We start from the raw sequence: 60,948 nt of genomic DNA on the forward strand, positions 1-60,948 counted from the left end.
TTTTTTAATTTTTTTCTTTTAAATTTTTGTTTTAAAATTTAGTTTTTTTTTTTCCCCAATGTAAAAATATTTTTGCCCCTTTTTTTTTTTAAAAATTTTCCAAAATATTTTTTTTTTTTTTTTTTTTGCATTTTTGTAACAAATTTAAAAATAAATGAAAAAAATTGAAAATTTTTGGGGTTTTTTTTATAATTTAGTTTAAAAATTTTTAAAATTTTTAATAACAAAAAAAATGTTTTATTTTTTTTTAGTTTTAGTTTTTTATTAAATATAATCCCTTTATCCCCTGTGAACTTTAAAAATGAGCCCGAACTTTGGGCTAAGTTAAAAAAGATTTAAAAAAGCTGTTAAAAAAGGCTGTTTTTTTTTGTTAGTTCATGTCCCCCCCAAAAGCCCCTAATGAGGTTTTTTTTGTAAATGTTACCTTCATGATATCGTCCCCCCTGATCTGAATACCCCAGTGTTCCCTCTGGTCTAAATTCCCCCGGGGCAGGGACATTAAATTTTCCCCTTATTTCAGACCTTAAATTAACAAAAAATGTTTTATCGGATTTTAAAATTCTTTGGGCGGGTTCATGGGTGGGGGGGACTGTCATTGGGAAATTTGGGTTCCCGGCTTTGGGGGCCCGGGGGTTTTATTTCGCTTATCAAGAGCCCCTTCCATTCCCCCCAAGGGTGAACCCCTTGGTCCTCCGGGGAAGTTTTTTCCCGACAACCGGGTTTAGGGACCCGAAATGGACCAAACCATCCCCCCTGGGGCCCCTGTTCCCCAAAACCCTTTGCCCACAAAAGAAATTAACCTTTAAATGATTTTTCCTTTTTACAAAAGGTTTTAAGTAAAGGGCTACATAAAAAGCACTCCCCCAGCTCCCCCCTTTACTCCAAAAGGGTTTTAAAAAAACCCAAAGAAAAACTCCTTAAAAGGGGCCCTCAAGGGCCCTTAGGTGAGTTTTTTTTTAAAAATTTAGGTTTGTAGAAAAAAGTTGATTGGGATTAGTGTCCCCGCATGGTGCTCTGCCGTGAATGGGTTTTTCCGTCAGTGGAAAAGTCCCAAAAAGCTGATAAAAAATCACAATAATTTCCCCAAAAATAAAACCACAGCAAATTTCCTTTTCCCTTCCAGAAGACCAAAAAATGAAACAAACCTTTAGGGAAGAAATTTTTTTAAAACCCTTTATAATCCATAATAACCTTCCCCCTGGAAAAATTTTTTGGTGTGAATTTAAAGGGAGAAATCTGCAAAAGAAACAAACCGCGTTTAAAAAGCTCTAAACTAATATGGGCCCGGGTTGGGATTGGGGAGGCAAACAGGAGATGTGGGTAATTTTTTCTGAAAATGGGTTGCATTTTTTACGGGTTTACATTATTCCGGTTTTTGAAATCCTCCCTTTAAACCCAAAAGCCTTCCCCAAATGCAAACACTGTTTTGGGGCCCCCGAGCTTTTGTATCATTTTTTCAAATCACTTTTGTAAATTTTTAATTAATTATTAACTCTTTAAAAAAAAAATCGTTTTATGGGCAATTTTTAAACTTTAGTGGACAAAAAACGATTTTTGGCTCACAAAAAAACCAAAGACCCTTTTGCTAATTCCTTTTTATTTATCAGGGTTTTATAGTTTCCCCAAAAAATATAAAAAAATAAAATTTAAATACTTGAAAAAACATTTTTAAATGAATCAAAAAAACAAAAAAATTTAAAAATTCAAAAATTTAAAACTCAAAATTTTTTATTTTTGTTTTCATTTTTTTTAATTTTATGGACTAAAATAAATAAAATAAAATTTAATTTAAAAAAGATAGATTTTTGTTTTTTTTTTAATAAATTTTATTTTATTAAAAAAAAAAAATAAAAAAGAAAACAAAAACACCCAAAATTTCTAAAAATTTTAATATATTATAAGAAGACAAAAGCGAATAATTTTAAATTATATAATTTTATAAAAATTTATATATATATATAAAAACTTAAAAAAAAAAAAAAACAAATATAAAAAATTAAATTTTAAAAAATATTTTTTTAAAAAAATTAAAAAAAAAATTTGAAAATAAAAAAATGTTTAACTTTAAAAACTGAAAAAATTATAATCCCCCGGGATTTAATTTGTACCTAAAAAATAGGAAAGATTTTTGAATTATTTACTTTAAAAAATGTTTTTCCCTTTCAATTCCCTTGTACGACATGGCTAAAAAAAAAAATAAAAAATAGCAACTCCAAACCCCCGGGGGTTTTTTTTCCCCCGGTTTTGTGGGGATGCCCCGAAAATCCTTTTTTTGTGGTTTTTGTGGCATTTTTATTGGGGCCGGGGGGGGGGAAAAGTCCCTTTTTTCAACTTTTAATTGAAAATTCCCTTTTCTTCTCAGTCCCCCCGAAGCTCTTGAAAAAGGGGTTCTAATGTTGGGTGAGGGTCAAATCCGGGTTTAATCGCCGCAGAGGAAAACTTTTAACCCCGGGGGGTAAAGGGAAATTTCCCCAATCACAGCTGAATTTGCCAGTCAGGAGGACGGCCCCAATATGCTTTTGTTTATGAGAGCGGGCGGGGCCCCTGGGGAATTTTTGATGTGAAAACGGGGCCCCCCCCCCCCGGAGGGGTTTTTGCATGTAGTCAGATTTATAATGTTTTTGAAAGAAGTCTCTTTTGCTCACCAACACAGCAGCATATTATTTGATTTAAAAATAATAGAGTAAAATGGAAAAATATATAAAGCTGTTTCCATGTAAATATCTGTTCATTTATTTCTCTGTGATGTGCAGCTGTATTTTCAGCATCATTACTCCAGTCTTCAGTGTCACATGATCTTCAGAAATCATTCTAATATGATGATTAGGCTGCTCAAAAAAAACAATTTCAAACATTGATGATTTAAAACAGTTTAATATGTTTGTGGAAACTGATCCATTTTATTTTTCAGGATTCTTTTTAATGAATAGAAAGTTCAAAAGAATAACATCTTTTGTAACACTTTTAATGTCTTTAGTCACTTTTTCAATTTAAAACATCCTTGAAGAATTTTTATTTTAAAGAGTTTTTTTTAAACCCAAAAAAAACAGTAGTGCTTAATGGTGACTTAAATCGTTTGTGTTCAACTACAGAATGAACAGCAACATCATTCTGACGAGAGGCATTAAAATAACTTTAGTTTGCCCTGCACTGAAAATCATATTTTTTTATCTCTCAGAAGGCAAAGATTCTTTCTTCTCTAAGGGCGGCATACAAAGACACACTGGTGCATGTTCAAAACATAACAGTCCACGAATCGGGTCACAATAAAAATAACATGCCGTCTGGTCCTCCATTCGCTTTTTCATTCTGGACAACTGAAATCACACAGCTTTGAAACGACACGAGGGCGAGTAAATGTGGCTGTGAAAACAACAACTGGCCATAATGAAGACCTTCTGCTGATACAGCACCTCGAAAGAACCCGCGGTAAACAGATGTTGAAAACCGCCGTAATAATGACAGAGCTTTTATGACTTGCATGAGTTCATTCCAGATCATATGAAATGTCTGGCTGTTGTCTGTAACAATATTTGCATTGCAACAACACAGTTCAACCTGAAACTACCTCTGCCTCATCTCCAAACAACCAACGTCTCGAGTGGACATGGAGAATAAGTAGAAAGAAAGAAGCATTGATCGTAGTTTGGATCTTGATGATCGTTATCGCAAACACACACACATCAGTTCTGGAGCTGCAAGCACAATTCAACGCATTGATCCTCCTCATTTCTCTTGGGCAGGATTTAGCGGAGAAAAGTGCAACATGGGGATACCGTGTCATCTCATTTAGTGACTTGAGAACTAGGTCACTGGAAGAAAACCCAGGAGAAAAGTCCCCAGAACATAAAAGTCTGAAAGCAATTAGTGAAGGTGCTCGAGAGTTTGCATTTTTATATTAGTTACCATACATTTTATTTTAATTTTAATGCTTCAGCGGAAGCAAAAAAAAACTGGCAAAATCTGTAACAAATAGTCCACATGATCAATGATATTTCTTACAAAAAAGGGTTCTCTTAAAAAATTTTAAAATTTAAAAAATTTCATTTCAAATAGTAATATAACCTATATATGTATTAAAAATATTAGAAGGCACAACAAAATTACTAAAACCTTAAACTAAAATTATAATGTAAATTTTAAAAAAATTTAAATTAAATTTTAAATATAAATTAAAACTAAACCAGATATATTTTAAAATGAATAATCAACACAATTACTACAAAATGGTAACTAAAATCCAAATAAAATAAAAAAAAAAATTATTTTACAATATAATGTAATCAGACACACCTATGTATTTTAAAAGAAAAAACTCATAAAATTACAACAAAGATTAATAAAATGTCAATAATTCCACAATATTTATTTAAAAACTGTAAGGGATACTAGAAATAACACCCAATTGATAGTCAACACATAAGAAATAGGACAGAATCTTTTGTTTAAACTTACTTAGAATATATATATATATATATATAAACTTTTTATTTTATTTCCAAATTTAACAATGGACAAAAAAAATAAATCTAATCAAAAAATGGCCCCCTTATTAATTTGTCTACTAAAGCCTCATTGACAAGAAAACTACAATTTTTGGCGCTAATGCCTCAAGTTTTTGCTCTAAGACAAAAGCGCACAGTACATAAAACCCTAAAAGGCAGTGTAGCGAGCGACAGAACGGTGTTCAATTGTATGTTAATAAAAATGGAGAGGCGCTGGTTATTATTTCGGCTAGTCCCTGGCATGCCTGCTGTTGTTCCATCAGCACATCGGCGGCCAACAGTCAGCCGTGCTGCGGATGGCGCTGTAAAGCTCTCTGTGGCATGCGGACAGGTGTTACGGCTTTGACATGCCGCTCCAAATGGGATGAAGTCCACTCGTTGTAATTGTCATCAAAAAAAAAGAGCTCCAACAGCCAAAGGAAAGAAGCCTGCAAACCGTCAGATCCACCTGCTGCTTTGCCTGATCCAAAATCGTGCTCAAACCCTTTCATCCAGCGGTTCGCGAGCGCGACTTCCTGCTGCTCTTCAATTCTTCGATCATTGTATCTATTACTCATTTTATTTCACTTTGAATGACTTCCACATTATCTATATATGTTTTTCCACTGTAGTTTTACTACAGACTACCTAGAACCATCTAGAACATGCATAACAACGCCTGCATAGAAACACCATAGCAAACCATCCACAACACTTTTATCAAACAAGTTGTGATTATTTGCCATGAGCGAAACCCACTCAAATATTCTACATAAATTGTAAAAATGTAGCATTTATTTGGTTCTAGTTCATTATAATTGTTTATATCACACATTTATATGGAATTTTCATGAATTCATTGCACGTATATGATTGCCGTTGTCTTAAGATGAATAAATATTTCAGATTCACAAATGTGGATTGATCTTACCTTATGAAATTTGGGCCATTTTAATATCAGGAAAACTAATTTCTTCTTTCTTTCTTATTATTTCTTTTAAAATGTGTTTCTTGGAGCACAACAAAACGCGGTCTGAAGGTAGCACAGGATATTTTGCAGCCAATAGCCAAACACTACTGTTGTATGGGGTCCAAAATTAATATATTTTTTTTTTTAATGCCAAAAATCATTAGGCTATTAAGTAAAGATCATGTTATCATGAAAATATTTTTTAAATTTCCTACCGTACATATATCAAAACTTAATTTTTTTTGATTAGTAATAATGCATTGCTAAGATACCTTCATTTTGCCAACTTTTAAGATGATTTTTCTCAATGATTTAGAGTTTTTTTGCTCCCTCAGATTCCAGATTGTTTCAAATACGTTTGTATCTCAGACAAATATTGTCCTCCTAACAAACCATACATCAATGGATAGATTTGTTTTTTACTATATTTTTGAATTAGTTTTAATTTTTGTACTCTTCCATTTGTAGGCCATTTCAAAAAATTATTTTTATAATTTTATTTACTAAAAGTTTTAGTTATATCGTGTGTGTTTTTGTATCTGGTCATTAAGATTTGTTAATATGTCCCTTGATTTGATACCTTTTCACTTCAGTTTTTAGTTTCTTTTAGAACACTGAAAAAATGACGCAGTAACATTATTACAAATATAAATACCGTGCATAAAGGACATCATTTCCTGAAAAAGAATCTACAATGCAATAATACTAACATGCCTGAATTATCTTCGACAACGCCAAAACTAAGCAAACAATAACTGACAGCTTCCAGAATTCTATTGTCCTAACAAAACAAACAGGAAGGCCACAAATGGAGTCTCAGCATCATTTGTCTGGTCTGTCCCGCTGACATACATCGCGCGTTTAAAGAGCCATCCGCTCCTGTGTGAATGTTTGTGGAAGGGTCAGACAGACAAAGTCCTTGTGCAGATACATAAGGGCTCTTATCCACCGGACCGGCGCTGACCTCTGGATTCAACAGTGAAGCTGCAAACCCATCTCAGCATCCGATCAGTGGATGATTTGGGGATGAGAGAGAGAGAGAGATAGAGAGAGAGAGAGAGAGAGCCCTCCTCTACACTGCTTTAATTCAGCACTTTTTGCTCCGTGTGAGAGGGTTGCAATCTGAGAGGCTTTTTTGCCTGTCATCTAATGTAAAGGTGTAATGGGAAAACACCTCGAGCCGCCTCCTCCTCGCCCGGATCGCCCGGCCTAGACACCGAGCGCTGCTGCCAAGTACCACAGAAAGCCCTGTCAATCACGCCGTGCAAATAAAGCTGGCAACTCGTGCGGGATTTCAGACTGGATGATGTTTTTGTCCGATAAGCGCGAACCTCTCACAGACAATGGTGTTACACAACACTCTCCAACAATCAGCTTCGCATTGCAACGAAAGGGAAAATTACAGCCCTGCTATAGGCATGCTTGGAAACATGTCCTCTGTTTATCGCTGTCTTGTTTAAAATAGTCAAAAAATTAAACTGTTTTCCTTTAGGTCTTTGTGTTGTCGTTTTTCCCCTAATTTGCACTAAGAATAACTTTCTTGTCTTACACTCGGGTTGCACTTGGATTTGAAACAAATCCATTAGAGACAGATGCATAGAAAAACCGCGGCCCAATCATGACTTAAGACCATAGTGAATAACTAACTAATAAGCAAAAATCACAAAATGCATAATAAACAAACACGACAAATTAATGACATGAGCTATTTTGCCTAAAAATGCTGCCCCACGATTTTGAACGCGACAGAATCCGGCGACTTCCTATCTCGATTTTAGTACCTATGTAATTGTACTGTTATTGGGCGCTCACTGTGAAGTGATTTAGCAGTTATTGCTAAAGAAAAATCAATCGGAAATTTGTCTTCAAACACTCTGAACTGACTTTCCTGTTAAGCTGTCTGTCACCGTAACGCGCTGAAGCGCGCTATGTAAAAAAACACTTTATTTAACTAAAGTTGATTATGTGAAAAAGTTGAGGAGGAACACGGTCAGAGGTAAGACAATTAGCACATAAAAGTCAAATGCGAGTATGTTTCAACCCGAAGATGACTTGTGAATCTGTGAGTTTCTGGCACGAACATAAGACTTCAATTTGAACGGTAACAAAGTTTCACCTGAATGTGCACACCAACGCCCAGGGAAAACCATAAAACACAAACAAACCCCAGCCACAACATACAGGGAAAAAACTGAAAATTGAAAACCATCTATCGAAACCGCTAATCGGCCAACAAGAGACTTGCTGTGGAAGGACATGAACACTAAAAAACATATCCGGAACCCCACCGTTTTTCTCCTCCATAGAGAAACCTGAACCTAAAGAAGCGGTAACATTTGTAACTTTCCCACAAATTCCTTAAGTACTCAAAATCAGGGCTATATTAATGGAAACATCAAGCTAGAAACTGGCAATCATTCTGAATCAGAAGCAGAATTATTATATACTGATAGAATGATTGTCTTTCTTAACCCTTATATTCTGGTCATTTGAAAATGCTAGTTTATGTTATTGCATTGGACTAAATCTTACTGATTTCGAAAAATAGGATAATTTCTGTATTTCCCCCTCCCTTGTAACACTTTGTCAGTATTAAGTAATTTATATTTTATATCTGGTTAACAATTACAAAAAAAATGCGAATACATTTCATTGTAATAGCTAAATTATTACCAAGCACTGGATTTAACAGATCTGCACCTCAGTTTTTGAATTAATATTGTTATATTTTATTTTTATATGTTTATGTATTGATGTATGCATGCATGTCTGTCTGTGTGTTTATATATATGCATGTATGTATTTATTTATGGAACCATGTTTTTTAAATAATATATGTTTGTTTTTGTTTTTGTTTTGTTTTTTGTATATTTTAAGCATTAAGTATTTTACATTTACAGTTTTTTTATATCTGGTGAAAAATTTACAAAAAAGAACTTATAAATTTCTAATTTTTCTACTGTATATTATTTTATTATATTATTATTAATTTAACTGGCCTTACAGTTTTTTTAAACAATTATTTTGTTATTTTTTATTTTGCATTTCATTGTTAGTTGTTTATGTATTTATGCATTTATTTATGTATTCATATATATATATATATATATTATATATATAATATATATATATATATATATATATTATATATTTTTTTTTTTTTTTTTGAATATCTCAAAATGCAATTTATTTTATGAGTTAACGTTGCCAAATTCTGGTCAAATAATCACTTAAAAAAACTGAGGTGCATGAGCTCAAATTAAATCAGAGTCAAAAATAAATACAAAACCTGTGCTAACTGAAAGAAAACAAGTTGACAAAAAGATCAAATTCAAGATTTAGTGATAATATAGCATAATGAGAGACATACAAGCAATTATTTTTTTTTTACCAGGAGCATGAAGGATTTTCAGCAGCACAATAGTTAAAACAAAAAAACTGTTATATTCTCCCTCAAGTTCTCGGCTTTTATCACGTCTCAGAATCATAATTGTGTTTAAATAACTGAGTGGCAAATATTTGTCCTACACAGCATCAAACTCCACTCAGTTAAACATGTGCTGACTTTTATAACACGCTGTTTTCATCAGGTTCATTTCGCTTTGTTATTGCTTTATTTTATGGATGCAAGAGAGAAGCTCTGGTGGGCGTCAGCTTCTCATAACGCTGATGCAAACACTAATAATGCTGTCTATGAACAACAACAACAACAATAATCAAACAGAAGAACAGAGGAGGAAAAAAACAGACATGCATTTTTTCCAGATATACAGATATTCAATTCAATTAATATTGTATTTGTTTTAGATTTATTTTATAATACTGTTTAAAAGTTAGGGGTCAGTAACATAATTTTTTTTTTAAATAATTAATATTTTTATTCTTTTTTTTTTTTTTTGATTAAAATTTTTTTTTTTTTTTTTTTTTTTTTTTATTAATCTAAGATGCATTAAATTGAAAATGCTGTTCTTTTGAGCTTTCTGTTTTGTATATCCTGAAAAATAAAATGTTTCCAGAAAAAACAAGCAGCACAAGTTTTCAACATAAAACATAATAATAATCAAAAATTGTAAACACTATACAAAAAGTGTTTATTTTATAATATATTATAATATTATTTGACTTACTATATATCCACACAATTATATTTATTCTATATTAAAATATTATAACATTTTTAAAATGTATAATATTTATGTAGGTTGTAATATTTTCACACTATTATTTTTGTTTTATATTATCACAATAGGCCTATTATTTAATTTATATTATTAAATTCACACTATTAATTTTTTTCTATATTAGAACATTATAATATTATTAAATGTATAATATTATGTAAATATATTTTTAACATTATTATATTTATTCTATTTTAAAATACAATTTAAGGTGTGTAATAAATTCACACTATTATTTTGTTTTATATTTACATTATATACATTATAATATTAATTCAGACTATCTATCTATGACAGATGTAAATAATAAAATAAAGATAACAGCAGATATACACTCTTTGTGTGTGTTGAAAGTCATCTGTTGTTCTGCTCTGCCTCCTAAAGGCACAATGCTGTAAATGCAAATGTACAGAACACACACACACACACACACACACACACTCACTCTCTCTCTCTCACACACACACACACACACACACACACTCTCACTCTCTCTCCTCACTCACTCACACACACACACACACACACTTATACTCGCACACACCCACCACTCACTCTCACTCACCACCACACACACAAAACACACACACACACCACACACACACACACACACTTACACTCCCACACACTCACTGCACACACACACCACACACACACACACACTCTACTACTTCACACACTCACGCACTACACCACACACACACACACACCACACACGCACGACACACACCACGCACACACACACACACACACACACACACACACTTACCATACACACACTACACACACACACACACACACACACACACAACACACTTCTCTCACCATCACACACACACACACACACACACACACACCACACACACTCACACACACACACACACACACACACTCACACACACTCACTCACCACACACTCACATACACACTCAGGCACACACACACACGCTCACAACACACACCACACAGTATTATCTCTGCAAACACGTGCTATCAGCATATATCATAAAAATCCCTTGCATTTACTTCAGCCTGTGTGGTCAGGCAGCTGTGTGTTTGGCCCAGGATGAGGAGTTCAGCCGCTTCCTGTTCTGTGTGGACAGATGGAGTGTGTGTTTACTGATGTGCTGATGACATGTTTCTGGAGGCGTGACGCGTGTTTCTGTGCATCGCACCTGTTTCTGGAACAAAAGCCGCTGTTCTCCTGACCGGATTCCTGAAAGTGTCAAACACCTGAAGAACATCAATCTGAGGAGCAGCAGCTCACGCCTTCCACTTCTGCACCTTTAAAGAATAGCACGACTGTGTTCAACATGTATAATAATCACTGCTAATCATCATATTAGAATGATTTCTGAAGATCATTGACAACCTGAAGTTTTGGGAGAAATGTGCTGAAAATACAGCTCCCCAGAAATAAATTCCCCCTTTCAGAGATTCACAAGAAAAAAAGTCCCTTTTTAAAATATAAAATTCGTTTTCAGTTTTTTCTGTATTTTTATTCAAAAAAAAACCAGCCTTGATGGCAGAAGAGACTTTTTCCCCCCCCAAAATTTAAAAAATTTAAAAAATTCTTGTTACCCCAAAAACGGGAAATTTTTTAAAATAATAGTTTTTTATATTGTAAAAATTTATATAATTTAAAACCTATTAAGGGAATTTTTAAATTTTAAAATTTATTTTAAATTTTATTTTTTTATTTTTAAAAAAAATTAAAAAAAAATTTTTAAAAAAAATAAAAAACCCCAAAAAATTTTAAAAAATTTAAGTTTTTTTAATTGTTAAAAATTTTTTATTCCCCCATTTTTAATTGAAAAAAGTTTTTTAAATTTTCCACATATTTGTTTTTATTTTAATATTATTTTACATTTATGTTTTTTTTTGGTGATAAAAGTAAAAAAAAAAAAATAAAAGCCTAGGGGGAGATAAGAGACTTTTTTTTTTTTCCCCAATTTTATTGTTTATACCACATTTTTTTTTAATTTAAAATTTTTGGAAATATTTTCCCTTTTTTGATGATAAATGAAATAAATAAATAAAAACCCTTTGGGTGACCCTAAAATTTAAAATTTTTTTTTTTTTAAATATATTGCTTATTAATATTGTGATTAAATTTATGAAACAAACATTTTTTATAAGCTCTCTAAAATTTTGCCTACAACCCACACTAAACCTAAATCATGCAGTTTTTCTTTGCAAAAAAAGGTTAAAAAATTTCCCAAACAGACCCAAAAGCCCCCTATGACGGGGGTTTGTAGGAGTGATTTTAAGCGTGCATGTAAAAGTCGGCCCTTGAAGAAGTTGACAGAAAGATTTGAGGCTTTTTATAAACCCTTTTTAATTTCTGACAGCTGCGGTTTTTTCTTCAGCAGGTGGACTCTTTTTTCACCCAAACCTAAAAAAGGAATCCCACCCCAAAACAAATGAAAAGTTCAAGGCCCTTTTCATTACTAAAGAATTAAATGGAAGCAGCAACAAAAAAGTAGTAACAAAAAGGGACGGGCCACACAAAAAAAAAGGGAAAAAAAACTAACGTTTCCCTTTGGTACGGGACTATCTTCATGCCCGGGAAAAAAAACCCCACACAGTAACTCTTTGGGGGTTTTTTGTTTAAAATTTTCGGGGAGATCCCAAAAGTCTAAAAAACTGTGCTCTTTTTAATTTAAATTTTAATTTAAAAAATTTTAAAAATTTTTTAGAAAATGTTTTTTGTTTTTTTGGGGTTATTTTGTGTTTTTGTCATTTTTTTTTGGGAAGCTCCCGTTTGTTTGTGTGTTTTCATATGTTTTTTTTTTTTTCAGTTTTAGTTTTTTAAGTTCATCAATTTAAAACCCTAAAAAAAATAGAAATTTTGGCTTTGGTAATGAGCTGAAGAAAATTAAAGGGGTTTTATAAAAAAATTGTATAAAAATTGTTTTAAATTTTTTTTTATTAAGTTTATTTTATTTCAAGTAAAAAAACATTTTTTTATTTTTTTTAAAAGTAAAATAAAATAAATTTTTTTAACATTAATTTTTTTTAATTTTAAATTTTAATTTTTTATTTTTTATTTTTTTTATTAACATTTACTTTTTTTCAAGTAAAAAACCCCTTTTTTTTTTTTTTTTTTTTAGTACATCAAGCAAAAACTAAAAAAAGAAATGTTGCTTTGGCAATCAGCGAAATATTATTTTAAATTTTTTTATATTTTATTTTTTGCATCTATTTTATTTCAAAAAATTTTTTAATGGGTTTTAAATTTTAGTACAAGTATAAATAAATAAGAAATGAACTTTGGTAAAGAGTGAAATATAATAAGTTTTATTAAAAAATTTTTAATAATTTTTAAAAATAAATTTTTTAACATTTTTTTTAAATTTTTTTAACGTTTTTTTCAAGAAAAAAAATTTTTTTATTTTTTTTTTTTTTTAAATCGTTAAACTAAATAAAAAGGGAAATTTTGATTTGGAAAAAAAGTTTTTTTTATATTTTTATTTTATTTTACATTTATTTTGTTTTAAATTAATGTTATTTTTTTTTTTAAAGTAAAAACCCGTCTTTTTAGGGTTTTTTTTAATTTTTGTTTCACAATTTAAAACAAAAATGAAAAAATGTTGCTTTTTTAATGGGTGAAATAAAATAAATTTGTTTGTATTTTATATTTTTAAAAGAAATTTTTCCAAGTAACAAATATCCTTTTTAGGGTTTTTAAAAATTTTTAAATTTTAATAACCCTGTATAAAAACCCCTCAAACTTTTTCCATCACGTTCTCTCAAGAAAAAATTTAACCCAGCCATGTTTTTCATTAAGTATTTAGCTCTTTCTCTATAAACATATGACAAAAAATTTTTTAAATTTTCAATCCAAGTTTTTTTCCAATTGTTTCCCGAAAACAAAAAGAGGAAGCAATACATTCCCTGCTGAGACACAGCTGTATTTTAACCCATGGTTTTTTGTTTCTGTTGTGAACTCTTTGGTGGGCTTTTTTTTAAAGCCAAAAACTGTTAAAGTGATCAATTTCAGCCCACGCTTCTCAGTAAAGATGGTGTTGGGTTTTAGAAAAACATCACGGCTTTTGAGAACCTACAATAGCACAGAAATCAGCAAAAAGGGGGGCTCAATCCAGTTACTAAATCACAGTTTTGGGGAAACATTTTTTTAAAAAAAATTTTGGGGCTATTTTTTTAAAAAAAAAAAGTGCGACCTGTATTTCTCCCCCCTGAAGGTCCCAGAGATTGATTTGAAAAAGAAAAGGAATTCAGAAAATTTTTAAGGAAAACTAGCATACTACAAAATACTGTGCAGTTCACATGAAAACTGTTTTCTGAAATAGTATGTGAAAAAAAAACATTTTGCATTAAGTTTTTAAAAAGTATTTTCCTAAAAAATTATGTTACACAACCCCATTTGGTGTGTTTAAATTTTAGTTTTAGCTTTTTTTTTCCGTTTTTAATCCAAATTTTTTTTTGGTTTTTTTTTGGATTTCAAAAAAAAGTTGATTTTTTTACGGTTCTTCAAAACCCATTAAAAATGAATGAAGGGGGAAAAAAAGAAGAAGAATGAATGGATGGAAAAAGGAAAAAATAAAGAACAAAAAAAACAATGAAGAAGGAAAAAGAAAAATGAATGGGTTTAAAGAAATTTAATGAATAAAATTTAAAAAGAATGGAAAAAGGAAAAAGAAAGAATGAATGAATGGATAAATTTTTAAAAATTTAAAGAAGGGGAAAAAAAGGGGGAATGAATGAATGAAAAATTAATTAAATTAAGGGAAAAGAAAAAAAGAAATTGGAAAGGGAAAAAATGAATAAAAGAAAAAAAATTAAGAATGAAAAGGATGGGGATAAATGAAAAACGAAAAGAATGAAGAAAAGGATAAAAAAGAATGAATGGTAAAAGAATAAGAAAGGAAAAAAGGAATTTAAAGAACGAATTAACTTTTAAAAGAATGAATGGAAAAAAATTGGGAAGGAAAAATGAAAAACGAAAAAAATGGGGAAAGAAAAAGGATAAAAAAAATAAAGAAAAAAAAAAAGAAAGGAAGGGTAAAAAATGAAGAATTAATGGAAAAAAGAAGAATGAAAAGGAAAGGATGGATAAATGAATTAACAAAACAAAAAAACCGAAAAGAAAGAATTAAAAAGAAAGAAAGGAAAGGAAAAGGGGGATGGAAAGGATAAAGGGGGAGTGGGAAAAAGAATAAAAAATGAATGAAAAAGAATGAATGGAAAGGATAAATGAATGAAGGGAAAGAATGGATATGAAATGAATAAAAAAACAAAACAAACAAAAAGAAGAATTAAAAAATAAATTTTTGGTAAAAAATTTTAAAAAATGTTTGAAAATTTAAGAATAAAAAAATTTTTAAAAAGGAATATGGTAAATAAAAATTTTTTGGATTTTAAAAAATTGGAAGGGGTAAAAATTTTAAAAAGGAAAAAAAAAAAAACAAACAATTTTTAAAAAAAAAAATTTTTTAAAAAATAACGGGCAAATTTAAAAAACAAAAAAATTTTTTTTTTTTGGAAAATTTTATTTAAAAAGGTTTTAGTTTGAAAAATTTCACCAATAAAAATTTTTTTTAAAAGTTTTTGGTTTTTTTGATAAAAATTTTTAAATTTAAAAATAAATTTTTAAAACTTTAAAACAATTTTATTTTTTATAAAAAATCAAAATAAGGCAAAATTGGAATTTTTCATTAAAAAATTTTTTACTTTTTTAAAAAAAAAAGTTTTTAATTTTTAATCAAGGGGGGGAAAGAAACGGTTTCAAATTTTTTGGAGAAAAATAAACCAAAATTTAAAACAGACAGTGTTTATTTCCCCAAAAAATAGGGAAAAAAAAACAAGCTGAAAAACAGAAAAATTTAAAAATATTTTTCCATGGAAACCCACAACTGGGTAAGGTAAAAAAATCGGTTTACTTTAAAAAATGTCCAGAAAAAGGAAAAACGAAGAGTTTGGTTTTTCCCCCAACCAAAAAATAACCAGCAGCCTTTAAAATTTAGCCCGCGGGGGCCTCCAAATTTAAAAACCCTTTTAAAGAAGGGGAATTTTTTAAAAGGAACCACCGGGGTTCCCCGGACATTTTAAAACAAAAAAATTTTAAAAGGAAAACTTTTAAAGCGCCCCCCGGTGGACATTAAAAAAAACCTGGGAAATACCCTAAAACTCCCGGGGATTTACGAATGGGTAAAACCTTTTTTTGGGGGCCCCTTATATTTGAGCTTTTAATACTTTGGGAAAAGAGAAAAATATATAAATTTTAAAGAAAAAGTGTTTATGTTTTTTACTAAATCATTTTTTGATTGACTAAACACAGCAATTTAAAAAGTTTTTTAAAAGAAAAATTAAAAAAAAATAAAAAATATTTAAAAAAAAAAAAAGCAAAGTTTTAGATGTAAAGTGTTATAAAATGTGTTTTAAAAATTTTAAAAACATTTTGTCACTATATCAGCTGTTTCTTACAAACTTAAAAATAAACAAATTACTTTTTTGTAAAAGTTTTTGTTTTAAATGTTTATTTAAAAAGTAAATGTTTCATATGTGTTATTTAAAAAAAATTTTATAATGAAAAATTTAAAACTGGTGTTTTTTTTAATAAAAACATGATGTATAATGAGAAAAACTTTAAAAAATAAATATTTTAATAGGGTATATGCACATTTAAAACTTTTTAAAAAATTTGGGATCAAAAATTTAAAAACTAGCCATATATATTTCAGTATTTAATTTGTATTTTAAATATTAAAAAAATAATGTAAATTTAATTTACATTAAAAACGAAAGCACACACCCAATGTAAATTACAACAATGTAAATTTTAAATTTTTAAAACATTTCTAAAGACACACCCCACATCTTTTCATCAAAAAACTATTATTCTATTTTTAATTTTTTCCCAAACAAAGGGATTTAAAAAAATTCCCGAAATTTGCATGCTCTCTGAAAAAATTTAAACCCAACAAACCTGACACACAAAAGAGTCAGGTTTTTTTTATTTAAGCGCCCAAAAAGGTTTTTGAGAAACACAGTGTCATTTTTAAAAATTCAAGAATAAAAAAAAAATATAGTTCCTTCCCCAAAAGGAACCCAAAACATAAAAGGGGAAAAAAAAGGGGCAAAAAAAAAAATTGAAAAAAAACAAAAGTTCCAAATTTGCCCTATGTATATTTTTCAAAAAAAATATTTAAGTCAAAAAAAAAAGGCCCCGGGGGGCAACTTTAGGTTTGGCCCTCCATGTTCTAGACGTTTTCCCGCCCCTCATCCTCAAATTGGGGACTGTAAAACAATACTTTTAAAGGTCCAGCGTCCTGCTGCAGTCAAAGCAGCTCATCCACGATTATTTCATGTTGAACCCGAGAAGCTCGACTCGGTCCGGTTCTTTCACGTCCTCAGGGCAGAGATCCAGATACTGTCTCTTCTGCTGCAGCTTCAGGATCAGCTCCAGCACAATTCATCTGCATCATCACCTCCTGTGAAAGAACAGCGTTGAAAGAAGGAAAGCAGATGACGCTGATTGTGAGGAAGAGCGAGACTGACCTGTGGGTTGGTGGTGATGTAGAAACCCGGCACGCCTGCTTTCTCCAGCGTGTTCTGCTGATCCAGAACCTTCTGATCCATCTCAGCCACGACCTTCTCGTCCATCATCCTCTGCTCTTCTTTCACCGCTGATCCAGAGCCTGAAGAGTACGAGTCAAAATTATACATTTTCTTTTATGCCAAAATCTTTAGGATATTAAGATCATGTTCCATGAAGATATTTAGTAAGTTCCTACCGTAAATATATCAAAACTTAATTTTTGATAATGATTGCATGCTAAGAACTTCATTGAACAACTTTTAAAGATGATTTCTCAATATTAGATTTTTTTTGCACCTCAGATTCCAGATTTCAAATATTGTCCTCCTAAACAAACCACACATAGAGATTATTTATTCAGCAAAATTTCTATTGAATTACATGTGTATTTGCATGACAAAATATTAATGACATAAAAAACTGAAAATATAAAACAAAACTAATTCAAAATATTGATCAATACTATAACACTGTCACTAGTACACCTAAACTACGCATTAATGTGTCCGGCAACTGTAAACACCATACATTTAGGAGAATAAACAATGTTACTTATTAATTATTATGATTGTGGTAAGTATAAGTCAAAATATTACCAAAAATAACTATGTGTCAAATTAGTATTAGCCGTACAATTAAAAATGATTTTAAAGATGACTGGGAAATGTTGACTTTATAAAAGATAAGATTAACAAATTAAATAAAATATAGTGCCAAAAAATAAACAAATCAATGAAGAACTATCACTATAATATTATTTCATAAGCATTTAAAATGCCTCATACCATAATAATTGTATTTATTATTAGTAGAAGTAGTATGAAGTTGTAAAATACTAATATTTTTGTTTTTTCTTTTGCTTTGGAAAAAGCAAAACAACAGAGCTTTATTATGGCTGAAAACCACAGAGAGGCGCCTCTAGCTTGTTGGCTTACAGGTTTATAAAACATTCTCATTATTTAACTTGAGGGAAGATGTTTGGCTCTATGTAGCATTTTTTCAAACACATGCTATACGGTAAGTGACTCAACAAACTTTCACAGCATTTTGCAGATTTGATAATCACCGTGAACCTTGTATCGTATTAGCAGGAAAAATCAAACTAGATAAAACAATAATCCTGTGAAGTCGTGGTTTACAGTGAATTTATAACAGCTGAGAGGGGCATTGTTAGGCGCGATTATAGCTGTTAAGTAAATTCACCTACAAACCACGGCTTCCGCGGCCATACTGCTTAGTAAAGTTTCACAAAATAAAACAGAGCAAAATAAAGTGCTTAATATATTATTAAAAACAGTATTCCTTCCACCAAAACATTGTGGTTCCTCAGAAACTGTTACTGGATTTTGGTGAGCAAAGTGGTTGCCGAAAGTACCTGCTTCGCGTGAAACAAAAGATTGTTTGTTGCTTTGGCGAGCTATTTCTACAACAGCTTCAAGCGAGGAGGCTCAATGATGGGGAATCTGGCGACCGGAACTATCTGTTGTTTTTATAAAGAATAAATAAATAACAGATTGTTTCACACTTTCGCCAGTGTTGATTTTTACTTTACATCTGGCCGTGTGGTGAGTTTTCATTTTTTAAGGCCCCAGATCTGCACACTATTGGTCAAACTACTCTTTGGGGGCTGGGGCCAGCGCCTTACTCTTTAGGGCTGGGACACTTTCTAAAGCACACAGTGCCATCTGCTGGTAAAGCTAAGCTCAAAGTCGACTCGAGAGAGAAGTGCGATGCTCTTGAGGAAAAACGTAAAGAGAATCGCTTCTGGATTCCGCGATGCATCGATTTATTGTCCCAGCCTCCTACTACCTTTTAGCCATCACCTTCAGCAAACTACTTGAGAAATAGCTTCCAAAGCCCAGACATAAAGTCTGAGAAACTGAGAGCTGTCTCGCCGTGACCTCAGCCTCCTCCGCCTCTGGCTGGTCATGAACAGGGCGGGCCAGATTGTGAGACTTGCCATCGCCTGTGAGAGCCTCATTTGGTAAGCTTCGAACAATGATCCTGCTTCTAGAGCTGAAACACATACACAAAACACACACACACACTCACAGTCAACATCTTACAGTGTTCAGCGGGGCCTAACAACCTCCACACACACACACACACACACACACACTCACACACACACACACACACACACACACACACACACACACACACCTCTGTGCTCGCTGTGTAGTTTCTGTCTACACACACACACACACACACTTCTCGGTCAGGTGTTGGAATGTCCAGCAGCCCTTGAACTATCTCTCATACACCGCCCTCCGCCGATGTGAGCGCTTTGAGCCAGATCACTGAGCTGCGGTGTAGGACAGACGCTGCTGAAACGAGCTGAAGTGTAAAATCCATCCCATTACATTCACATTCAGTCTGTCATTCAGCAGATGCTTCTCCACACGAGGACAACAGGAAGAGTCCAAACCAACAAAGAAAGCAATGACATGTGACAAGTCTTTTCTTTGAGTCCTCTCTTTCCCCAGTAACCGGTTTCTGCAGGTTTCTTTTTTTTTTTTTTTTAAGTTACTTAAATAACTTTTAAGACTATTTAAACAATAATAAGAGCAAAATGTAGGGGAATAAATCGATTGAATGAAACTGAATGCATCGATATGGTCTCTAAATATAAATGTCTTGTGTTAGTGACACTTCAAAGATTAAAAACACAACTGAATTCAAATATAATTCAGAAAAAAACACTTCTTCAAAAAGGAAAACACGCTCAATTTGCATCTCAAGTAAAATGTATCTTTATCTTTAAAGATGATAAAACAAAAAACTTTTTTTAACTGAATACCACAACTTCATGAATTTAAGACTCTCTGCTCTGATTTGAGACCTTCCCCAGGCCTTTTAAGCCTCTGAGAGACCTCCCCTGCAGTAACTTTTAAGCCAGCAAGGATTTCTATTTTTTTTGAGCTGCGGTTTCAGTAAGAGTTCTTGTTATTGTCAGGTATTCTCGTGCATCAGTGATCTGTGCGCGCACCTGGGCAGGTCCTTGACGAGCGCCTGCAGCTCTGAAAGCAGGTAATAGTGTCTCTCCTGTAGTTCTGGCGGCATCAGATGGATCGCGTCTCTCACAGCTGAGATGCGGTCCATCCCACATTCAGCCTGCACATCACGGAGAAATCACAGCTCACCACAGAACACATATGACGAGGATGATGGATTAAAAAAGAGCTTTGTTGACTTTGTTTATGTTCTTCTCTCAACGCTTACACGCCAAGTCACGAGGACAATTTTGTTGATTGAAATAAAGCTGGAAATTAAATTAAAATGCAAATATTAGATGAAAAAATAATACTTAAAAAACTTAGAAATTAGATATATTTGTTTCTCGTGCAACCTAATTAAAAATAAACATTAATATTTAAAAAATTATTTCTAATTATAAACAAAAAAAAATGCTTAAAAATTATTTTAAATATAAACTTAAATTATTAAAAATAAACCTGAAATAAATATAAATTCAAACTAAATAATAATAAAATAATAAAAAATTACAATATATATAAAAGACCTAATTTAAAATATTAATAAATACTTTTATAGCATATAAATAATGCTAAAAATAACACACTGGTCATGCTCACCAAGTAACTGTAAACACTCTACATTTAGGATAATAGCTAATGTTATTTATTTATTTATTATTATGATTTTATGGTTATTATAACTAAACAAAACATTAGTCGAAATAATTAAAAATGTAGATTTTTTTTCTAAAGAAAGAAAGATTCACATCTAACTGTACGTAGATAGTTCTGCACAGAGAAAATACGAAATTAATTGTTTATTGGTCGTTAGTGTCTTTTTAGTTTGTAATCCGGTAAATCTCTGGAAACTAACGTTAGCGTCGAAGAACAGCACTAAAAGTAAGTTGCCTGGCAAACTCTGACCCATAGCACATAGTTCCAGCTTCCGGAGAGGAAAAGGTTGTTGCTTAAGGCGTGTGTCGAAGAGTTTAAATACGACTGTTTGTTTGATGTTTATAATGTATATTACAAATATCACAGACTCAGTTGTTTTGAACTGTGCGTGTAAGTTTGCGCATGCTGGCGGCGTCTGAGGTCCTTCAAGGCGCTGGGCTTGCCCTTTCATATGCCTAGACGTTTTCTTGTAGTAGCTCTTTGGTAGTAGTTTAATTTGGTAGACATAATACATTTGTTCATTTATTAAGGTCTATGGTTCAGTTAATATTTGTTAAAATTATCTGTATTTTAGTTCAACTTTATTTCTATGGTTCCGCGGCTCTTATTTCTTTTGTTTTTATTGCATTAATCATTTTCTTTTGTCTTTTGCAAAACAGTTTCTCAAAGGTTTTATTTATTTATTTATTTTTTACAGATTAATTCACTATTTAAAAAAAAAACGATAAAAACAAGATAAGGTTACGCTTTGTTGTAATCTTTGCTTATTACAATAATAAAACAAGAATAATACTACTGTTGAACTCTCTCCGTTATTACTGAACATGCATAAACATTATTTTTACATAAACAAATTAAATACAAATATACATAAAAAATTATATATGTGTGTGTGTGTGTGTGTGTGTGTGTGTGCGTGCGAGCGTGCGTGCGTGCATGTGCAGGTGCGCATGCATTGCGTGTGCATGTGCGTGTGCGTTTGCGTGTGATGTGTGTGTGTGTGTGTGTGTGTGTGTGTGTGTGTGTGTGTAGAATACTTAGACGATGCAAAAGCCTCTAAATGTCGTAAAATTTTATTTCTAAATGAGCATTTTGAATCAGGTTCCTATGTTTTTTTATATTCAGTTTATTTTTATTTAAATGGCAATGAAAAAACCTATCACTGCTACTAAAGTGACATCTGAACCTTACACAGAAGAGCCTGATAAAAACGCTTTTAAACTTAGAGTGTTTTGCATCTGAACTCTTAGCATATAAATTATTTATTTATTTATTTTCTGTGATGACGTTGACCACTGGTTTAATCTTTACAGACATAATGCATTCATTTATTACGCTCCATGGTTTAATTAATATTTGTTAAATCATCTTTATCTTACAACTTTATGTTTTATTGCATTGATCCCTTTGTCGTTTTCTTTCTTCAATGTTATTAACTCGTAAAGTTAATGTAGCTCTCAATGTTAAAATTAAAATCACCTTTTTAACTCCATTGAATAGTTCAGATTAATGTTTTTATGAATTATAAATTTGCAGACACGTCTCTGTGGGTCACTGCACCGCGCGCCGCCTCACCTGCAGATGTCGCTGTTCACTCAGTTTCTCATCAGCATCAGCGATCAGTATCATCTCACTCATCACGGCTCGCGCACTGCCTGCATCCTGACACTCATGCAGTCACATCATATAATGACTGCAGGAAATATAACCCCGCGCTCTGATGCATAACTGATCAGACTGATCGATCCAACACAAGATCAATGGACTGATCTGCGCGTGGATGAAGCCGGTCTGAAACTCTGAACACCATGACATACAGTAGTTATTTTATATTAGTTATTATTGAGCTCTGATCCAGATCTTGAAGATCTTCGGTGACATGAGGCTGAATCTCATGGCCAGAAACACTTCTCTTTTTACTTTCGCATCGTCGAGGACGAAACCCGCCTGCAAAAAGACGTGTGAGCACTTAATTTCTCTTAGATGTTCCCAGCGAACTTCAAACGTGCCTCTAAGAGAACGTTATTTCTGAATGTTCACCTGAACGTCCAGTTTGTGTGTGTGTGCGTGCGTGCGTGCGTATGTTTGCTTTAGAGAGAAAACATTCCATTTGTACAGAACGTTTTCAATTCTATAAACGTCTATAATTTTGCAAACATTATGGGAACATTTCTTTTTAATGTTATTTTTTTGTTAATGTTTTTAGAAAGTTGAAACCATTGAAGGAAGGTTATATTAGTGTTACTGTGACAGAGATTTTGAAATTTTTCATTGAATGTTTTGTTTTCTGTAAGTCCTTTTTGTTGTTGTTTTCAGAGAGAGAGAAAGCATTCCATTTTATAATTTTGCAAACATTATGGCAACGTTACTTTTTAATGTCCTCTGAACGGTACAAAACAAGTAACGTTTAAAAAGATTACTATTTTGAGAATGTTGATAAACACCTTTAAAAATGTTATTTCTGAATGTTCTCGAACATTCAAAAATGTTAAAATGTTTTTTAAAAGTTTTTTTTTTTTTTTTTTTTTTTTTTCTTTGGTTTGGCTTAACATTACATTCTATACTTACTTAGAAAACATTATGCAACAATGTTATTTTTGAGTGTCCAGTGAACATTCTTGAAACAATTAATCAAGTGACATTTTTTAAAATGTTTACACAAACATCACGTTCAGAAAAAAAAAAATGTTGCATTTGATCATTGTATAAGCAATGCTTTTTGTGCTATCATTTCAAGAGCATTTTTAAAATAACTCTAAACCAAATGTTCTATTAAAGTGACTGGGCAACCGTTATTTTTTAACTTTGAGAGAATGTTCTGTAGTGTTTGATCTAGTACTCTGAGTCAGAACGCTGTTGACACGAGGATGATGTTGTGTGTTTGTGTCTCAGTTCTGGGACCAGTGATCCATTACTGCATCCGCCAAAGTTGACAATGAAGTCGTGGCCAGGTGAGTGTCACATCCCCCCCTGTGTGTGTGTGTGTGTGTGTGTGTTTTACTTAAGGAACACAATTCTCCCAAAAAAGATCAAATCTGACAAAAACTTTCCCTTATAAAAGCAGAAATATTTTGTAAATTTTTTTTAATATAATTATGAAATAGATAAAGCTCCGACAAACGCTCTCCTTAAAAAAAATATAAACATTTTTAATAAAAATAATGTTTTTTATCAGTCTGTATAATGTATTTTTTTTTTTTTTTTTTTGCACTGTGAAATAGGTAAAAACCCTGACAAAAACTATCCTTAAAAAAAGTAAAATGTTTTTTGTAATAAAGTAAATAATGCTTTTTGTTATAGTTCTAAAATAGTTACAATCTGACAAAACTCTCCTTTCAAAAAAAGGATTAAAATAAAAGTAATTTTTTCTTTGTAATTGTGAAATATTTAAAATCTGGACAAACGTAAAGTAAAGAAAATGTCTTTATAATTTTGAAAAATTATTATGCAGCTCCTCACTGTTTGAAAGGTTCATAGATCAGCTAAATCATGTTACATTAAATCTACTGATGTCAGCAGTTTTGTGTGTGAGGTGGCATGGTGTTTAATAAAAACCCTTAAAAAGGAAATATATAAAAGCTCATTAATGTGGAACCAAAGTATCTGTGTGTGCATCTTTGAATAATTTATTTTATAATTTGGGCACATAATTGTCTAAAACTAAATTCAAGCAACACATGCCAGGATTGATGGCCTCAACTGTAAAAACAAAGTAACAATGTTTCTATAATTCTAAAAGATGCACAGCTTATTGTGAAGTCAGTCTGAAATGAAAAAAACAGAGCTGTATACATGTACAGTAAATGTGCACTAAAGCTTAAGGTTCTAAAACAAGAGGGTCATTTGTTGCATTTGTTTATGTTTTGAAAGCTGGGTAATCATCATAATAGTCTCTGATTTATTGATTGCATGGTATGACGATTAATGGTGTTGTACTGGTTATTGATTGAACTGATGTTTATGTCAATGATGCTGTGATGATGGGATGCATCACTGCACTTTTACAACATCAGCTGGTTACCACGGAGAACAACCAACTAATCTCAAGCCCCCTCGCGAGAAATGATTTTGTGTGTGTATGAGTCTGCTATGAGCTGATGTTGTATTGTAATAGTTTGATGAACAGTTGTTACGGTGCATATTTAAAAAAACATTGTGTCTTTTTGGAAATGGCAAATGATCAGGCCTTCCTTTGAGAAATTGGGGTGAACTGATTGATTGCTCTCTTCCTCATCACTTAAGGTCGCTTAAATTGTTCTCTGTATCCAGGCAGATTCTGATTCAGGCTCACATCGATGTATTAAATGTATGCAAATTGGGTCCGTGTTAAATCATGTACTTCCAGTGTCCCGGGTCCAGAATCATGAAAACGCCTAAATGAACTTAAACCTGCTTCTGGGCGCAGGAATACACTTTCACCTGCCGGGAGTGGCTTCCATACGCCATCGCTTTTACGCCATGGATGTTGACAACATCGGGTAACAAACGTGCTAATCCATTTTTAAGAACATTAAAATGTCTAGGTTTCTTGCTGAATGCTATTTAAACGTTGCAAAAAAAGTGTTTCTTTGCCAATGCTCTCTACTAAACTTATTGTCACCTCAAAATATATTATTTTTATCATTCTAATAGCGCTAATAACATTCTCTAGGTTTTTTGTTGTGATTATAGCTGCTATTAAAGTTACTTTTTAAATGTTCAACTAATTTTTTTAAAACAAAATATAACATTATTTGAACATTTATCTTACTATTTATTCTAAAATTTAAAATGTTGTTTCCAAATGCAATTATAACATTATTTAAAGGTTACACATAATTTCTTTGCAATGCTCTGCTAAATTTATTTTTTACCTAAAAATATATTAAAGCTATTTTAAAAGCTTATTTATTAATGACAGAAGAACATTAAAATATCAGTTCAGTTTCAGCCCCAGCTTCACAGCCCACGAGTGCTATAAAGCACTATTAAAAGAACAGAGTGTTGGGCAAAGTGCTGTACAATAAAAAATGATTCCAATAAAAAAGAAAAACAGCATGGATCAAAACACCACCACAAAACATCAAAACACAATACAAGTGGAAACCAACCAATGCCTGTCCACTGCAGTCTCAAAAGCTAATCATCAAATATGAGCCTTCAGGATGACTTTTTAAAAATACTTCTTGAGTAGGAGCAAAGTGGAAGGGAATAATTCATACCACAAAGGCCAGAGAACCCCTTTGCTTGTACCTTGTCCTCTGAACAATTAAAATAGATTGGATCTTAAAGACCTACTGTAGCAGGTTTGTGTAGTGTGGGGAGGCAGACAAGTAAGAGGGAGCTAACCCATTCAAAGACTTATATACAAAAACTAGGAGCATTAAGTCAATCCTATACTGGACTTGCAACCAGCCCAGAGAGGACAGAATAGGAGAACTATGATCCCACTTGCAAGTCCGGTCAAAAGCCTAGCAGCAGCATTCTGTAGTAATTGCAACCGGTTTAGAGTCGCTTGACAAACACCCACATAAAAGAATCTGCTATAATCAAGCCTCACAAACACAAATGCATTGCATCACCTTCTCACAATCTTTACAAGAAAGAATGGATTTAACTCTCTCGCTACTAATCAGAAACAGAAAAAAAAATGATTTAACGGGCTTTGAGGGTATTATCAAATAATACCACTAGATTTTTTGACCATTATGGTTTACAGAAAGGAGTCAGCTCTCACCTAAATTTGACAGTTCAGGCGCATTAGGACCTCCAAACCAAACTAAACCAAAGTTCTGTCTTACTCTCATTAAAATTTAAGAAATTTGCTGACATCCAGGCTTTAACCTCCTTCCAAAGAATTCACAAGGGGAGTCCAGAGCATTTACAAATTTTAAGTATCATCTGCATAAAAATGATAGGAAATCCCATACTTCGAAAAAAATTGTCCCTAAAGGTAAAATGTATAAAGAAAATAAAATAGGGGCAAGAATGGATCCTCAGGGACACCACACATCAACGGGGCAGAAGATGAAAATGCCAGACCTGAATTGACAGAGAAACTATCTAATCTAAATCTATTCCATAGGAATGATCTAAACCACTTAAGAGAGAGGTACCCTGAATACTGCCGTCACCTTCCTCAAGGCCTGAAACAAGGATCCCATGATCAATCGTATCGAAAGCTGCAGTTAGATCTAAGAGCAAAGAACCACAGAATCACTTAATAATAAAAATATCATTAAGTGCTTGCAGACTCAGTACTGTGGTAAGCTTTTTAAAGCTGACTGAAAAGTCTCTAACACAGCATTTTAAATCAATAAACTCTGTAGTTGACTAAAAACAATTTTCTCTAAACCTAAGATCAGTGTTTTTTCTAGTGGTCATGATGGTATTGCAGGTGGGCCGTAATTACTATTAAAATAAAATAATAATATTGTTAATATGTAAAAATGTCTAGTTTAAAATTGCCCGCTCATTCTAGGGCTGTGCGATAGAAATTGTCATAAAATCAATGATTTGAGCCGTAGTAAGGCCAGAAATAAAAACGCTTTTAAAAGAGAATGAATATCTAGCACATGAGCATAGAGAGAGTTGTGAGTGCACAGGACGCAGTTTGAGCCCGAGAAGACACGGTTTTAAGTGGCGCACACACTCTCCGAGGCGCAGAGCAGCGATAGTATCTGAGTAAGCTGCCTGGTTTTGTGACAGAGCAAAGAGGAAATCTGCGTCGCGTGATAGCGGACAGATTATTTCCGCAAGATTATTAATACTTAATGCGTAATTGCTACATTAATGCGCGCCTGCTACAAAGCTTCTGCAATCGCATACACATACTGTATAACGCACTGCAGACGGAGTAACGTGTGAACCTGTATAATGTATAACAAATCTATTTCTCAACACCTGAGACACCGCTACAATTAATGAGCTCTATGAACAATGTATGGCAAAAGAAAAAGTCCCTGGACACAAGATTTATTTATTTATATTTATTTTTTTGCCAGAAGTCTAGAAATTTAGTTACACCTTTACTATAGTGATTATTTTGACTTATGTCTGTTCTAGAGACGCATTACAACTTTTGATAAAGCTCTAATTGGTTTTCTTGGAAATATGGTTTCAAATTCATCCCATAATGCATTCATTGACTGTATAAAGCATATCTGTGTGTATCAAAAATTGTGATTAAAATCTAAATCGCAAAATTGTTCAAAGAAACGCTGGCAGATAGTTTTTTTTTTTTTTTTGTCCATATTGCACACAGCCCTAGTTCATTCAATAAATACAATTAACAATCTAGCTTCTGAGTACTAAGTTTTTAACCCAACAATAGCGGGGTCAGTTAATTTTTTTTTGCGAGGGCCGCACAAACATATGTGTTTGGTTGTGTGGGGCGAGGAAGGAAAAAAGGTTGGGAACCACTGCCTTAGATAAAAAAACGGAAGTTTTGAAATCAGTCAAAAATTGGACAGAAACAAAAACAATCCAAATTTGTCTTTTTTAAGAAGTTGGTTGCAATCAGCCAGCATGTTTTCAGTGACGACAGCATCAAACCTATCATTAATAATAGACAGAATGCTTGCGCCAATAATATCAAAAGAGACCTTTTAAACAGCCATGATGGAATACTAACCAGAGGACAGTTGGTGGGTTTCATCCGACTTAAAATCTCAGTGAGTGTCACCAAAGATACCGGCAAAAAAATAATTGTAAAATGTAGCAGAGCACAAAGTAGGAAACAGAAGGATCCAAATTACAATTAACAGTCTCAGATCTAATTGTCAAAATCTTGTTTACAAAAGAAAAAAAAAAAAAAAATTTAAATCTTCACAAGTCAAAGACTCATGAACTCTCTCACTTGAATTGATCACAGAATTTATAACGCTGAATAGAACTCTAGGTTTATGCGATAGTTACTAGAAACTAGACAAAAAAGTTTGTTAAGACAAACTTTAGGTTGGCTTGAGAAACCCTAGCTTAAAAGTTTAAAGCAACTGTAAAAGCACGAAGTTTGAAAATTTAGATAATTTAAAGATGATTAAGATGTTGTTAACATGTTTCCACCATGATTAGCATGTTGCTAGCATGCATGCTGTTAGCATGATTAGTGTGCTGATAACATGTTGTTTAGCATGATTAGCATGTCACTAGCATGTTGTTATCATTATTAGCATGTCACATTAGCATAGCCATGATGAGAAGAAAGTTGTTAGCATGATTAAGATGTTGGATAACTTGTCGCTGGTAAGTTGTAGCATGATTCAAGAAGATGTTGATAACATGTCGCAAGCATGTTTCCAGCATGATTACCATAGCACTACCATGTTGTTAACACGACATTAGCCTCAATTACTAGCATGTTGCTATCATGTTTTCAATGATGATTAGCTAGTTTTCTGCTAGCATGTTTTCTAACATAACTAGTACGTTACAAGCATGTTATGGGCATTTTAAAAGCAAGTTACTAGCACGATTAAGAAGTTACTAAAGATGATTCTAGCATGATAGCATAATAGCATGCTGTTGTTATGATTAGCATGTCATTAGCATGTTGATAATATGTCACTTAGAATGTTTCCAGCATGATTAACATACATACTACCATGCTGTTAACATGATTACCAAATTAATAGCATGCTGCTATCATGTTTCTAGTATGATTAACAAGTTACAAGCATATTTTCTAAACATACTAACACGCTACTTTCAGTAATGATATTAGCATTATTAACAAGTTAATAGTGCATGATTCTAGTATGCATAGAAGGTAGTATGTTACTGTAGCTTGTTGTTAACATGTTTCCTAGCATGATTAGCAAGCTATTAGCATATTGTCACTTAGAATGTTCATCAAGTACACAACATCATCATAAGGACATTTATTTGAGAATGCTGTGAGAAGGTATGTCAAACAAATTGCAATGAGGTTATAAGATAAGACTGTTTAGCGCTCACACCATTAGCATCAAGCTTCCGGTCTTCTAAGGCTGGAACCATGTGATGAACTCACGCAGGGTTTGTAAATGAACACATTCATTGCGAGCATTTGCGCATCACATACACATAGATGTCTGCTCTTTGCTTTCTTCCCTCCGTTTGGACTGTAGCTCTGTCTGTTCACCTGTGCTCTCTGCTCTCTGTCTGCAACTGTAGAGCAGAAGATAATCATGCTGGGGGGTTTAATGTGGAGATCTTCTGAATAGTAACACTGTTAATTGCTTCCCCTGGCCGCAGTCATGATGATGTGATTTTTGGTAAATCTCCTGAGTAAAGACGTGATCGCAGGCCAACACAAAGGTAATAACTTTTTCTACAAAGAATAACAGATGTGCAGGTGAAACAGACCCATTTAGCAATGTAAATTAAAAATAGGCACAGGATTAATGGAAAACCCAAACACATTACACACACAAAAGATGTAAAAATAACATTCAATATAGCTTCACTTTTGAGGCCAGCAAATTATCAGAAGATATAACTCAGAAAATGAGCTTTACTGTCGCAGTATGTTTTTACACATACGAGGGAATTTGGTTTTAGTGACAGAAGCTCCATTGTTACTTCTTTTTTTTTTATTTATAAATTCTGTTTATTAGTAATCTCTTTTATGTTACTATAAAGCCACTTTTAATTTTAATTTATATTTTATTTAATTTTTTACTATTTATTTTACTATAACAGCCACTTTTATATCTGTATTAATGACACTTATTTATTAATTATGTCTATACATATATTTATGTATATATGCAAAAATGCTCTGTTTTAAAATCATGCTGCATGGCCTCATTCAGATTATTCTGCAGGATTTGGCGTGAATTCTATGCATGCACATTTCTTACAAACACTGAATACACATCATTGGTATGCAACACTACACAGCCGAGCATAAAACAAACTCTATGCATGAGATACTGTATCCCACAATGCACTACACACGACTTGGATCTTGCATTTCCAGTCCGCAAGTGGAAACGCAAATTCATAGCCACTATTCTTACCTTTACCCAGTCAACACTGACACAACCTTTTTTTTTTTTGGATGCTGTCAAAATCTGTGAAATGTGACAAAAACAAGATTTAGAATGCCCAAACAGTTTTAGAGCCATTGCATAAGCATGCACTAAATTCTCAAAATGGTTTAGTATAATCTGTATGTAAAACGTATGCATGATAAACGTTTAAACAGTATTATGCTGTATTAAACCTACTTTTCGGCGGGTTCGTGGGGGTTTTCCAGTTATCACTCAGAAATATTTCAATAAAAAATAATGAGTCAAGATGATTTTAAAGATTGACATCGGGTTTTATTAAAGTTAAAAAAAAGGGAAACAAAAACCATTAAAAACAAATCTTTACTTGAAATAAAATAAATGTTAACTGAAATGAAATAAAATATATATATAAAAAAGGTAAATTGTCAAAGCAACATGAACTTGATGTACTAAAATAAATAAAGCTGCAATACAAAACATTAATAAAAATATCAAAAACTATATAAACATGACAAAAAAAAGCTAATAATATACAAATATAAAAATTGTTAAAGCTGCAAAAAAACTCTTAATAATAATAATAGTAGTATGTAAATGAGTCAAAGCTGATTTTACTTATTTTTGGCCACCTAAATGAAAGGTTTGCTTTGTTTTGCTTGGGGGAAGTACTGCAGTGCATTTGGTTGTATACTGCCACTTTGGCAAATGCAACTTTAAAATTGTGTATGGTTTACAGTATAAATATATATAAAAAAAAAGAAATAGTCAAGTAATTATGATCTCTGAATATCACAAAAGTGATTGTTTGAGTTGTACATACCAAAATCAATGCCTAAAAATACAACATTTAAAAGTAATTATGATCTCAGGTTTTGATAACTGGCTGAATCTGACGCGCGCGCAGTGGATCCGGATCAAGAGGTTCAGGGTGAGATTCGTTTGGCTCTGAGCTGCACAGACGCTCAGAGTAGCTGCGCCTGCACTGTCACTATCGAGGCCCGGAGGACCTGATCCAGCCTTCATAAACTGACATTAGTACAAATATTATTTGTTCTAACAGACTGCTTTTCTTCCTCTCATTGTAAGTCACGCTTTGGATGAAAGTGACGTGAAAAGTTATATTTATGCCCTGTGGCTCAGTGGTGGTGAGCATTGGCGTTAGCAGCTTAAAAAGGTTGTGGGTTTGATCTCCCAGGGAACACATGTTAGGTAAAAATATAGCCTGAATGCACTGTAAGTCGCTGGATAAAAGTGGTTCATAAATGCATAAATGTAAATGTTATGCTTCAGCTGTTTGTCAGTCTGTCTGAATCGTGAAGTGTTGTGTGTTACAGTGATTTGCCCGCTGCGATTCGCACTCTGATCCGCTCACCAGAATCATCTACAACAACCTCAGCTGAGACATCGGTGAGATCCCTCATCAGTCTCCATCCATACTCGTTATCAGAGACTCTCAGGCTACAAAACAGACAAAAAAAAAAACACACCATTAAAGCAGGCTTTTTAGGCCGTTCAAAACATTCACAGTACACCTTCAGAACCAGCTGGGTGCAGTTTTCTACCTCCCTCCTTCTTCTTAGATTGGAGCAAAATCCAAATCTTGTGATTTTTCTGATAAAAAATGAGTCCCATTCTCCTTGTTTTCTGTGCTTGTTTGTAGGGCTGCAAAATTTGTGATTATATATTAATATAACTATAAACAAATAAATAAATATAAAATGTATTATTATTATTATATATAAGTAGCCATTGTAATATTTCCTCGAAAAAAATAAAAAAAATGCATTTAAGTAAAATATATAATAACTGTATTACAAAAAGTAAAATTACAATACTAATATTATTTATGACTTAATATGCTGTGCGCTTGTTTGTAGGGCTGCACACACTGGCCCTAGATTTTGTAGATTATATATCAGTATGGCTATAAAAAAGATTAATAATAATAGTTATTATTGTTATTACTACTACTACTACATAGTAAATAAAATCTTAAACAAAATAAGAACTATTGCAATTGCAATATTTCACTGTAAAAAAAGAGTATTGAAGAAAATGAAGTAATAATAATTATTATAGAATGTATTATTATTATTAATATTACTACTACTAAAAATATTATTACTACAAACGCTATAAAATACTACTATTGGCATTTTAAAAAAATGATATAATAGCAATAATAATAATTTTAATAATTTTATTTTATAGTACAACTGTAAAATTACAATATTACTACTTGACTTAATATATTTTCTACTCTTTTCTTCTTCTTGTTAGTATTGCTAAATAAATATGAAATAATATAAGAAATATCACTATTAAAAATGAAAACACTTGAGTATTTAAGCAAAATAGAGTTAAACAAAGGTCTGCATCATGATCAGTAAGGAGGTATTAAAATGAATTCCCATGAGCTTGTTCTGCTGCGTGATAATACCCGCCGTTTCCATCAGATCATATAAGAAGACGCCATTTCCCGCATTGGGACGACGCTTGGAGTTGAGTTTGATGAAGGTGATGATGATGATGATGAAGGTGGAAGCTGACGGTGGAGTAAAGCCTGGGACTGGGACATGGTGGGCAAAGAACCTAATTCTGGGAAAGGTGATTGTTTAACTATTCCTTAAATCATCTTAAATATAATTTTAACTAGCTCATGCACTCCAGTAATGAATTGTCATGTTTCCATGCATGCATTTTTATGTGAAATTTGGGATATTGCATTTAAAAAAAATGCTAAGATGTGCATAAAATCTTAAGGTTTTTTGCAGTATAAACATCAACAAAAAATATGATGGAACCAATTGTTTCATCCATGCATCTTTGACATATGCGAAATTAGGCATATTGCATGCAAAAAAAAAAAACACTGGGTGGATGTGCATAAATATACATTTGCATTAAAAAAATTAGTGCACGACTGAGGCAGATCATTTTTTGTGCATAAAACATCAAACACAACATTATAGTTAACTATGTTTCCATCCATGCATCTTTGAATACATACGGCGAATTTGGGATATTGTACATTAAAAAAACACCAAGATGCACATCAGATCTTTAAGAGATGATAAAATGGGTATAACCATAAATGCAAAACACACTTTTCTGAAACACTTTGATCATTGTGTTTGTAACTTAACGCTTAAGACATTATTTCCTTAAAAAATATATTTTTAACTCACCCCTCATGCTGCTTTGAATCCAGCATGGTTGTTTCTTCTGTGGAAAAACAAAGCAGCCGCCTAGCACGAGGGACAGGATGATGATGGCAGCACTGTATTGATTGTGTGTTTGTGGGTTGTACAGGTGGAGATCCTCTGTCATGTTCGGTACAGATCTCCTCCGCTGCAGGGCTGGTTTCTGTTTGCTGCCGCTGGGAAACACGGAGGACGGATGCCAGGTGCGTGTGTGTGTGTGTGTGTGTGTGTGTGTGTGTGTGTGTGTGTGTGTGTGTGTTATAATCACACATCCATTAGTCACGCTTGTGTGTGTGATGTATAATTTAATTTAATGACAAGCTGCTTACATCACATTAGGCTACGGGCGGAATTGACGAGTATCAGAAATTAACTTGGCATTAAAGGGCAACATTTGTATTACTTCAACTAACTAGCTTAAACCAGTACATTCAAGCAGTAAAATTAAATCTGTTTTTAAAAATTTGTATATAAATAATATGTTTAATATATAATGTATAATATATAATGATAATAATGTGTAAAATGCAAATCTGAGGCAACTTGCGCTGATCTGAATGTAATTTGGCAAATTGATACTCTTTCATTCATTTTAATATATATATATATATATATATATATATATATATATATATATATATATATATATATATATATAATGTTAATAATAATCTTTAAATCTTTAATAGAAGTGTTTTATTTTATTTTAAAATTTATTTATAATTTTAAATGTTTTAATTTCTTAATGAATTACACTGCAAAAAATAAATAAAATATATATATATATATATATCTTTTAAAAAATAATTTTACTTCCTGGTATTTTGTCTTGTTTTCCAGTTTAAATATTTAAATATTCTTAAATCAAGATACATTTATTTGAGATGCAAAGCGCTAAAAAACTTTACTGGAAACATTTATCAAAAAATTAAGTGAGTTTAATCCCAAAAACAAGAAAAAAAAAGTGCATGGGTAAGAAAAAAATCTTATTTTCCCTTTGAATTATTTGTATTTTTCTGACCCTAGTAGCAGATTTTTTTTTTTTCAGTGTCAGTAAACAAGGCTTAATTTCTTATCTCATGTAAATGTATCTTGATAAGAGAGGTTTGATATTTTATTAAAAAATGGCATGTTTTGCAGCATGTAAGCAATTTCTCAAGACAAGTTTGTGTTTGTGTTTAAACCCCCTGGTTTGTCTCCTGGTTTGTCTGAAGGGATTTTTAATTATGCAAACCCAAAAATGTCAGTTCTAAATTGGGCTGGAAGAATAAAACCCCAAAGAGTGAAAGCGCTATTATGAAGCACACAGACCCCTGGACCGCCTCTCATGTTTTCAGCGTGAGCTGGGTGCTCTGGGGCCTGAAGGGTGCGTTACCGAGGACAGGGTTCTTCCCGTTGTGTGCATCAGCCTCGATCAAGCTTCGTGGAGGCCGCCCTCTCGGTCAAAGGTGCATCACACACACAGACTATTTCTGTCAGTGCATGACATTAACTCTACGTTCAGTTCTGCTTCTGGTGCTTCAGCTATTCCATTAACAGATGACACCCAAACCAAAAATACTGGCCCTGAACCACTGACGATGAACCACAGTGATTCACGTTTTTCAAATTTAGCTCCAAAAACCCAAATGGTTCCTCTTCTTCTATCTGTCAGACAAGGTTTTGCTGCATTCAGTTTAATTAAGAATGTCAGTTACGTTCCCGAACTTGAACAGAATTCAAGGCGGCAAACAAAATGCAGAATCTTAATTTGAATTTAATTTGAAATAGCTTTTAGTGGAGTTTAATAATACATTTCGATAAATGTTCCCCTGTAGACTAGCGATTCAGCATCATTACCCAGTCTTCAGAGTCACATGATCTTCAGAAATCATTCTAATATGCTGATTTATTATCAGTGTTCAAACTGTTCTTGCCGCTCAATATTTTTGGAACCTGGATACTTTTTTCAGGATTCTTTGATGAATAAAATTTAAAAAAAAGAGCATTTATTTAAAAAGAATTTTTTTCTAACAATATACACTGCCGCTCAAAAGTATGGGATCAGTACAATTTTTTTTCTTTCTTTTTTTTTTTAAAGAAATTAAAAGTTTTATTCAGCAGGATGTTAAATTGATAAGGTGGAGAAAATTTTATATTTTGAATAAAGTTTCTTTTCTTTTTATTTCAAAGAACTTAAACATATTTTCCAAAAAACATTAATAATTTAAAATAAATCAGCTATTGAACGATTTTGAAGGATCATGAAACACCCAGTGAGTCTTCTTTTAATGTGTTATGTGTGTGTGTTTTTGCAGGTTTTGAAAAATGGTTAAAATCGGGCCTTGGAGTGGACCCGGACCCAAAGAGGTTCGGGGTTTGAGTTTCGTTTGGCTCGGGGTGCACAGAGGCTCAGAGAAGCCCCCTCACTGTCCGTCATCGAGGCCGGTGAGGACCTGACCCAAACCTTTTCCCCAAAAAATGACGTAGTAAAAATATTATTTGTTCTGTAACAGGCTGCTTTTTTTCCCTTTTTGAAAAAGGCTTTGGATAAAAAAGGGGCGTAAAAAGTTATATTTTTTCCCCCTGTGGCTCAGGGGTAAAAACATTGCTTAGCAGCGAAAAGGTTGGGGGTTTTGATTCCCGGGGAAAACACATGGGGAAAAAAATATAGCCTGAATGCACTGTAAGTGGTTTTGGATAAAAGTGTCTGCTAAATGAAAAAAGTAAATGTTATGTTTTCAGCTTTTTTGTCAGTCTGTCAAAATCGTGAAGTGTTGTGGTTACAGTGTTTTGGGCTCCCGTGATTTTTCCCGGGCCCCTCTGATCCTTTCACCAGAATCACTAAAAAAAATAAAGCGGGGAGACAGGTGAATCCTCACCCGTCTCCATCCATACTGTTACCCAGGGGGACTCCAGGCTACAAAAAAGACAAAACACATCTTTTAAAGCAGGCTTTTGCATTTTCAAAAATTCACAGTACCGCCAGAACCAGCCTTTGGGGGGTTTTCACTTCCCTCCTTCTTTTTAATTGGGGGAACCCAAAACCCAAATTTTGTGTTTTTTCTGAAAAAAATCCCATTCCCTTTTTTTCTGGGCTTTTTTAGGGTGCAAAAATTTGGGTGATTAAAATTTTAAATTAAAAATTTATAAAACAATAATAAAAATAATTTTATTATTTTTATTATATAAAAGAAATATTGAAATTTTAACTAAAAAATTTTTTAAAAAAATTGCATTTAAGAAAAATATAAAATAATCGTATTTTTACAGTTTTAAAATTACAATATAATATTTTTTACTTAAATGCGGGGCCCTTGTTTGAGGGTGCAAAATTTTGGCCCCAAAATTTTGGTGATTAATTTTTTATCAAGTATTAAAAAAAGATTAAAAATAATATTATTATTTTTTTACTACTCCTACTACTACATGGGAAATAAAAATTTTAAAACCCAAAATAAAAAAAACCTTTTTCCAATTGAATATTTCACTGTAAAAAAGGTTTTGAAAAAAAAAATGAAGAAATAATAATAAAATAATTTTTTTTAGGTAAACTGTAGGATTCCAGGGATTTATTATTTTTTCTTGGGGCTTTTTTGTATGGCTCACAATTTGGCCCAAAATTTTTTGTGATAAATAAAAATAATAAAAATTTTTTAATAATTTTATTTTATAGTACAACAAAATTACAATATTAATATTCTGATTAATTATTTTCTACTCTTTCTTCTTTTTTGGGTTAGTATTGCTAAATAAATATGAAATAATATAAAAAATTCCCTTTTTAAAATGAAAACACTTGAGTATTTAAGCAAAAAAAGAGTTAAAAAAAAAGTTCTTCCCTCAGATCATATGCTTTTAAAATAAATTTCCCTCATGGGGTTTTTCTGCTGTAAGTGTGATAATACCGGCTGTTTAAACGACAAAAGAAAAGGCGTTTCCCCCCAAATTGGGGGCGGGGCGCTGGATTTGATTTTGGGATAAAGGGTGATGATGATGATGATGGAGGGGGGGGGAAAAGGGGGCGGTGGAGGTCGGGGGAAGGGACATGGTGGGCAAAAACGATTTCCTTTGGGAAAGGTGATTGTTTAACTTTTTTAAATCATTTTAAATAAGTATCATTTTAAAAAAATAGCTCTTTGCCTCCAGTAATGAATTGTCACTATGTTTCCAGCATGTTTTTTTAGTAAAATTTTTGGGTATTGCTTTAAAAAAAAAAGGCTTAAGATGTGCAAAAAATTTTAAAGGTTTTTGTGCTAAACATCAAACAAAATATGAGGGAAACCCAAATTGTCTCCATCCATGCATTTTTGGAAACCTACTTAAAAAATTAGGATATTCATGCAAAAAAAAAAAAACACTGGGTGGATGTGAATAAAATATATTTTGCAAAAAAAAAAAATTTAAATTCCGACTGGGGGCCAGATCTTTTTTTGTGCATAAAAAACCCAAACAAAACCCTTATGGAAGAAATCTATGTTTCCATCCATGCATCTTTTTACATATGCAAAATTTGGGGAAAATGGCATTAAAAAAAACCCCAAAGATGCACACCCGATCTTAAGATGAATTAAAAAATGGGTATAAACAAAAATGAAAAACACATTTTTTCTAAAAACACTTTGATAATTGTTTTTTTGTAACGAACTTTTTAAAAACATTTTTTCCTTAAAAAAAAATTTTTAAACCCCTGTTGCTTGAACCCAGTATGTGGTTGTTTTTCTGTGGAAAACAAAGCAGCGTCTACATGAGGACAGGATGATGGTGGGGGGGCAGAACTGTTTTGGATTGTGTGTTTTTGGGGGTTTGGGCCGGGTGGAATCCCTCTGTCATGTCTGCACAGATTCCTGGGTGCGGGGGCTGGTTTGTTTGCTGCCGCGGGGGAAACACAAGGGGAGGACGAAAGGTGTGTGGTGTGTGTTGTGTGTGTGTGGTGTGTTGTGTGTGTGTGTGTTATTAAAGTCACCCCATTGTACGCTGGGTGTTGGATGGTAATTTTTTTTAATGACAAGCTGCTTTCACATCACATTAGTAAAGGGGTTGGGGGAGTCAGAAATTAATTTTCCCTAAAGGGCAACATTTGTTTACTTCAATCAATCAGCTTAAACTTTTATAAAACAGCAATCTTTTTTAATATTTTTATATAAAAAAAGGTTTAATAATAATTTTAAAATTTAATAATTTTACACAATGTGAAAAAATGCAAATCGGGGCCCAACTGGTGATCTGAAGGTTGGGGGCCCAAATTGTTACTTTTCTTTCATTTTAATATATAAAATATATATATATATATATATTTATTTTAAATAAAAATTTTTTTAAATTTTTAATAAAGGTTTTATTTTTTTTTTAAAATTTTATTTAAAATTTTTAAATGTTTTAATTTAATAAAATTACACTGAAAAAAAAAAAGAATATATATCTTTTTAAAAAAAAATTTTAAACTTCCTCGGGTATTTTTTGTCTTGTTTTCCAGTAAAAATTTACCCTAAAATTTTAAAAATAAAGAAAAATTTTCCCCGGATGTAAAGCACTAAAAATTTTACTGAAATTTAAAAAATTGAGTGAGTTTAATCCCAAAAAAAAAAAAAAAAAAAGTGCATGGGGTAAGAAAAATAAATCTTATTTTCCCTTGAATTATTTGTATTTTTTCGCCCCCAGTAGCTTTTTTTTTTTTTTTTTTTTTCAGTGCCCAGAAAACCCGGGCCCTTAATTTTTTATCTCTTAAAAATGTATTTTGATAAAAGGGAAAAAGGTTTTGAAAATTTTTATTAGAAAATGGATGTTTTTGCAGCATGTAAGCAAATTTCTCAAGAAAAATTTTTGTTTTTGTGTTTAAAACCTGGTTTGTCTCTGGTTTGTCTGAAGGGATTTGTAATTATGCAAACCCAAAAAGTCGTTTTAAATTGGGGGGGAAGAATTTAAACCAAAGAGTGGCGCTATTTTGAAGCACACAGGCGGGGTGGCCCCTTTATTTTTTCTCGCTTGAGCTGGGTGCTCTCTCTGGAAAAGGGGCGTTTGGCCGGGGAAAAGGGGTTTTTCCGTCTGTGGGGCCCTTCCCGCCTCTGATCAAGCTGGGGTAAGGGGCCCTTTATCCGCCTCAAAGGGGGGCAAACACACAAAACAGGGGCCCATTTCCCGTCATGCAACCCTTAAACTCACGTTCAGTTCTGCTTCTGGGGGTTCAGTATTGTCCCTTAACAGATGACAACCCCCAACCCCCAAAAAAACTGGCCCTGAAAACCCCTGGATGAAAACCAAAAGTGATTCCGTTTTCAAAATTTTGTCCAAACCCTGGTTTTCCCCTTTTCATCTGTCAGAAAGGTTTTTGCTACATTTAAATTCCAATTGGAAAAGTCCGTTCGTTCCTGAAAATTTAACAGAATTCCAATTTTGCGGCAAACAAAAAGCAGAATCTTAATTTGGGAAATTTTAAATTTGGGCATAGCGCTTTAGTGGAGTTTAATAATACATTTGTTTAAAAAAGTTCTCATGTAGCTAGCTGTATTTTTTGATCATTTCTCCAGTCTTCAGTTTTCACATGATCTTCAGAAATATTCAAAATGCTGATTTATTTCAGTGTTCAAAAGGGCTGCCGCTCAATTTTTTTTTTGGGAAACCCGTGTACTTTTTCAGGATTTTTTTATGAATAAAATTTAAAAAGAAGAGCATTTTTTTTAAAAAAAGAAATTTTTTTTAACAATATACACGCCCTTCAAAAATTTGGGATCATTAATTTTTATTCTTTCTTTTTTTTAAAGAAAATTTAAACTTTTTTTTGTAAGGTTTTTTAAAATTTATAAGGTGATAGAAAAAGATTTATATTTTGAATAACCGCTTTCTTTTTAGGATCCCCTGACACTTTATACCGGGGTAATGATGATGGAAATTCAGCTTTGCACACAGAAATAAATTTTATTTTAAAGGATATTAAAAAAAGAAACCATTATTTTATATTGTAAAAACATTTTTCAAAATTATTGTTTTTTCTTTTTTTGATCAAATAAATGCAGCCTTTTATGAGCAGAAGGGGACTTTTTTAACCCCTTAACTGGGCACTCACATTTTTTAAAAATGACTTAAAAAAAATTTTCAAGTTTTCCCCTGACCCAAACTTTTTTAAAGGCGTTTTTAAGCCTTTTTATTTTTTTCATTTTGAAAGGTATTTTGGCCCGGGTTAAAAAAAGGGGTTTTTTGGGAGTTGAACGGTGGGGGTGAATTTTGTTCTTGTCCCCCAATCCCGTTTGGGTTTTCTTGTGAATTGTTCCCGTGTGTCAGGTGGGCCCAGCCCGCGGGTGCCCCTGCTGGAGGAGGTGGTTTTTTTGGCGGGGGGCAGGGGAAGGGTGGCCATGGTGGTCAAGATTATCTTGGGGCAGGTCTGGTGTTTCCATTCCTTTGGGCTACCTCAACACCAAAAAGGTCCCCCGCACCCCGTACGGTGTGTGTGTGTGTGGGTGTGTGTTTGTGGTGTGTGTGTGGTTTTGTGTGTGTGTGTGGTGATCAGGCATCTTCTGTGTGTAATGAGGGAGTTCAGTCCATTTTAAATTTTCCCAACCCGTCCCCCCCGCGGGAAATGGGTCTGAACTTTCCTTCCTTAAGGTGTTTGTGGGGTTTGGTTTTTTACACCGGGGGGTTTTTTTGCGCCCCGGGCAAAACAGTGTGGTTTCCCTAGCAATCCACAGGAAGCAGCCCTTTTAAAAGGGAAAAAAAACAATATAAGGGGAATGTTTATCAGGGCGGGAAGATTTAAAGGGCCGGGCCCAAAACAGAAAAAAGTTTTTTAAACGTCGTATCTGTCCCGATCAACCATAGGGATCAGGATTGCAACAAAACCCGAAAATATTAAATTTAATTACAATTTTTAGTAGTAGTTTTTTTTAAAAACCCAAAACACCACTGCGGTCAATAAGTTAAAATTTTTCTAATAGAGAATCACAATATTTCCAGTTTATTTTTAAAACAGTATATCAAGACAGTTGTTTTGGATTACCCAAGGGTTTTTGAAATTTAAAATTAAAATTTGGGTTGGGTTTTAATTTTTGCACCAATTCCCTTTCATTTCCCTTATCCCCTCCCTTTAAAACTGAAATATACGGGCAAAAAAGACAAAAAAAAATTAAACTTACATTTTTTTTTACTATGTATGTTTTTTTGTGAAATTTTTTTTTTCAGATTTAAGGGATTTTTTTTGGGGGGGGGGTTAACATAAACGCATGTTTAGGGGGAAAAAACAAAAAACAAGTTTTCTGAGAAAAAAAAATAAATTTCAACTCCAAATTATAAATTATAGAAATAAAAAAATTAAAAAAAAATAAGAAAGAGAGAATATACTACTTAAATATTTAAAAAATAATAATAATACTACTAATTTAAAAAAACATAATTTATTTTAATTATATTAAATTTAAAAAATAGTAATATTTATTATTTAAAAAAAAACATTTCAAAAATAAAATATAAAAAGAAAATAAGAACTACGACTAGGTCTGCAAAAAAAATAATAAAAATTTTTTTTTTATTTTATTAATAAAAAACAAAAATTTCTAAATAAAAATAAATAAAAAAAGTTAATTTTAAAAAAATGCATTTTTATAAAAAAAACATTTAGGAGAAAAAAGTGTCATAATTTCATATAATGTTATACAATCATACAATTTTTTAATTATAGCTGTAAATTTACGTACAGTTTTTTATAGCAGTCCTAATTTCTACAGTTTTTACATGTTAAACCATCAAACGTTTATTTGATGTGAAATATATGCACGGATGACAGACGAAGGCAGATTCCGGGTTTGTTTTTTTTTTTTTTGTGTTCTGTTTTCCCCAACAGCGGGATCAAACACACTCTTCCGGTCCAACTCGCTGGCCTCCAAAGCTATGGAGCAGTTCATGAAGGTGTGTGCAGATCTTGTCTGAGACATGAGTTTGTGTTTCCGGTGGTGACTGTAGTCAGAAGCTCTGGTGTTTCTCAGGCCGTCGGGATGCTGTATCTCCCACGAGGTTCTGAAGCCCATAAATAAACCCGCATCTTTGAGGAAAGGAAATACGTCGAGTTGGATCCATGCAAGATAGACCTCAGCTGCTCCAGGTGTGTAGAAACAAAACAGTAGTTCATTCATGCAGTTTATTAGTTGAAACAGCCATGATGGGGAAAAATAACTGTGCTGCCAGGCAACAGCAGTGAACTCCCCAAACTTGGGCTTTTAGACCCATGTACAGCCTGAAAATTTATTGTAGCATGTAAACTTCTATTTATTATATTCTTTTTTTTTTTATTTATTTTTTTTTTAAATAATTTCTATTTTATGCATTATTTATGCATGTAAAAATCATATTTTTATTACAATGTAATTTTTTTTATTTTTATATAGTTTTAATTTCAGTCATTTATGCATGCATTTATTTGGAAAAATCCTAATTCTTATAACATTCCATATTATTTACATTGGTTATTTTCATTATGCATGCATTCATGTTGGAAAAATCTTTTTTTTTTATTATTATATTCTATATTGTTTATTTTACATTTATTTTATATAAATTTTCATTTCAATCATTTCGGTATGCACTCATGTTAGAAAAATAAATAATTAAAAAAAAATAATTAAGTTTTTTATATACATACATAGTGTATAATTTGACATTTGAATCACTTTTTTATGCAATGTATCTAACAAAATAATTATGTTTGCATCAAATATAAAACATGAAAAAATGATTGATCCTCTTTCCTTTTTCTATAAACTCTGGGTTCAGGCATATTGGCAGTATAGTAGGACCGGGGGGCCTTTTGAAACGACTGTGACGTCACATGAAGTGATATGACTGGCGCTCTCATCGGCGGCGTATCTCGTTTAAAGGGCTATGGCGTCGAGCTGAGGTCGAGAGCAGCGGGGCCTCCTGCATACGTATCTGAGCAGCATCAGGAGACCATCGTCAGCTCTGTCTCCCTGGGTCCCTCCTTTGATGAGATTCGTCTTCAAACAGCTTCCGTAAACGCGTGGAGAACAGTTTCCAGAACCTGAGAAAGCGGTGAGGACCTGTGATGATGATGATGATGATGAGGGGGTGGTGGTTTTTACTCATGGTGTTTGTCTCGTAGGATTGAAGTATTTGGCCATCAGCGGCTCTCTTCTTCCTGACGATCGATCTGTTTTTGTCTCCTGCGGTGTTCTGAACAGCCCAACGGGGGACTCTTCCATCTGAGGAGAAAGTGCACGCAACACCAGGAACAGCAGAACGCTGTGCTGCTCATCTAAGTACACGATTGCACCATTCACAGATCGTTAATTAAAGATGTGCAATATCCCAAGACAGACAATACCCTCCCATTGCAATGCACATTACAACTTGAAAGGCCCTCTATAGGGTTAAGTGGGCTTTATGTCGTGTATAGATATGTCATGCATTGCCCCATTTTGGAAAAATCATAAATCCTATCGGCTATTATTTATTCTTTGATTTGTAGTGTTGTTATCTTGTTTATACAATTTTTACTGTTTAGGGTCATTTTATTTGCAGCACGGGCATAAAACAATCTTTATTATAATGACTATCTATATGGCAAATTTATTTTCATTTTTTTTTAATGGAATTTTCATTTCGGTCAATTATGCATGCATTCATGTCAGAAAAAAAATATTTATTATAATATTCTTAATTGTTTATTTTCATTATTTTTATTAGAATTTTAATTTCGGTCAATTATGCATGCAATACTGTAAAAAAAAAAATCATGTTTAGTATTATATCTGTAGTTTTATTATTTATTTATTTTTTTAATAATTTTTCATTTCCGTGACTTATTTATGCTTGCCATTTATTTTGGAAAAATCTTTATTTTTTATTATGTTTCTATATTGTTTATTTTTTCTATTAATTTTATATAATTCAGTAACATATTATTTTATATCATTTCATTTAAATTATTTTATGCATGCATTCATGTTGGAAAAAATATGATTTTAATTGTATTATATCTATATATATATATTACTATATATATATATATATATATATATTATTCATTTTCTGTCACTTATTTATGCATGCATGTTATTTGGGAAAATCATAATTTATTATAGGTTTTATATTGTTTATTTTTTCTATTCATTTTATATAATTTTCATTTCAGCAATTTATTTTATATAATTTCATTTTATGCATTTATTCTTATGTTGGAAAATCTTAGCGTATTATTATATTCTTTTATTCCTCATTTAACATTTATATTATTATCATTTCAATCATCTATACACACATTTTTGTTGAAAAAAAATCATATTGTTTATTTATCTTTTGATTACTATTTTATTTACAATTTTTATATTCAGTCATTATCTCTTAGGCATTCATTCATGCAATCATAATTTTTTATCAAATTTTTTACTTATAAAAAATTAATGCATTTATCAGTGCATTTTGTAGAATGTTCAAGGGATTAGTTTAGGAATCGATATTGTCATAGTTTGCATTTAAATAAAGGATGGTTGTTGTAAATTTGAAATGCGGAAACCTGACGAAACTTCAAATGCACTTTAACAACACAAGAGGAACTGACCCGTATACTGTCACTGCACTAGCCGTCATAGCTTCACAGAATGTCGGGTTACTATCTGCACCACGATCAAATATGAAGCGCCAGGATGTTCCTCTGCAGGCTCTGCAGAGTGTTGGAATCTGGGCCTTCAGCTGGGTCATGGGAAGGAGCAGTGGATGACCCCTCTGCATCCCAGCATCCTTTGCAGCGTGGTGTCCGTCAAAGATTTCCTGGACAAACTCATAGACATCGATCACGACAACGGTGAGTCGCCATGACGACTGGCCACAAATATCACGCAACTTATTACCATGAACGACAGATCGAGAGAGGACAATAAAGTATAGGGTTGTTTTCATCATGAACTAAAAAACCATAAAAGCATTTTTCATAACACGAAATACAATAAATCATATACAGCGGGTAAATAAGAATTATGAGCATGAATGTGCGTATTGAATATGCGGGTCTGTTTATGGTGCATATAACAAAACTGTGTACATTTTTACAAGTTGATCCACAAAAATAATGCAAAAGGTGAATAATTAAGAGCAGGTGTGTGTGTGAAAGGTTTGACTGAGAGATCACATAGTCATATCTACTGTGACACCACGCTCAACAACGTTCTGTCGAACACTGCTTTAATATTTAATGGCATGTGTGAATACATTACACACAGAGTCTGATATCAGTCACGCCTGCAGCTCTCACAACTCCACGACATCTGTGTTTGATCTGTTAAACATCTGCACAAGAGCGTCCAGACTCTGAAGCTTTACAGAAGTCTGTTTTGACTGTAATCCGCTGTGTTGCCTGACTGACTGTAGTCCAGAGCGCCAACCTGCTGTCCTCTCCTCCTGCAGCGCTGCACTCAACGCACTCTATCTGAGATTAACAAGTAGTAGACTGACATGGATGGATTTGAGATAGAAATGATTACTGTAATAATCTAGTTTTATATTCTATAGTTGTTTGTTTTTTTTTTTATTATGTAATTTTCATTTCAATCATTTTTTGCATGCATTCATTTTGAAATTTTTTTATTTTTTTTATTATATTCTATATTGTGTTGTTTATTTTTTATTATTATTTTAATTTTGCCATTTCAAAATCATCATTTTTGCATGCATATCATTTTTGGAAAAATGTCCATTTTTATTATATACTATATTGTTTAACTTATTTTATTGTTTTCATTTAAATATGTTATGCATGCATTCACAACCCTTGGAAAAATCATAATTACTTTACATTCTATATTGTTATATTTATTTTTTATAATATTTTCATTTCAATCATTTATGCATGCATTCGTGTTAGAAAAAAATCTTGTTTATTTTAATATTTATTTTATATAATTTTTTCATTTCAACCATTTTATGCATGCATGAATTCACATTGGAAAAAATCATATATATTTTTTTAAATATTCTTTAATTGTTTATTTTATACCAATTATCTATGCATTTATGCATGCTTGCATGTTGTAAAAGTTATATTTTTTATTATATTCTATATTGTTTATTTTACTTTATGCATGCATTTATGTTGAAAAAAAAATCATAATTAAAACCTAAACCACATGGATTTTTATATATAAATGATTTCTGTAATCTAGTTTTGCCATTTTTGTTTCTCCGGTTCTTTCAATTATATTTCTTTTTATGTTTTTTTTATATATATTTTTAATTTAAAACATTCATGCTTGCCTATATGTTTTTTATTTATTTTTATCTTTATCTGTATATAATTTTTCATTTCAATTATCAAAAATTGTTTTGGAAAATTATACATTTTTGTTATATTCTATATTATATGCAGTATTTAGTTTTTAAAATTTTTTTCAATATTTTATGCATTCATTCACTTAGGGAAAATAATCATTAATTCAAAACTAAAGCACATGTATTTAAGGTTTTAATGATTACAGTAATCATCTGGTCTCTGGTTTGGTCTCTCTGCAGTGTGTGAAGCTCCCCAGCGTGCCGTGTTTTTGCCCGTCAGTCATCGTGAAGGAAGGGTTTTCTGCAGAAATACAAAGCTAAAGGACCTCACTGCTCACACGCTTTGCTTTTAAGAAACTATATTTCTGGCTGAGTTCAGAGTCGCTGTCGTATGCCAAGAGCCCCAGCCTTGCAGCGTCCAACCACACTTTCCTTCCCTCTGTGTGTGTGTGTGTGTGTGTGTGTGTTTTGTGTGTGTGTGTGGGTGTCTTTTATGAATGGAGTGTCATGAGCTGTAGGTTCATCTCTTAGCTTTTGATGTTGGGAAAATGCTGAAGTGAGATGCAAGTGTGTGTGTGTGTGGAGTTCACAGACACATTCAGACTTTAGCGTGTATGTGTGTGTGTGTGTGTGTGTGTGTGTGTGTGTGTGGACTACTATGTGTGTGTGTGGTGTGTGTGTGTGTGTGGTGTAGGTACGCTCCTATATTTCCATAGCGAGTGTGTGTGCGGTGGAGCGTGTGGATGAACATGCCTTTCAGCTCCAGAACGTCATGCAGGTCATTACACAGGACACAGATGGAGAACTACACACCACATACCTGCAGTGCAAGGTGACACGAAACACACACACAGTATACAGTATCCGATCACACACACATACAGTATCACATCGCCTGATAATCTCAGACAGAACGCTCCAAGCATCACAGTAACCACTAACAACTATACTGACTCGAGGAAGATCCTCCTTACGAACAGTCAACATTTACTGCTCTACTGAGTTCAGCGTTTACACAGTGATAATGCATCATCCAATCCAGTGCACTGAGTAATTTACCTGCTATTGCATGAAATATTCTGTTAATTGTATGCATTTTGTAGTAATAACTGGAATATAATATTAAACGTAAAATGATTTTACATCAGTAAAATATGTGTTGAGATTTAGTAATGGTGGAGACTTTATATATCTCTTCTGCTCACCGAGGCTGCATTTATTTGATCAAAAATACAGTAAAAATGTGAAATATTATTAGAAATTAAAATAGCTGTTTTCTATGTGAATGTCTGTTAAACTGTAATTTATTTCTGTGATGTGCAGCTGTATTTTCAGCATCATTACTCCAGTCTTCAGTGTCACATGATCTTCAGAAATCATTCTAATACGATGATTAGATGCTCGAGAAACATTTCTGATTATAATCAATGTTGAAAACAGTTGTGCTGCTTCATCATTTTTGTGGAAAATGTGATACATCACGATTCAGTCTGTAGTAAGATTTAAAATAATAATACTTTTATTCAACAAGGTTGCATTAAATTGTTTTACGTGACAGTAAAGATAGGCTATACTTATTACAAATTGTTATTTTTATATATAAAAATGCTGTTCTTTAACTTTGTATTCAACAAATAATACTGAAAAAGTTCAAGAGTCACAGTTTCCACAAAATATTAAAAAATATATAAAGAAACAAAAACAGTTTTAAGTATTGATAATAATGAGAACCATTATTATCAAAAAAAAATTTAAGCAGCAAATCAGCATCGTTAACGTTAATGTTTCTGTGTAAACTGTGGCAAATAATCTAAATGGCATTAAAATCTGAGAAATTCGAAAAGGCCAGTAATAGTTTGCATCACTGAACATGAATGTCTGTCGTTTAATAATTTTTGTAAACAGTTGATAAATATTGCTTAACTGTCTCATCATGTTCAGCCATTTACATCTTACCTCTGCTCGCATTCTGTAAAGAGTTAATAGAAAGTTTATATATAGATTCCATTGAATTTCCCTGACATAATAATGTTTGTGTGTGTGTGTGTGTGTGTGTGTGTGTGTGTGTGTGTGTGTGTGTGTGTGTGTGTGTGTGTGTTTCAGAATGTAAATGAGCTCAATCAGTGGCTGTCGGCCATCAGGAAGGTCAGTATTTATAATGAACACATGCTGCCATCGTTTCACCCCGGAGCTCATCGAGGAAACAAATGGACCTGCTGCCTTCAGCCTGACCGCACCGGTGTGTGTGTGTGTGTGTGTGTGTGTGTGTGTGTGTGTGTGATACAGTGGGTAACAGTGACCTGATTAGATCACAGTGGACTGTTTTCAGTTACTGTGCTTTATTATTTCTCATGAAACACATTAAAATAATGCTGCATGTATTTTGTCATTGCACAGTCAAGATCAATAATACGAGATGTGATGGGGAGAGAGAGTGGAGGATGTGTTACTCACAGTCGCCTGTGTGTGTGTGTGTGTGTGTGTGTGTGTGTGTGTGTGTGTGTGTGTGTGTTTCAGCGTCAGGCTGCAGTCGGACTCATTCGGCCGTGACTCTGGGCGACTGGAGCGATCCGTTAGATCCTGATGCTGAAACACAGATCATTTATAAAGAGCTGCTGCAGGGCCGAGACAAACTCAGGTGTGTGAGCATCTTTACCTGTTCGCTGCGACTCCTGTGACGCTGAAATACTGTAAACGTCCAGCAGGTGTCGCTGCTCTATGACAGAAATCAAGGAGTACTGTCATTATTAAAACACTATTATTATTATTATTATACATTCAATGCAGTCTAAGTGACTTTGGATAAAAACATCTCCCAAATGCATATATGTAAATGTATTATATTATGCATTTATATATCATTGTACTGTTTGTTTCATATTTATTTCACATTAAAGTAATGAGAATTTGTGGATTAAATATTTTTGTTAATTAATATTAATTAATAGTATCATTATTTGTTACAAAGAAAATGCAATGCAAACTTCATTGTTTTAAAATCAGTGTTATTTTAATATTATTAATAGTATGTTGTAGTATTTAAAAATATATATATTTTAAATTAGTTTTGCATTTTTATATTTTAATTGTATTTTTAGTTAAAGTTTTAGTAATTTTGCTGCTTTTTAATTTTTTTTATTTATTTTATTTTTTATTTATTTTTTAAAGATGTCTGTATAGTTTTTATTCATTTTCATTTCCATTATCGGTATTTTAGTACTAAATTAAATGAAAATGAGAATTTTTGCATTGGCAACTATTTTTTCTATTAAACGTTAAAAATGTTATTCTATTTCAGTTAACACTTTTTATCATCATCCATCTTATTTTTCATGTTTTTAGTTTTAGTTAATGATAAAAACCTCAAATTAGGTATCATTTTCTATGTGCAAAATATTTATTTATTTATTTATTTATTTATCTATCTATCTATCACCCATATTTTGGACAATCCTCATGACATTCACCATGTTGCTACAGTTATTAATATGAATGAACCACCACCATAATCAAACAATCCCATATTAATTAAGATTTTACATTATGAACAATAACTGCAGTAACTCCATAGTTACCATGGTAAATGTCTATAGGGAAGAAATCCTCACTGTGCTTCATTTCTGACTCTGCGGATGTTTGGGACACAGGAAGCAGTACCTGGATACACAGGAAGTGGATGCAGTGGAACAGGAAGTGCCGCTGAAGGCCAGTCAGCCGTCATCAGGTCAGAAACACCTTGTGTTCATCTGTAGATCAGACGTGAGAGCCAGCACTGAGCACGTGTTAAAGCATCTCCTCTCTCTCTGTGTGTGTGTGTGTGTGTGTGTGAAGTGTCTGCACAGGGACGATCTGACCGTGCTCGAGCCCTCGTCGCTCGTCTGCTGGACGTTGTGCTGGATTTAGAGCGAGCGCATTCGTCCTTCCAGAGCCGAGATCCAGACGAGAGCCTGCGCTCATAGAGACGACCACTTCAGGAACAACAACTCACTCAGACTGACTGTAAATCAGATTATGCAATGTTTTCCAATCAGACTCCAGTTATTGATGGATGTCCGTGGAAACATTTTTACGTATTTGTACTTTGAAGTGTTTTTATTATCTTGATGCTCTGGGCGGTTTTTATGGAGGGAAGAATTACTAATTATTAAATATTAAAATAAATGTTGAAATATATAAATAAATCGTTAAATACATAATTAAATAATTAAAATACATAAATAAATATGTATTCATTTATTCATTTATTCTTCATTCATATATATATATATATATATATATATATATATACACATGTGTGTGTGTGTATAGATAGATAGATAGATAAATAGATTAATACATATTTATTCTATTTATGCATTTACTTACGTTTTTAATAATTTATTTATTTCAACATTTATTTAATGATTAATTTTGAGTAATTTGGCCCCCCATAGATTTTATTGTGGTGTTTACAAATTTTTGTTTTTTTTTTTTTTTTTTTAGTTTTACAAAATACTATAAAAATTATTGTGAAATATTTTTACAATTTAAAATAACTGCTTTATCTATGTGATGTATATTGAAAATGTAATTTATTTATGTTATGCAAAGATTAATTTTGCTCAAGAAACAATTCTGATCATTATCTATGTTGAAAATAGTTCATATTTTTTGTGAATACACTATCATGCTAAATTTGGGGTCCGTATAACTTAAAAATATTTTTAAAAAAAATAAATAAAAAATAATAAATAAATAAATGAACACCTTATGTCAGTAGGAATGCCATTAAATTGGACCAAAAGTCCAGTAAGACATTTTATGTTACACAAAGATTGTCTGTTTTTAAGAAATGCTGTTCATTTGAACGTATCTATACTAAGGTCTGTGAATCCTGAAAAATAAAATGTATCATCCCAGTTTACACAAAAAATATTGTGCGGCACACAAACTGTGTCCACATTGACATTAATCAAATCAGCAAAATGTTTCTTGAGCAGCTAATCCATCATGCATTAGAATGATTTCTGCAGATCATGTGGACACTGAAGACTGGAGTAATGCTGCGGAATAAATACAGCTGCGCATCACAGAAATAAATTACAGTTTAACAGAGATTCATATAAAAATAGCTATTTTGACTAGTAGCACATATTTCTCTATTTTTCCCCCTCATTTTTGAATCACACTAAATGCAGGCCTGTGAGCACAAAACCCACACAACGACAAACAAAACTTTAATTTAAAAAACATAATTTATTACCCACAACTTGTGGCCCTCCAGTGTATAGACAATATTTTAAATAATAATAATAATAATAACAAAAATGACACACAACCATAATAAACAAACACTAATAATTGAAAGTGCAAAATACAAAAACACTATCATAGTATCCCAATAACGCTCAAACAACACTGACACACATTATAAAAACACAGAGTAGCATCTTCTCTGCTCACTGGACACCAGAATCTATTTTTGTGCAATTTGCTTTCATGCAGGTGAACTAGTTCTTGCCAAATGCATTTGATTTAATATAGTAACTCTAATATATATATATCTATATATATATATATATATATATATATATATATATTATATATCTATATATATATATATATATATATATATATTTGCACACAAATGATTCCCATAATTTATTCACATAGAGGACTGTAAACTGCTTTTCCTGCCTTTAAACAGCTATTTTATAAAAATGTTCTAGAAGTGCAGTGCTGTGGACAGAAGCAGGTTACACTGAATCAGGTTTAGCAGTGTACAAACTGAAACAAGGGCAGCCGCTGGTTGTGTGTTTGTGTTTGCTTCAGTTTTTTATCAGTTCTCTGGGTGGCGTTTGGTTCATTTTGGCTGATTCTGGTGGTTTATTTATTTGTGGTTGTGCGAGCATGTGTGTGGTGGAAAAACAGCTGAATAGAGTGATTTGTTTTGTTTTTGGCCAAATATTTATTTAAAGCATTTGTGCAGAAATTTTTGCTTTGGTTGTCGCTCGTTTTATTTGGACGGAGAGCATCTGCTGTGCCTGTTTGACCATAAAAACACATCTACACACCAAACTGCTGCAAACTCTGTTTCTGTCAATCCAGTCTGACCTCAGATAATTCATACTGCATTACATTTATGATTGCAGTAACGTTTGCACGAGCTCTGCGCTGTTCATTACATTTCCCCAGAGCGGGATGACAATCAATTTTGATTTGACAGGAAATATTATTATTACCTGTTAATATTGTGCTGCTGGGAGTGAGAATGAAAAACTAAAGGAATCAGATGCAAAAGGTTCATAACCAGCAACGAGAATACTGCACGACATACTGCACGACACAAACAATCAGAGCAGATTTCATGTGGAATATACAGCTGTGATATTAACCATAAATCACCATAAATCAAAACAATTAACAACTGATGGAACCAACCATATTTTTTAAAAATATTTGTGAATAAATATTTAACACCTATGAATAGGTCTGGTAACATTTCACAATAAGGTTCCATTTGTTAACTACATTATTTAAAAAAAAAAAAATTCTAAAGCAATTATTGATCTCAGTTCATGTTAATTTGTATGTGTTAATATATTTATTGGACCTGAGATAACATGACTCAACAATGAACAGTCAACAAAAAATGAATAAATACTGTAACATACATATATATATATATATATATATATATATATTATATATATATATCTAATGTCTTTTTTTTTTTTTATTACTGGATAGTTGTTCAAATCAGACTTGTTCTCAAAGTAATTTTTCAGGATAATTTGGGAGCTGATTTGACTGAAACATTGAAAAGAACCCGTGTCAACAGAAAGATTCGGTCCAAATCTGACATCACTGCAGCATCTGAGCAGTTTTTACTCTATAGAAAAGCAAAATTAGGTCTAGGAAATGTTTTAGGGAAGGAAAATAACTTGAAAAATGTGCATACAGTGGTGGCCAAAATGATATTAAAACACTAGTATTTTCACACACACACACACACACACACACACACACAAAGGTTTTAAGTCGTTATTTCTATCTTTTGCTGTAGTGTGGGGGTTTTTTGAAGCGTCTTGGAGACGTCTCCACAGTTCTTCTGGATTGAGTCTGTTTCTTCATGTGATTCCAGACAGACTGATGATGATCAGATCAGATCTCTGTGTGCAGCACAAACTAAAATCTCACCGGATTATTACAAGTAATGGCAAAACGAGTGTTTGGAAATATAAACTGATATTTCCTACTGACACTCTACAGCAAAATATAGCAAAACTTACTTAAAAACATTTTTTAGCTGCTGAAAATACTAGTGTTCTAATTTGACCACCACTGTATATCATCAGCATTAATAAATGCGAGAGATTTAAAATCCCACAATATTTCTGTAATAACTGTGGGATACCTGTGTAATGTAATTAACATTTAGAAACTTTGTGGGCGGTATAGGATTTTATTTTTATTTTTTCAATATGTTTTTGAAAAGTTTGGGTGTGTGGACTATACATTCTTGCATGATTTTTTACTGTTTCACACATATATTTTTTGCTTTTTATATATACTACATTTTAAAAAGTTAGGGGTCAGTAAGATTTTTTTTAATTTACTTACAAACAGTAATATTGTGAAATATTTTTACAATTTCAATTAAGTGTTTTCTATGTGAATATCTTTTACACTGTAATTTATTCCTGTGATCAAATATGAATTTTCAGCATTTTCAGTGCCACCTGATCCTTCAGAAAATCATTCTAATATGCTAATTTTGCTGCTCCAGAAACATTTTCTGATTATTATCAGTTGAAAACAGCTGTGCTAACCAATATTTATGTGGAAACTGTGATGCATCTTATTTCTCAGGATTCTTTGATGAATAGAAAGTTCAAGAGAACAACATTTATTTGAAATAGAAATATTTTGTAACATGATGAATGTCTTTAATGACACTTTTGATCAATTTAATGCATCCTTGATGAATAAAAGCATTACTGTCTTTAAAAAAAATGAAATCTCGCTGACCCAGCAAATGCATTCATTGTATCTGTTCATACTCACATCCTCAGCTCTATTCCTTGAGCTAGATCATTTGTTTTCTTCATAATGATAACGATCACTTCCAACAGGTCAATATTCACTCATCGGCTCGGCTCTATTTTAAGCTTTGGAACAAATAACTGCTGATGAAACAGGAGAAATAAAGAGGCACTTAATTAAGTAAAAGTCCAATGAATTAAATCTGCTGCATCAGCCGGTGAGAGCCTCACACAATCACTGGACATTAATAATGCCACTAATAGCAATACATCCCAGACAAAAGAGTAGAGAAGAAATACAGAAAGACCAAAGTCAAATCAGTCTCCTTTTGCTGAAGGAGAGGGTTTATTTCACAGGAAACACAGACATGCAACAAGATTCATAACTGATTCATTAAGACACGTATCATAAAAAGCCCTTGTATTGTTTTCATCAAACAATAATTCATCTGATATTTGAAATCAATTCTCTTAATGTACATGTTAATTCTATTGCCTGTAAGAGTCTATGATATGACGAAACAAATCCATGCGGTTTTATATGACTTCATATGAGAGGCCAAATGAAGAAAAAAATAAAAAATAAAATAACATCATTAAAAATCTGCCCCCAGAAACACACATTAACATCAACCACTTCACCATTTATCAATGTCCTCTACATATAAATTCAGAAAGATCTCCATGAAGAGCAGGTTTGAGGTTGTGACACACTTAAATGTGTGCCAGCTACAAAATTATTCTCCTCAGAAAGCGCATTTCCTTCTGGGAAACAGCTTTTCTCGATCCTGCTATTTCAGTTCCATCAAATGCATTTCATTATAAAACGCTAATGAATCTGGGATGACGGATTTGGCTCGGATCAGTTCATCAGCGGCTCTTTTTAGGTACCATACGGTCTGAAATCACCTGACTGATCCGCCGTCTCTACGTGAGACTCTCACCTTCCACTGCGATTCACACCCAAAGCCAACAGCCGCAATAAACACTAAATACAGATACGCATCTATTATGGCAAGCTATTTTAACATTTAATCCTTAAAACATCTTTTCTCACACTACTAGTACTTTTTTTAGCTACTAGTATCTAATCCATTAGGTGCTAGTTCTTATTCTTTAGCTGTTAGTACTTATTCTTTAGGTACTAGTACCTTTTTAAAAGATACTGTTACTTATTTATTTGGTACTAGTTCTTATTTATTAGATAACCTTTTTAAAAGATACTGTTACTTATTTGTTTAGAGAGTCGGACTCCCAATCGAAGGGTTGTGTTCGAGTCTCGGGCCGGCAGGAATTGTGGGTGGGGGGAGTGCATGTACAGTTCTCTCTCCACCTTCAATACCATGACTTAGGTGCCCTTGAGCAAGGTATCGAACCCTCAACTGCTCCCCGGGCGCCGCAGCATAAAAAATGGCTGCCCACTGCTCCGGGTGTGTTGTTCACAGTGGTGTGTGTGTGTTTCACTGCTCTGTGTGTGTGCACTTCGGATGGGGTAAATGCAGAGCACAAATTCTGAGTATGGGTCACCATACTTGGCTGAATGTCACGTCACTCACTCACTTACTGTATTGGTGTTAATTAATTAGATATTTTTTTCTTTAATTTAAGTTTTTTTAATGTTTTGATATATAATTGTTAATATTTTATATTTTATTGTTTATAGTAAAATTTTTGATATTAGTATCCATTTCATTAGCTAACAGTACTTAATCTTTAGGTACTAGTACCTTTTTAAAAGATACTGGTAGTCATTAATTAGACACTACTAACAATAATGAAAGGCGTTTTAACATTTAATTTATAAAACGTACTAGTATCTATTTGAGTGATACTTGTACCTTTGTTAGCTACTAGTATCCATTTCATTAGCTAACAGTACTTAATATTTAGGTACTAGTACCTTTTTAAAGCTACTAGTTGTCATTAATTAGATACTACTAACAATAATGCAAGGCGTTTTAACATTTAATTTATAAAATGTCCTAGTATCTATTGACTGATACTTGTAACTATTTTGTTAGCTACTAGTAGGATATTCCATTAGGTATTAGTACTTTTTTTATTTAGATACGAGTTCTTATGTATTAGATACTAATACTTATTTCATCAGTGAGTAGTAAATACTCTTCTATAACTAGCGACATGTGTATGTGCATAGTATTAATAAATATTCATTAGATTATTATTAAGAATTCATTTAAGTATTATTAAATACTATTATTTTTCTTTAGGTACAAGTACCCTTTCAATAGATACCAGTAGTTATTCATTAGGTATTAGTTCTTATTTGTTAGACACTAGTATTTTTTGTAATCATTACTAGCAACAACTTTTATTATACTAGTCACAACTGATTTTTACTTGTCGTATACTATGACTATTACTACTATCTAAAAATAAGTTCTAGTATCTATTTAATAGGTACAAGTACCTCAAAAATAAGTACTAGTACCTAATTAATAATTTCTAGTATCTAAAAATATGGACTAGTCACAATTGGAATACATACTACACTAAACAGAACTGAACAGTTGATATCTGAAAATCCAAAATGTGTTAGAAACAATAGAATAGTTACTAGTCACTACTGAAACAAGTACTAATATCTAATGAATAAGTACTAGTAGCTTTTTAAAAAGGTACGAGTACCTAAAGAATAAGCACTAGTAGCTAATGAATAAGTACTACTACCTAATGGAATAGATACTAGTAGCTAAAAAACAAGTACTAGTATCATGAGATAGATATTAGTATGTTTTAAGGACTAAATGTTAAAATGGCTTGCCATTGGTCATTCTGACGAGTCACAACAAGACGAGTAAAAAAGCAGCTGTGACTAGTGAGAGAATTTTTACTAGTAACAGTTACAATAGAAACTAGAGTTTCAGAAATAAGTACTAGCACCTAATAAATAACTACTAGTATGTAAAAAATATGTACTAGTCACAAACTGGAATACATAATAGTCAGAACGAATAGTTGATATCTGAATGACAGATCCCTATAGATGTGAATAGCAATCATCTGAAATGTGTTAAATGTTAATGTTAAAGCCCTAAAAACCTTACTGACTTATGTTTTTAGTGCACTTCCTGCAAATATGGAAAAAATAAAGGGTCTCAATTAAATATGTGCAGTTTATTTCCTGTTTGCACCTCGAGATAATGATGGCTGCATCAAAACTTCAAAGCAAAAGGCTTGTAAAGTATGTCAACATAAAGATACGACAAAGATTTTTGGTACATGTTATCTTTAAGGTGTCTAGTATTGATATATGAATTCACATTTATTCAGTTTTGTTGAGTGTGGTTATAGAATGAGTAAACATCAATAGTGACCGGTGGGATAACAGTGAATTTAGATATACACATAAATCCAATTGCAGTTGTTAGTGAAAATTACACAAAAAAATGTTGCAATGACAAAATATTGCACTAAATTAAGTTCAAATGATACAAAAAATTTCCAATATTGATGTTGTAATACTGGTAGCATTAATATAAAAATTTGATAATGTATCTTTAAAAAAAAAGTAACAATTTTGAAAAACGTTGATGGTTGTACTTTTTTTTGTCTTTTATCTCAGTATTCCTATCAATGTTGTATAAGGGTTTTTTATGCATAATAGTAACCCTAGAATGTGATCAAACAGTTTAAAATAGCTGAGTTAAGATATATATAAAAAAAAATTATGACTGGAGAAATATGTTAATTCAGTACACACATTATCCTATTCGGTCATGACCATAAAACAACATTTTTCACACACTTTTCCAAACAATTTCAAAAAATAATTATTGATTATTTCAAAGGGGATACTAATGACACATCATTTGGAAATGTTCATGTCTGGGAAAAATTTGGGATTAAACGGGTTAAAATAGCTTGCCATACAACTATTTCAAATCAATCGTTCCACCTGAAAACATCTCTAATCTCCCTAAAAAGCTCATAATCAACATGCAGCTTAGAGGACGATGCTCCGCCTCACTATAAAACCATGTGGACAGGTGATAAATGATCTAATTAGGTCTAATGAGGGGAGTCTAATTAGTCACCTTTGAAAAGAGCGCACAAAGCATGCTGGGTAAAAACACAACATCTGCTCGGATGAAAACAACGATCAACGCATCTCTACAGAATTGCATAATCGGTCCAAGTCTCTCATAAATTCTCTCACAGGATATTTTCAACTAAGATCCATTTTATCCTTTTTCTTTTTATCATATCTTTCAGAAAGTACACATAGACTATGAAAAAGATGAAGAAGAACAATGCATAAAGCCACAGTGCCTGTACAAACCCAGTTCAAATGCATATCTCAAACATGCCTTTCAATTTACAGTACCTTCACAAATGTTTCTTAATGTCTAGTATTTTGGTTGTTGACGCCAAACAGTGACAGCAGTGTCGTAAAATACCACAAAAACTCGTATAATTTCTATGAGTGTCATTCTTTTGAGCATTATAATGAGAGACTACATGGGATCACTCCTTTCTTACACTACAAAATGATTGAAGTGAACTGTAAAAAAGTTCAAATGTGATTATAAATGTTATTAAATTTGGTCAAAATGTGGTTCAAAAATGTAACCTAAAAAGCCATTATTGTCAAGATTTCTTTTTGATACAAATAGCTTCAGAACTGCACTGATGGTTTATTAACCAAACGTATTTATGATTATTTATTAAATAAAACTACTGAAAAAACATTTTTGTTAATTAAAAAAGAACTAAGATAAAATACTTTATTTTATTTCAGCTAGTTGCCAAAGCAATCTTTTTATTTGTTGTTTAGTTGAACTGAAAAATAAAAAACTAATAAACATTAATAATAATAAAAAGGTTATATTTAAATGTAATGTTAAAATTTGTTAAAATGGTTACAAAAAGTAACCAAATGAAATAAAAGAAATAAAAAAAACGATACAGACAGTTTAAATAATGACAAATAATGTAACACAAAAATGGCAAAATACACAATACAATTACTAAAACTTAAAATATGTATGTATATATTAATAAAAATGTTAATGACACCGAAATAACACTTTCATTCTCCAATCTCCAAAGTTACACTGGAATTTGTACAGGCTCAAACAATGCAAAGGCATTTTTAAGAAACTCCTGTGATATCAGACGGAGCAGTGCTTATATGAATGACGGATGAAATATTCCCTGCAGATATATAAAGGTACATGACCCATTTGGGTGGGCAAAGTTAAAGTCACACAAACAAACCCTTCCCACCGACATCATCGACAGCAAACGGCGATCATTGCTTGAACGGCACGACTAATATAAGACGCTCAGAACACGGTAACAGTCCCTGACGTTATACTGACAAACTGTCAGATTCAACAAAAAGCATGTATCAAATATGTACACGTGTGTATATGTGTGTGTGTAGATATATGTGCGTCATGTGTAAGTATAAAAATAATTTAAACGCTTCAAAGATATATCACACTCTTAAATGTATGTGTTTATATGTTGACTTCTATATATTGTACTCTATTGAGTTCTTCTAAGCATTACAAGACACGAGAGTAACTAAAGATGCGTACAGGCATTTCAAGACACAGTCAGAGAGATTCTGCGTTTCTGGATAGAGGAAGACTGCAGATCTGTGGGATGTTCAATCATCCACAGCGTT

General features: G+C 32.4%; 1 pseudogene; it reads left to right on the top strand.

Annotated features, from left to right (window-relative positions):
* Positions 1–33,235: 33,235 nt before the first annotated feature.
* Positions 33,236–51,391, top strand: LOC109081499 (annotated as a pseudogene).
* The last annotated feature ends 9,557 nt before the right edge of the window (positions 51,392–60,948 follow it).

The sequence above is a fragment of the Cyprinus carpio genome, chromosome B8 (assembly GCF_018340385.1).
Source record: "Cyprinus carpio isolate SPL01 chromosome B8, ASM1834038v1, whole genome shotgun sequence".
Classification (NCBI taxonomy): Eukaryota; Metazoa; Chordata; class Actinopteri; order Cypriniformes; family Cyprinidae; genus Cyprinus; species Cyprinus carpio.